We start from the raw sequence: 72089 nt of genomic DNA, 5'->3' as shown, positions 1-72089 counted from the left end.
AATCACTGATTTAAGACAGAGTTTAAAAGAAAGAAATGAAGTGGGCACTTTTTCATGTCAGGCTGGTAGGAGTTGGGTGTCATCCATGTAGGAGACAACAATCACTCCCCAAGACTCAACTAGTTTTGCTATTAGCTTGAACACAGATCATCTTTAACATATTCAGAGACCTCTAGCAAGGCGTCACTGGGCTGTATCCTGCCCAAAATCCTGATTGGGAGTCATGGAGCAGATGATTAGACTGGAGAAAGTGAGGCGTGCCTATTTGCATTTTTCTCAATTTGCTTAGGAAAAAGTGGATTTGGTCTTGGAGCAGCGTAAGTGGCCTCCATCCTTTGATGTTTAATTAGGCCATATGCATTTGTACGTATGGCCTCATGTACGTGTGTGATGTAACATTATTAATGTAATGTAGTGCACTTTACCAGATGAAGAAAGTGCATCTACTGTGTATTTTCAACATTTATTAGTTTACACATTAATGTTTTCCTTTACAGTAAAAAAGAGTTGCAGTTCTCACTTACATATACATTTGTGTGGTTTGAATAACATTGTTTTCCTTTTACGTTCATGTATTTCTTTAAATAATGCTCTCTCTATTTTATAAATGAAAATGTATCCATTTGAATAGTTCTCTATATCTATTCTGTAAATGTATATCTGTAGTCATGCATTTAAACGTGTATTGAAATGCTTGCTGTACTAAAGTTAACCAAAGGCCTTAAGCTTTTGGATGTCGCAATATTTAACTTTTAACGTGGATGCTTCTTTGGATGCAATGTTTTATCTCTCCTCTGCAGATGCAGCTGCATTATGTTATGGTTAAAGAAAGGCACATTGTGTGAAAAGAGTATCTCTTGGCAGGGATAAGAAGATTTAATGAAGGAAACGAGGACAACTGTCCGAGCCACATAGGGAGACGGGAGGAATCTAAGGACGTTCTAATGACTGAAAGAAAGAAATCTCGAGTATAGTTGCCAAGATAAGTTGTTCGAAGATGGGAAATACCCATAAATGTGCCACGGGATTCTCAAAAGTTCTTTTGGTGGAAATAATTGGGCATTACACTTTAGCTTTATTCAGATTAACCTTTAAACTCAAAGAGGTACAGAGATGTTTGTGACATTTCTGCTGTGTGGCTTTATGATACAAATAGTCCTGACTTTGAAAACTTCTACAGATGTTCTGCTATGCTGGCACCTTTCTTTACTTCCCTGACTTATTTGGGTTTCCCTGATTTATAGTTTAGAATAGGGTGTAATAGACTTATGAGACAACCTCATGTGTAGGCAGGAGGATCGAAACTTTCAATATACTCATCAGACAAACCCCCACATGCATCAAGCACTTTTTCATTCGCAAACGGTGCGATTCCTTAAAATCGGCCGTTTGCGAATGCAAAAGTGCTTTTTGGGATGCATGAAGCAATTTTAGAATTCGCAACATTGTTGCGAGTTCTAAAATTGCGGGTGCTTTTAAGAAGTCGCAGATGTGCGACTTCTTAAAAGCAATGCATCATCACTTTTGACAAGTGAAAATTCGCACTTAGGGTTCCAAATTTACCGAGTGGTTGAACCACTCGGTAAATTTGGAAAAAGTGTTTAAAATGCTTTAAATGTTTTTTTTTCAACATTCATGTTACGGACACACATGTCCTTAGGACATGTGTGTGTGCAACATGATGCGAAAAATACATTTCAGGGGTGCAGGGGGGGGTCCTTTGGACCCCCCCCCTGCACCCATGAAATTTTCTAAGTGCCACTCGCAATTTGCATTGACTCCTATGGGCCTTTTGGCCCATAGGAATCAATGGAAATTGCGAAAATTAACTTAAGAATTCGGTATTTCTTTGGGATTCGGTAAAAAATGCGATTTTTACCGAATCACAAAGAAATACCGAAAAAAATGATGCATAGCATTTTGCATTTCCTAAATAGCGATTCCTTAATTTTCGCTATTTCAGAAATGCAAAATCCTACATTGATGCATGTGGGGGTTTATTCCTTATTCTTTGTATAGCACTAACCGAATTCCTCATTTGCGTCTTTTCGTAGAAGATCAACTTTGTACATTGGTTTGGCTATCCTGTAGTGATCCTGTATTTTAATACTTTGTTTATGAGACTGATTTATATCAGTATGACTTTGAATGTGTAATAAATCTACACTTAATCCCACTAATTGACTCTGAACTTTACTGTGTCCCAAATAGGTTACACTGTAATTGTTAATTTGTAGTAGATCCTAACTCCTTTAATTCCTCAGGAACTTAGAGCTTTCCATTGCAGGGGGCCAAGAAGAAGGAGTCCACATTTTATGCATTCGCAGTCTAAAGTTGCTAAAAACCTCAGGGTCAGCTGAAGGCTTCTGAAGCTGGGGAGCAGTAAAGCTTGTTTCCAACTGGAAGGAACCAGTGCCTGCTCTAAGGGTTCATTTAGCAGTCTTTTCAGGATAGGATTAACCACATGGCTGACATGTTTGAGGATGCTTTGTGGAAAGGATCCTGGGGGAGCCAGCCTTGCACTTTGAATGTCCAGGTGCATATTCATCTAAGGCTAAGAGGACAAATACAGATAGCGATGTGTCGGAGTGGGGGTAGGACGATGCTCCTTGAGTAGTGGAACACTATGCCATAACTTGCTCATTGATGGTTTGGATTTATTTCAAGTAGAAGTCATAGAGGTCCTCACATAACTCCATAGAAGGAGAGAGGGTGATTTTAGTTGCTGAAGGAAAGAGAAAAGAGTTGATGAGCTTAAACAGCTCACTGATTTTCTTTGCTGCCTCTGGGATGTATGAAGCAATAAAAGTTTTTGGGGCCTTCCGAATAGCTGTGTGGTATTTTTTCAGTTCCGGCTGGTAAATTGCTTTTACATCCTTGTAATACTTGGATCTTTATTGGCTTTCTCATCTTTTGCATGCAGATTTCTCTGACTTTTGGGCATTAGAGAACCAAAGTGCAGACATTCTTTTGCTGCTTTGATGAGTGGAATTTCAGCAGGACAATGGCATCCGTGAACCTTTTGTTACACACCGATGCATCCTGCATCGGTGTGTAACCTATGGCACGTTACTGATTGAAGTGCCTCCATCAGTTGAAACTTTGAGACTTTATGTTAAGATCTAGATTAAGTTTTAGTCCATTCTTGGGTGCCGCAAAAAGCTGGGGAGACGATCTTAAAAGGGACCAGAGTATGGTCTGACCAAATAAGTTTCAGAACTGGATTTACTACTACTTTTGAAGGGTTTGCTAAAATGAGGTCAAGTGTATGACCTGTTTTGTGAGTAGGCTCCATGATGAGTTTTTCTAGGTTAAAACCTTACAATGAGGGCAAAACATTGCTGTGCAGGTTTGTTGTTAGGCTAGTCCACATGAAGGTTAAAGTCACCCAGTGTTAAGCACTAGAAAAAAACTTGTGACAGGTTGTCAGCAAACGCCACCAAACATGTTGACGGTCTAAGCGGATTTGGGTTGTTGGTTCCTCTAGTCTCCACATTGGTTTTTAAGACCAAGTGATATCTCTCTCAAATTAAAAGGTAGTGTTTATGTATCACATTGGTTTTTATATACTCATATCATGGGTCCTACAGTTAGAAGTGCCTCCTTTACTATAAAGATTTGAAGGATGTGTAATTCTGAGGCAGCACCAAAAACTAACGCCATGCAATAGCAGGCATTAGAATGGTGAAACGGGGTGAAATACTTGTATTTCTCCTTGTTTTTCTTTTTCTTTATGTGCTGCATTCTGTAGCACACATAGAAAGAGTATTTGTTTGCAGGATTATTATCGCTTCCTGCACATAAACAATCATTAAATAATCATGATTTGCTACTTGCAGCATCACACATAGAAGTGACACATTGCCAATCTTGATTTTTTTATGTGCCGGATGGGACACCTTCCTGCACATAAATATTCATTCCATGCAATGCAGCCCCCCTTGCACTATGTTGAAAGGGTGCCTGTGTTAGCACTAGGCAGCTAATTTTAGCTCCAGCACTAGGGGAAGTACAGGGGTGCGCCATATTCTTGTGCATATGGCGCATCCCTGCGTTTTAGATATGTCGGATTGAGTCGCTGCCAAACTTAGTGCAGCTCCACACTGACATTTCCTTGTAAATATGCCCCCAATGTTAAACAAATATCGACTTGAGTGTCTTGATTAACATCTTGTAGAAAGGGATTGTTCTTTATACCGTTAATAAACATTCAGGAGGGCATGGGATAATTGCCGGCCAGGGTAACAAACGTTTTGTGTCCCCTCGTAATAAATACCTCCATAAGTGGGTAGAAGTAGCAACAGTTTGTGAGACACGTTTAGATTGGCAGCTGCTGCAGTGTGGGATCGCTGTCCATAGAGCTTGGAAAGCAGACCCTTATAGTCAATTAGTACACTGTCTGAACGAGCAGTTTGGGCAGCACAACCGGGGCATTTCATTGCATGCAGCAACTAGACAATAGTGATAAAATAGTTTCACCTAGTACACTCATTCTCTTTACATTGACCTCCAGATCATAGGGAATTATGTCACATGCTTCTATATTTTGCCTGCACGAGCTAAGGATTGTCTACCCTACAAGCAAGCTGATATGTTGCTACCCTTTCCCTCCCCATCTGCTTCTTTTAGTGCTACTCTGCTTTCCCTACGTCCAAGGTTCCTTGAGAAGCTCATTGCTCTAGGAGCAGCTCCATCTCCAACTGTAAATATTGTTTAAAGAGTGAAACGTAATTTGTCAGTACTCGTGTGAATTACTTTAAGCTAATGTGCACCTTGCATAAAAACGCCTTGCAAAATATTGGTAGGAAACTGGTTCGTCTCGAAAATGCCCATCGACCGGACATGTTCTCTTTCACTCGTATTCACAATCATTTTTGTTTGAGGTGCGCTCGAACCTTAAAGAGTTAAGCAAAACTGAATAATGCTAAATTCAGAATTTTTTTTGGGGGGGGGGGGGGTAAAATTTGTTAATTTCACATGAAACAACATCTAGGAATTTGACAACTTTCACTGGCACAATTCCATTTCAACCAGACCTTCTATTGCACTTCTTAAGGGCTGGGCTTGCAGCATAAATGCAACACACGGAATGTCAAATCCATAAAAAGGTAAGTTTCAAAAGATAATTTAACTGGGAATGAAAGCTGTAGCTAAGCAGTGTGTATGACAGTTACAGCGATCTGTATGATAGTTTATCTTTTAGCCTGAAGCAGAAAATCGATTCAACCAGTGCAGGACATGGTTCTGTGATGTAAGTTATTATTAATAGTATGTCATATTTGCCTATTGCTATGTAATAACTTTCTCTCTCTGAAGAAAACATCATTATATTTAAGAAAATCTGGTAATGGAGCGAGTGTCAGTGGACTAGCAGTCAACTGATTTACTACCGACTGTAAACCCTTCACTCTAGATTTGATCTGTCCCTTAGAGTAAACCTACTCATTAAATATTGCAGATGAAATTATATTTTGTTATTCATTACACAAAAGCAATTTAGTATATGATGCTGCCTTTTTGCTGAGGGATCTTCTTTGATGCAATCAACGAGCAGACAGCAATGATTGATTAATCAATACACAGGCATAGCCTTATCACAGTGAACAAATTAGACAGCTCAAGACATACTGCTAAATAGACAAGGTTTCACTTCTTCGAATCAATCTCGTAATTGATAGTGGTGCCCTTTTGGTTGCACTGAACAACTGCCGAGAAATGAATGCCCTGCCTCCCAGCTGGCCAATCCCCCTCTCCTCCGAGCACACTGTCCCCTCGCTTTCTGAGGAAGAAGAGGCTGTGCAAAGCTCCAAAAATTGCAAACTGAAAATGTTCATTCTGCAATATCATAGCAAAGTATGCACAGCTAGGGAGAGTATTCGCCTTGTATTGACTATTTCCCAGTGCTACTAATGAGTAAAGCTTTGTGTACTCAGGATTAAGGCTCAACAAGATTGGATTCACAACATGAAAGCTTATTTGATTAGGTATCTCGAAAACAACACAGAACACTGCACATATTGAAACTTTTAGAAATGTGTGTTATGAAGACATCATTAATATATGCAATGTATATTAAGTATGTAATCTTCTGATTACTTACAGGCATTCTTTATTCTTGGCACAGTCCTTACATAATGATAAGAATCCTCACCCAGATACGGGCAATCCACTCACCTACTTAGAAAAAGAAAAAAAAATCCCAATTTTTAAAAAGTTTTATTTTAGTCCCTCTCTTCATGTTCCCGTAAGAACTTCCCACCCTCAACAGACATCCTGAGCAGTATCAAACAGAAGACGATCTGGGAAAGATGGAAACTGGTCCTTTAGGATGGGAAGCAGATCCAAGGACTCTCACCAGAAATTCAACGGCTCAGAGTTTATAAAATTGCTGGTACGTGGTCAAGACATTGCCACCTCACCCATCTCACTTGTCACAGTCCTTACATAAAGAGGCTGTATCAAGCAATGCACTGACCACAGCCTCCACTATTGAACCATAAAACAGAAATGAGACAAACGGAAGCGTTTCCCTTAACTACAGGTCTAGACACCATCTGTCGATAGCTGCAACACAAAAGAGAACGTAACAGCAGAGAAAAGAATACGTTCTTACAGTATATATAAATATATATATACACTAGCAGCCCGTCCCGACGTTGTTCGGGTATGAAATAGAATGTGTGTAATGTGACACGCTCATTCGCGTGTGCCCCCGCTTGAGGGCCATCGGCGACCGTCTAACAATTAGAATTGTGTGAGTCTTGAATAATTGTTTACCGCGGTAAACATCCATTATTGCGCAACTTTCTTTCCGCATACCATCACTCCGCATGCCTCGCACCAGCACCCGCCAAGCCCAACACCAGCAGCACCCACCTCAAGTGCATCCTGCTCAACACCCGCTCCATCCACAGACACGCCATCGAACTCTGGAACCTTCTAGACGCCACAGCCCCTGACGTTGCCTTCCTCACGGAGACCTGGATGAACGCCTCTTCAGCTCCCGACATCGCCATCGCTATCCCAGAGGGCTACAAGATCGTCCGGAGGGACCGCAACGCCAACCAGATGGGAGGAGGCATCGCCATCATCCACAGGAACACCATTCGTCTCACGACCAGCACCGACAACACCCTGACCAGCGCCGAACACCTGCATTTCCAGATCCACACCAACCCGAACACCACCCTCAGAGGCACCCTGATCTACCGACCTCCGGGACCACGCACACAATTCAGTGAGGACATCGCCGACTTCGTCAGCCCGCATGCCCTCCCCTCCGCTGACTACATCCTCCTGGGGGACCTCAACTTCCATCTGGAGAACAACAACGACCGCAACACCAGCACCCTGCTCGACAACCTCGCCAATCTTGGACTCAAGCAAATGGTGTCCACCCCCACCCACCTCGCCGGACACACACTCGACGCAGTCTTCTCTTCCAGCACAGACATCAACTTCAGCCACGCCACAGAGCTTCAATGGACGGACCACAGCTGCGTCCACTTCACCTTCAAGAGAACGACGACCCACCACCACCAGCAACAGGCCGCCCGCAGAAGCTGGAACAAGATCACAGCAGACCAGCTCGCCACCTCCCTGAGCCAGCACCCTCTTGCCAGCTCAGCGAACCCCAGCCAGGCCGCCGACAACCTCACGAAGTGGATCAGCATCTGCGCGGACGAGCTCGCCCCGCTGAGGACCCCGCCCAGCAGACCCGGCAGCAAGAAAGCCCCGTGGTTCACCGACGAACTCAAGAGCTCCAAGAAGAACTGCCGAGCCCTCGAGAAAGTCTGGAGAAGGGAACTTACACCGGACAACAGGACCTCCTTCAAGCTTGCCACCCGGAAGCACCACCAGCTGATCCGCGCCGCCAAGAAAACAGCATTTAATGACAGGTTGGACAACAACGCACACAACTGCAAGGAACTCTTCAACATCGTGAAAGAGCTCTCCAACCCCAGCGCAGGAAACAACGACATCACCCCAACGCAAGACCTCTGCAACTCCCTCGCTTCACACTTCCACAACAAGATCGCGGACATACACAACAGCTTCAACAACCAACCAACGCACACCATGACCGAACAACCACCCCCCACCACCACCCTCCACGCCTGGACCCCGATCAGCACCGAAGACACCATCCGCACGATGAACTCCATCCACTCCGGATCACCGACCGACCCCTGCCCTCACCACGTCTTCAACAAGGCCGACGCTGTCATCGCACCCCACCTGCGAGACATCATCAACACATCCTTCGACACCGCCACCTTCCCTGAGAGCTGGAAGCACGCCGAACTCAGCGCTCTACTCAAGAAACCAACAGCGGACCCCACCGAACTCAAGAACTACCGCCCCATCTTGCTCCTCCCGTTTCCTGCCAAAGTCATCGAGAAGACAGTCAACAAGCAGATGGCCGCCTTCCTCGAGACGAATGGATCCCTCGACCCCTCACAGTCCGGCTTCCGAGCCAATCACAGCACCGAGACCGCCTTCATCGCCGCCACCGATGACATCCGAGCCCTGATGGACAATGGAGAAACAGCGGCCCTCATCCTCCTAGACCTCTCCGCGGCATTCGACACTGTCTGCCACCGCACCCTAGTACAGCGCCTCAGCAACATCGGAATCCAGGACAAGGCGCTGGAATGGATCATCTCCTTCCTCGACGGAAGAACACAGAGAGTCCGCCTACCACCATACAAGTAAGAGGCCTCCGAAGTCATCTGCGGCGTCCCTCAAGGATCATCTCTGAGCCCCACCCTCTTCAACGTCTACATGAGCCCCCTCGCGGCCATCGCACGCAAACACAACCTCAGCATAATCTCCTACGCCGACGACACCCAGCTGATCCTCTCCCTGACCAACGACCCCGCCCCCGCCAGAGCCAACCTGCACGAAGGGATGAAAGAGGTAGCCGAGTGGATGACGACCAGCCGCCTGAAACTGAACTCTGACAAGACGGAGGTCCTCATCCTCGGCTCTTCACCCTCCGCCTGGGACGACTCCTGGTGGCCTCCCGCCCTGGGCACCGCACCCAAACCGACAGACCATGCACGCAACCTGGGCTTCATCCTGGACTCCTCCCTCTCCATGACCAGGCAAGTCAACAACGTCTCCTCGGCGTGCTTCAACATCCTACGCATGCTACGGAAGATCTTCTGGTGGATCCCCACCGAGACCAGGAAGACCGTCACCCAGGCCCTCGTCACCAGCCGACTGGACTACGGCAACGCCCTCTACGCCGGTACCACCGCCAAGCTCCAGAAGAGACTCCAGCGGATCCAGAACGCCTCAGCCAGACTCATCCTCGACATCCCACGAACCAGCCACATCTCCGGACATCTGAGAGACCTTCACTGGCTCCCCGTCAACAAAAGAATCACCTTCCGCCTCCTCACCCACGCACACAAAGCCCTACACGACCAAGGCCCGAGCTACCTCAACAGCCGGATCAACTTCTACGCTCCCAAACGCCACCTCCGATCAGCCAACCACGCCCTCGCCTCCGTCCCCCGCATCCGAAGAGCGACCACAGGAGGAAGGTTCTTCTCCTACCTGGCCGCCAAGACCTGGAACTCCCTCCCGACTGACCTGCGCCTGACCCAAGACCACCTCTCCTTCAGGAAGAAGCTGAAGACCTGGCTGTTCGAGCAGTAGCGGCACCCCCCCCCCCCCCCCCCCCCAGCGCCTTGAGACCCTACGGGTATGTAGCGCGCTCTACAAGTGTCATTGATTGATTGATTGATTGATTGATTACGAAAGTACCATGACTCCGCAATGCCATTATAACGCATGGCATTACATTTTATGTGCTTTTACCACGCATACATTTACAACGAAATTCGTTGTAAATGTATGAATGGTAAAAGCATGTTTTTTTAAAAATGTTTGGATAAGGTAAGTATGGGTATAGGGGTATATGTTTTGGGGTACTGAGGTATATGTTTTGGTGTGTTTGGGTATTATAAGGGTTCAGATATAATTTTGGGTTATGGGGTACAGGGGTATTTTTAGGGTTTAGGAATTGGTATGGGTTTTGGGGTACAGGGGTGTTTTTAGGGTTCGGGCTAGGTTTGGGTTTTGGGGTTGAGGTAATTGAAATTTTTATGGTCAAGTATGTCCCCTATCGTGTACCCCAACGGCTCCATGTACGTGCTTTAAGTACATGTAATTTCCCTCCATGACCAAATATGAAGACGCAAATACATTTGCGTCCAACGTTAACATGTCCTCTTTCAGATCCACCATGAATGGATCGATAATTCAGTTCCTAACCATACCATGCCAACGTCTTTACATGGTACACTTTTACGTTTTTCCCTGCTCTGCCGAGCTAGGCCCTGATTTCTGTCTCCGAGCCCTTTCTGCCTTCTGCCTCTGAAAGCTGCAGCATGGACACGTATCCCTGACCTCTGCCTTACTTCCTGCCAAGCGAAGCGGTGCCTGGCTCAACCTGGCCTGCCTGCCAAGACAGTATTTTGCCTTCAAGTTATCTGTTCAGCCTCCTCGAAAATACATTCCTGTCTAGTGATTTAGGTAAACATCTCCCCGGCTGCAGAGCAAAGAGCAAGCTTTCCTGTCTCCATGCAAGTAATTTACAGCTCCCGTTACCATAGTAGGCACATGGCCTCTGCACGTAGACACACAGACACATATGCACGCACTAGTATTCAGTATAGATTAGCCTCTGCCCGAGAGACCTTTTACTCCAGATAATACGTCCTCCAAACATAAGATACCAGATATGCTATAGGTCCAGGTCGTTCTGACATCCCAGACTTCTGTCTCTTCTACTAGTGTTAAAGTTCTCCTCAGTTACACATCCATGTCACGTCATGCCAGTTGAGCGCGCATCCGCACTTTCTGCTGATTCTGCAACTTTCTCTGTGCACCCACCCACATGTGACGATTCTTGTGACGTTTCTCTGACATGTACAGTGCACGCCTCCGTGTACGCCTATTACACACCTTCTTTCACGCCTCCTGTTACGCACATGTGTTCTTATCTTCTCTTTTTCACTTGTTACGCCTACTGTATTGGATTCAATGACTATATATAATGTGTAATGTTAATAAAACGTTGACTATCCCTTCCCGAACCCTAGTGGTGACGGAACATGATCTCCAACCTCGAGGTTTTTCTAATAAACCCCGTAAAACTCAGATACCACGGACTCTGCCTCTTATGTTTATGAGCTGTCTTGTAATGATAATTATACGGAAAAATAGATTCGGTAAAATATTTACCACATAATTTGGCGCCCGAACAGGGACCCCTCCCCCACCCCACGCGCCGGAGATGCGTCGCAGGCCTTGTCCCCTGCCACAGCCGTGACGGACATCCATGCGCATCTGCAGGTTTTCCTGTATCTCCCTCAGGCCTACGGAGGTGACGGAGACTGCGGTCGACATCCTGACGAGGCGGTGAGGAGTGCGGAGGATCCCGACCAGAGCCCAGCCGAGAGTAGCAGTGTCCGAGGTATCCAGAGGCCCACCTGTTCCGATGTGACGAGGCGCATGCGTAGTAGCAGTACCAGTAGAAGTCCAGTCCAGTCCGAGGCCTTCAAGTTCAGTTCAAGTATTGCTCCCGGTGAGTACCGTTGCTAGGGACGCATCTAGACGGGTGCATTAGTTTGTGTCCGGTCAAGACAGGTCTGGGTACACAGTCCTGGTCCGTACGTGTTCACTTAGGTGAGCGCGGTATGACGTGTCTCTTTATGGGACCGGTCTGTACTGTTTAGCAGTGCATCTAGTAATCCAGTAATCCAGTGATTCAAGCCTTCAAGTATTATATCACGTAATTCCAAGTATTGTGTTATATGTACTAGACAGTATCTATTTGAAATGTTTTAATGTGTTTCATGTCGTGGTATGAATGACTGTTTGTTTTTCATTACTGTGTTTATCGTGTTCGAGTCAAGGTCACAATGCCGTTATTTACAAAATTACGTCAGATAGGAACTAGGAAAGGGATACTCGAGGAAGCAGTTCCTGTCCCGCCGAGGGACACTCCAGGGTATTTCATGTACCAAAAGCACGGCCTAGACGCTGTGTTATATTTAGATTTATGGGTGGACTACACCAAGCATTTAGAAGAGAAGTTTAGATGGCCTGTCTCAGGGACATGGGATGCTGAATGCATCATGAGAGTAGAAGAAGCATTATGGAAAAAGAAAGCCAGACAATCTCAGAAAGATGCCATAGAATTGTGGCGTAAAGAATCGCATAGAAGAACAGAGAAAGCACTCAGAAAAGCAGATAGAAGTAGAGAAGAATCCGAAAAAGCCAAAGAAAAAGAGTTACTAGAAGAAGGAGAAAAGGTCAGATCAGAACAATTAGACCGCCAAAGAAATGCACTTATTACAGGCATGTATCCAGTTCTTGCCGAGGGCCTGCCCAGGGCGAACCCGGAAGTACCCTGTAACCTGCCCCCACCATTGGTTCCGACTAAAGTACGTCACCATAAGACCGCAGCAGATATTTTCCTTTCTTCCTATTTAGATGATGTAGCTCCCGCTTATACCAACGTACATCCTGCTAATAATAATCTGCCACAGCATATTCCTGCTGATCAAGCCCAAGCCACGACCCCTCCACGTCAGCAAATTCCCGCACCTGTTATCACTTCCCCTACTGTTCCCCCTATTAATCCTTTTTCGATGGATGCAGCCCAAGGTTCAATCCCGCTACAGTCAGGTTATGCCCATGCTTCCGCCTCACGAGGTGCCACAGGAGGTCCCTATCACACCCCGCCACAAATACAGCGACTGACAATGAGAGAATTAGCTACGCTGTGTACCCCGAAAGCGACCCCAGCAGAAAAGCTCAAAGAATATCTTACAGATTGTAGATATGATTCAGTACCTGGCAAGACAGGACCCATGATGCTAGCATCGTTATGTTTAAGACGTGCTGCAGACTTTTTGGTTACACTACCAGGAATGCCCGCACGATTAGATAGGATATATCATTTTATTCAGACAGGAGAAGGCCCTGAATGTGTTCGTGAAACCATGGCATATCAGAAAGTTGATACACAAGCTTTCATATTACGGTTCTTGATTAATTGTTTGATAAGGGAACGAGACCGACCAGGTTTTGATCAAGAAGAGATGAATGGATTGACTAAATGGAGTCAGAATATTGCAGATTGTAAGCATGACAAAGAGAAATGTATAGAGGCCATGTCTAGAAAAATCCGTAAAGAAATAATAGCCATACATACCCGACAGAATGCCGATAGGGCAGTAGAGTCAGACGATAAAGACTCCTCAGAGGAGGAAGAACCAGAGAATCCAGCAGCGACTCAAGAGACGATAGCGTATGTAGGTAGAGCGAAACTCCCTAAACAGTACCCTTTAGGTAATCCTTTTGACAAACCCATTCCTCCAGAAAACAAGAAACGTTACCTTTCCCCGATACCAGAGCAATGTTCTCTTGAACATATTTTCCAAGTTACTGATAAAATCCTGAAAGAAAGAATAGGTTATCATGAACTCACTACCTTACGTGATCAGGAACTAGCCCGGTCAGCAGTCCAATGGGCAGAGGATGACAGTATATATAAAGAAGATCTAGTAGTGCAGACGTTTTTAAGTCTTACTCCAGAAGAACAGCGATTAGCTGGTATATATATGACCCAACATCTCATCATTCAGTATGAAAACAATCAGTCTGATCCAGGTCCGCTGTATAATTTACTGCAAGACTTACTCCTGAGAAGATGGAGAGGCCTAGGTACTGATTTAATTGATATCATTCTAGAACAACGTCACAAATATGGTACGTTCCTGACTCCACGTCATGTTTCAGTCCCACTCCCAGCAAGACAACCATATCACCTAGACAGACAGAACCCCTTACGAGAAGTACATCCAATTCGGAAGCCAGATGATACACTTGAACGTGTGTTTGTATACACTCCCTTGACTAAAATGGAATTATTAGAAATGAAGAAAATTGTACCTTGTCACGATAAAGACCCTGCAGGATTCCATCGTGAATTAAAAGACATGTTACTAATGGGCGATTACACCTATTCAGACATTCTTAAAATGTTAAAAGTATTGTTGCCAGCAGGGATTTATGAAAAACTGAAAGAAAAGGATTGGGAGGTGGGAGATAAAAAGATTAATTGGACCGAATTAGAGGACGAAGACAAAGGACGTACCCCAGGTTTGGGTCTTGGGGACAAAACTAAAGCATTACCAGGATTATTAGTACAAGTTTTGCCTAGATTATTGACAGTTAAAAAGGAAGATTGGGATGCAATCTCAGCCTGCAAACAGAAACCAGACGAAGACACTAGTGATTTTTATTCTAGATTCGAGAAATGTTTTATTATTAACAGTGGCCTGAAAACAAGTAGCGAGTCATTTCCACATCTTTTTGTAACTAAATTAGTTGAGAATTCCTTACCCCAGGTTAAGAACAGAGGGCCTTATTTATGAAGCACTTGCGCCGACTATGCGTCACTTTTTCCCATGTTAAAAGTGACGCACTGGAGGCGCAAGTCCTTCATAAATAAGGCCCAGAGTATTGAAAGTCGAAAGTACATGGCAAGCAAATACGCCTTCCCAAATGTTACAGTACCACCAGAATAGAATCAGAGAGGAACACGATCATGAACAAAGACGCATGAAAGACACGAAAATGAAAGTATTAGTTGCCCAGTCTGTTCCAGCAGATGGTCAGAAGAGGGGTAACATGCAGAACACACAGACTAGTCGTCCTACAGGTCCTGTTAAAGGAAATTGCAATTATTGCAAACAGCCAGGTCATTTTTTTAGTGATTGTGCCGTTCTGAAACATAACATCGCTACAGGCAAAACGAAAGAAAGACCACGTCAGCCTAGACCAGAATATATTCAACAGAATATTCAACAGAATCCGCAACCTGCTCCACAACATGCACAGCAACAGACAGTAGCTGTTCCGCAATTTCAACCCATTGCCGCAACACAACACGTCACACAGCAGATGTACCAGTATGCACAGTCAGAGTATCCAGATTATCAACAGTATTCATGAAATAGCCTAGAGAGGGAAGTGGGTTTGCCTCTCATCGAGATTCCTGTAGATCAAGAGGGTCCTTATGTACATAGTCAGGTATTAGGGAAAGACAGAAAATTCTTGATTGACACAGGGGAAATTAGAACTACTATCAGTCATGACGAGGTTCCAGGGGCACCCCTCTCAGGCTCACAGAACGTTTCCCTTGGATTTTTAGGAAAACCTATTGTTAATGAAGTATCGAAACCAGTTCCCCTTGCAGTTGGTCCATTGTCCCGTACTACAGACTTATTGCTTACGAAGTCATGTCCAGAAAACCTGTTAGGTATTAAAACGCTGAAGGCTCTAGGAGCTGTAATATGTTGTTCTCCGGAAGGAGTGAGATTGTTTTTACGTGACTTCAAGGGTCACTATGTGTTGAGAGATTTTGATCCCCGATTAAAGAATGTACCACAACATTTATGGGCACAAGGTCCGACTGATGTAGGTTGCATGCATATTACACCGTATCGTGTTACACTCAAGCCAGGAGTTGTTCTGCCTAGAATCCGACAATACAAATTGCCACCTGAGGCTGTAGTAGCCTTATTGAAAATCATTGACGAGCTTATTGCTCAAGGAGTAGTTGTAGAAACTGACTCCAATATTTGTAATTCTCCAATCATACCGATTCTCAAACGTACTGATCCAAATTCACCTCCAGTATATCGTCTAGTGATTGATCTCAGAGAGCTTAACAAATGTATCATACCCCAGTTTCCAGTAGTCCCAGATATTTCGTCCCTATTGACAGCTATTGATTCTGAAGCGGTGTTCTTCACTGTAATAGATCTCAAGAATGCCTTCTTTAGTGTTCCCATTGATCCGGAAAGCCAGTACCTTTTTGGATTCAGTTTAAATGGCCGAAGCTTTAAATTTGCACGTGCACCTCAAGGGTTCACGGAAAGTCCGAGTATCTATAGCCAAGCATTGAAAAGACAACTTGACAGTATTCACATGCCTGCTAACACTGCCCTACTTCAGTACGTCGATGATCTATTGATCACCGCCCGAAGTGAACAAGAATGTGAACAAGCATCTCTGACCGTCCTATTTTTCCTGGCTGACAAGGGACACAAAGTGTCTCCTTCGAAGCTGCAATTCTGTGTTCAGCAAGTTGTGTACCTTGGTCACTTGCTGTCCAAGAGGGGGAGACAGCTTACACCTGATCGCATCCAGTTAATTGTACACATGCCACAGCCCAAGACACAAAAGGAGGTACGGGCCTTCATAGGCCTCACCTCTTACTGTAGACAATGGATCCCTCAGTATGCATATCTAGCCAAGCCCCTTATACAGTTGACAACCCAGGAGGCAGCGTTATCGACTGTCCTCCCTTGGACTCAGGAACATACACAAGCTTTTGACGACCTGAAGAAAGCCCTATGTCAAGCACCTGTTTTAGCAACACCTTGTTACAGCAAGCCTTTTACACTTTTTGTCACAGAACGCGAAGGGACTGCATTGTCAGTACTCACCCAAGATCAAGCTGGTTCACACAAACCATGTGCTTATTTTTCCAGTACATTAGATCCAGTAGCCCAGGCTCTGCCTGCGTGCTTGAAATCAGTAGCAGCAACAGCTCTAGCAATCAGACAAAGTGATTCCATAGTATTAGGACATCAATTGACAGTACAGGTTCCACATGCCGTGGAAGTTCTTTTAAACCGTACACAGACTCAGCACTTGACTATAGCACGATTGACAGGTTATGAATTGACATTGTTCCAGCCACACATAGAAATCAGACGTTGCAATACATTGAATCCTGCTACACTTTTACCGTTAAGTACAACAGACCCTTTGTCCCATGATTGTGTGGAAGTCATTAACACTATGACAAAGCCCAGACAAGACTTGACAGATATCGCATTACCAGATCCAGACCTGACACTTTATGTGGATGGTTCATGTATGAGAACAAGTACAGGAGAGTTAGTGGCCGCATATGCAGTGACCACTGAAACCGAAGTCATAGAAACACATCGTATTGACACCCTGTCTGCCCAGGCAGCAGAGCTCATCGCTCTGACCCAAGCTTGTATTCGAGCCAAGAACAAGAAAGTTAACATATACACAGATTCCCGTTATGCATTCGGAGTTGTACACGACTTCGGAGTCCTGTGGCAAGAGAGAGGTTTCTTAACTTCACATGGGGCCAAGATACAGCACGGTCCCCTCATTCAAGCTCTGTTAGAAGCAATACATTTGCCTACAGCCATAGCCATCATGAAGTGTAAGGCACATACGAAAGTCACAGATACCATTTCCCAGGGTAACGACCTGGCAGATCGAACAGCCAAGCATACAGCTCAGACTCATACTCATACGACTGATATGACAAAGACAGTAGTTCCAACACATTGCATGACAGTTAGGGATCCCGCCCTAGATGTAATTGGTATACAGACACATGCTACCCCAGACGAAATCAAGAAATGGACAGAACTAGGAGGGATCCAGACAGAACAGGGATGGATGACGAAGGGAAAAGCCATCTGGTTTCTCCCCGACTCTATGGTTCAAGTTATCATTAACACAGCACATAGTCCTGCACATTTAGGAGAAAAAGCTATGTTAGACAGCATTCAAAACCTTTGGTTCAATAAGCATTTACGAGCAGCAGCAAAACAGAAAGTGCGTACTTGCATGATCTGTTGTCAGTTCAACCCAGGTAAAGGCATTCCCGTCGAGCAAGGTGGATTTCATCCTCCTGATCACCCTTTTGAAGTTCTCCAGATGGATTATATCCAGATGGAACGTTGTCGAGGATTCAAGTATGTCCTCGTAGTTGTATGTGCACTTTCCCGATGGACAGAAGCATATCCAGTCCCAGATTACACTGCTCCGACCACTGCCAAGCAGCTGGTTCGTGAATTTTTCCCGAGGTATGGTTTGCCTCGTGTCGTGTATTCAGATAACGGACAGCCATTCTCGTCCGAGCTCATGAAGCAGGTTTCCCTTCTGTTAGGTTATCAGTGGAAGTTCCACTGTGTTCGGCATCCCGAAGCACCTGGATTAGTAGAAAGACACAATCAGACTCTGAAAACACATCTTGCCAAGATCTGTGCAGAAAAAGGGGTAGACTGGATAGTAGCCCTTCCAGTTGCTCTCTTCTATATGCGAATGGTAGCCCATTCTAGGACAGGGCTATCCCCGTATGAGGTGTTTTTTGGCCGGCCACCGAATATGTGGGGGACGCCTCTGCCCCGTAAGTTAACCGATGTTGACAGTAATATGCTGACAGATTACCTTGCTTCCTTGATGTCTGCACTACAATCATGTCGTTCACAGGTCGCAGCAGCCTTTCCAGACAACACCGAGGTGAAGCCACACAAGATCGTCCCTGGTGACTTTGTATATATACGTAATTTTGACCGGTCGAGTCCTCTGGAGCCCCGTTGGAAGGAGCCGAAGATCGTTCTGATGACAACAAGGACCGCCGTAAAGCTAGAAGGAAGAAAAAACTGGCTCCACTCGAGCCACGTAAAAAAGTGCTATGGACTTCCGCCAAAAACAGATTCCCAGGACTTTGAGACTGATACTAAACTCCCCCTGGTAGAGAAAACTCCGTCCCAGGAGTACAAATCAAAATTGAGGTCTAGTAAGTCAGACAGTTTAATTGTTTAAGTCCCCCCTGGGTGAAGCGGTTAGACGGGTTCCTGACATGTACACGCTAGACCCCCATAATGAGAGAGATAGACAGGAGATCAAGAAACAGAAATATTGCAAGAATCTGCGAAGCAGATGTATCGTTACTTTAATTGTCATGTTTATTCTGAGTCTTACGATTATATGCCTAAGCTATGTTTTACATGTATACCTTCCTATACAAGCACATTCTTCTTTCAATGACACTGCAGACCACACCTTTAGTGATCTGCCTCCGCACGAGCTTTCTTACCGACTTGCACTGCGTAATAATTCTTTCATCCGTATGTTACACCATTCCCATCAGACCAGCAATGCTACTAATTGCTGGGTATGTGGCCGACTCCCTCCCTACCAGAAAATGTCGGGAGCCTTGCCTCTTTTCCCTTATCCGTTTACACATAATGGTTCATGTGGTGCATGGTTTACATTAATGTCCTCGTTAGACAGTAAGTCCGATGTTTCCCAAGGTAATTGGATATGGGGGGACCTGAATAGCGTTATGCATAAGGCATGTTTCCCTGACAAGGAGGGTCTTCCCCAAATGACAGGTACCAATCTAGAAAACGAAGTATATGGATTAGGTAATTTTACACTTAACCTCATGATTTTGAATGTCCAGTCAGAAACTAGTTCGAACTCACCTTCAATTACAGTCTTGCCAGTGAAAGGTGATCTATGCGTTAGAAAGAGTGGTTCAGTACATCTAGGCCACAGCGATTGTAATACAGTTATTGAATTCAGTGATAAAGGCAAGTCTACATTCAAAGCTTCCCGACATTCCTATTTCATTTGTGGCCATACAGCTTACATACGTTTACCTCCAGACTGGGAGGGTACTTGTTATATTGCATTCCTATTGCCACCTATATTTCTAGCCCCACCTGATTACCATAGAAATTCCCATCTCATTCATGTTAGGCCCAAGAGAGATCTCCTAATTGTCGATTACACTGAAACAACATGGGAACAATACACAGATTTCAATAAAGGGTTCTTTCCTTATTTAGGCACTGTCTCAAATAGTAAATTGATACGTAGATTGACCAGAACCCTTGAAGCTGTAGTGAATGAAACTACTTTTGCCCTAGGTAATTTAACAGACGAACAGTCTGCTATGAGACTTGTCGTTCTTCAAAATCGTCTCGTCCTTGACGTCATCCTGGCAGATAGGGGCGGGGCTTGTAGAGTCATCGGATCCAGTTGTTGTGTTTTCATTCCAGATAACGCACCTTCAGTATATAGAGCCATAACTCGGCTCCACAAGATTGCAAGTCAGATACACCAGAATCCAGGCACCTGGACTTGGTCCGGTTGGCTCTGGAGCGTGATATCAGCCTGGGGATGGAAAGTCCTATACTTCCTTGGATTAGCCCTCCTCATAGTATTCAGTTGTTGCCTATGTCTACAATGTGGGCCAGCGATTTGTGGCTTGTGTGCCACATCATGTATTCCCCATCCAAGTCCCAGTCCACGTTCCATATCCCGAATGAAAAAAGATGAGCAAATGATGTTATATGAACAGATAGATGGACTCATGAAGATTGATATATCATGAAGGGTCCGTAGGGGACAAGGAGGGAATGAGGTAATTGAAATTTTTATGGTCAAGTATGTCCCCTATCGTGTACCCCAACGGCTCCATGTACGTGCTTTAAGTACATGTAATTTCCCTCCATGACCAAATATGAAGACGCAAATACATTTGCGTCCAACGTTAACATGTCCTCTTTCAGATCCACCATGAATGGATCGATAATTCAGTTCCTAACCATACCATGCCAACGTCTTTACATGGTACACTTTTACGTTTTTCCCTGCTCTGCCGAGCTAGGCCCTGATTTCTGTCTCCGAGCCCTTTCTGCCTTCTGCCTCTGAAAGCTGCAGCATGGACACGTATCCCTGACCTCTGCCTTACTTCCTGCCAAGCGAAGCGGTGCCTGGCTCAACCTGGCCTGCCTGCCAAGACAGTATTTTGCCTTCAAGTTATCTGTTCAGCCTCCTCGAAAATACATTCCTGTCTAGTGATTTAGATAAACATCTCCCCGGCTGCAGAGCAAAGAGCAAGCTTTCCTGTCTCCATGCAAGTAATTTACAGCTCCCGTTACCATAGTAGGCCCATGGCCTCTGCACGTAGACACACAGACACATATGCACGCACTAGTATTCAGTATAGATTAGCCTCTGCCCGAGAGACCTTTTACTCCAGATAATACGTCCTCCAAACATAAGATACCAGATATGCTATAGGTCCAGGTCGTTCTGACATCCCAGACTTCTGTCTCTTCTACTAGTGTTAAAGTTCTCCCCAGTTACACATCCATGTCACGTCATGCCAGTTGCGCGCGCATCCGCACTTTCTGCTGATTCTGCAACTTTCTCTGTGCACCCACCCACATGTGACGATTCTTGTGACGTTTCTCTGACATGTACAGTGCACGCCTCCGTGTACGCCTATTACACGCCTTCTTTCACGCCTCCTGTTACGCACATGTGTTCTTATCTTCTCTTTTTCACTTGTTACGCCTACTGTATTGGATTCAATGACTATATATAATGTGTAATGTTAATAAAACGTTGACTATCCCTTCCCGAACCCTAGTGGTGACGGAACATGATCTCCAACCTCGAGGTTTTTCTAATAAACCCCGTAAAATAGATACCACGGACTCTGCCTCTTATGTTTATGAGCTGTCTTGTAATGATAATTATACGGAAAAATAGATTCGGTAAAATATTTACCACAGGGTACAGGGGTATGTTTAGGGTTCAGGGCTAGGTTTGGGTTTTGGGGTATAGGGGTATTTTAAGGGTTCATGGCTATGTTTCGGTTTTGGGGTACAGGGGTATTTTTAGGGTTCAGGGGTTGGTTTGGGTTTTGGTGCAGGGGTATTTTAGGGATCAGGTATAGGGTTGGATTTTGGGGTACAGGTTTTTTAGGGGTCAAGGGTAGGTTTGGTTGTTGGGGTACAGGGGTGTTTTTAGGGTTCAGGGCTAGGTTTGGGTATTGGGTACAGGGGTATTTTTAGGGTTCAGGGCTAGGTTTGGGTTTTGGGGTACAGGGGTATTTTAGGGTTCAAGGGTGGGTTTGGGTTCTGGGGTACAGGGGTATTTTTAGGGGTCAGGGATAGGTTTGGGTTTTGGGGTACAGGGGTATTTTTAGGGTTCAGGGGTACAGGGGTATTTTAAGGGTTCAGGGCTAGGTTTGGGTTTGGGGGTACAGGGGTAATTTAGGGTTCAGTGGTGGGGTTGGGGTTTGGGGTACAGGGGTATTTTTAGGGTTCAGGGTCTGGTTTGGGTTTTGGTGTACAGGGGTATTTTAGGGTTCAGGGATAGGTTTGGGGTTTGGGGTACAGGTTTTTTTTTAGGGGTCAGAGGTAGGTTTGGTTTTTGGGGTACAGGGGTGTTTTTAGGGTTCAGGGCTAGGTTTGGGTATTGGGTACAGGGGTATTTTTAGGGTTCACGGCTAGGTTTGAATTTTGGGGTACAAGGGTATCTTAGGGTTCAGGGTGGGTTTGGGTTTTGGGGTACAGGGGTATATTTAGGGTTTAGGGCTAGGTTTGGGTTTTGGGGTACAGGGGTATTTTTAGGGTTCAGGGCTAGGTTTGGGTTTAGGGGTACAGGGGTATTTTTAGGGTTCAGGGGTAGGTTTGGGTTTTGGGGTACAGGGGTATTTTAAGGGTAAAGGGCTAGGTTTGGGTTTTGGGTACATGGGTAGTTTAGGGTTCAGGGATAGGTATGGGTTTTGGGATACAGGGGTATTTTTAAGGTTTAGGGATAGGTTTGGGTTTTGGGGTACAGGGTATATTTATAGGGTTAAGAGGGGTTAGTGTTTAAGGATGTTGGGGTATTTTAAGGAGTAAGGGTGGGTTATGATTATGGGGTGCAGGGGTATTTAAAGGGACCAGGGTGGGATTCGTTTTTAGGGTGTAAAAGGTAATAAAATAAAATAATGAATAAATAAAAATAATATAAATATTGCAATTTAAAAGAATAAATGTTTTAATTAAATTAAAAAAAATTGTATATATACAAAATATTTTCGTTATGCACATGGGTTATCAGTTTTGTTTATTGCAAGGGAGTTTTTTCCTTTCTATCACATTTTTGGAAAAATGTTTTAGTATAAATTCTCTTTAATTAGATTCACGGTGATGCACCACAGTATTAAGTGAATGGACATTTGAAAAATAGCATATATTATCTTGCTGTATTATACAAGAAACACTTTTTAAGAATGAATTTTGATTCTTTTTGCAGCAAATGTATTTTACAATTATTTTTCTGCATTCTGTATTTTACGTATCACACTATGATAATGATGAAGAAAGATGCAAAACAGTATTTTTTCTATGTCCATTTTTACACACTGGCACTTTAAAAGGAGGTGTATTCCACGACATAGTTGCTATGTGATCAAGGCAGGGATCTGCCGAAACGCGTCGTGGCTGACATGGTTGCACTCTTAAGCTAAATAAAAGAAGAAAGCACGAAAACTGGGTCTACCTCGTCTTTGCTGGTGTGTGGCTGCTGTTCTCATGTAGAGACGGAGGCGAGCTCTTGCAGAACATATATATATATATATATATACACACACATATATACAAACATATATTTAATGTTTTAATAATGTACTTTTATAATGTATATGACTTAACCACACATGCATTTGCGTTATAATGGCATGCGTGATAAAGTCATATGCATTGTAAAAGTTTTAGAAATGATGGCTTTGCGGAGTAATAGTCCCGCATTATAAAAATTGCAGAGTGATGGTATGCGGGATGTTGGTTTGCGGAATATCATCACATATTTGTTTCCCGCTGTTCTTATTTTTTTTATGACCCACACTGAAGCTCTTCGGCCTGAGTGCTTTTCATTTGCATCCAGGCCAAGCCACACACTGCGTACATCCCTTTCAGACACCCAGGCCAAGGCACACACTGAGTTTGTCCCTTTCGGACGCACCCAGGCCAAGGCACACACTGCATCCGGCACCCCCAGTATGTGTGAGACAACAGGCAGTCCCCCAAGGGAGTCGAGCGAATGGTTACTTACCACGCTTCCTGTTTAACGCCTTTGTCACGCCCCCAGCACACAGCCACAGCAGACGATCTGATTAATGTACAACTCAGATGGCATGAAGTGCTGAATGTAGCAGACGCCCCCAGCGTTTGACATGCCCCCAGCGTGCCCCTTGATGCGGTACAATTGCGTAATTGGAACTTCACATGGCATGAAGGGCGGACACACGCCCACAGTGTTTGTCACGCCCCCAGCGTGCCCCTTGATGCGGTGCAATTGCGTAATTGGTGCTTGTATGAACGACTCACATGGCATGAAGGGCGGAACATACCACACGCCCCCAGCGTCTGTCACGCCCCCAGCACACGCCCACAGCAGTTTGAGTCACGCCCCCAGCACACGCCCACAGCAGAACGCAGACAAGCCCACAAGGGACTACTTTGCTGGCACAGTTCTTTTACCTTTTAAATGTATATGGTGGCCGTCTGCATAGCCTATGTCCTTCTGCTGCAACTGCCCTTTCCAACGCTCTATTGGGTGTTGTGATTGGTGCTGTGGTTACTGAGATTACCCGCCTCAAAGGTTTGGGCTTTCTCTCTTTATAATATTAGTATGGATATACATATATATATATATATATATATATATACATATATATATATCTATCCAAAACACAGTATCCCACCTGGGGCCAGCCGAACTCGCGGCGGGTGCAACCGGGAAGCGGTGGTGGAAACCGCTTGTAACACAGCAAAAACAAGGAGTTAATGGTACTCCCAAGGTCCGGTGCACGCTCGGGTTGTGTGTCGGCTAGAAAGTATCCGCAGACGCGTTTCTGGCTCTTGCCGTCATCAGTGCGGAAAGCCGTCAGTAAAGCGGCGCAGTTATTTAAACGGAACTGCCATGTGGTTGGTGGATCCTTGGCCAATGAAAGGCCGATGGTGCTCCCATAGCGAAAAACTTTATTGGCAGCCGTAACAACTGTGCCTGCACATCCCCTCGCCTGCCGCTAATAGAACGAAGACGCTGTGAGTGTCACACAATGGTGGAGCACTCTAGCTTTGTATAAGCCACAACCTGCATGGGTCAACAGCGTCTGTAAGTGGCGTTTCAGCAGCCCAAAATAAATCCAAAGCACAGTATCCCACCTGGGGCCAGCCGAACTCGCGGCGGGTGCAACCGGGAAGCGGTGGTGGAAACCGCTTGTAACACAGCAAAAACAAGGAGTTCATGGTACTCCCAAGGTCCGGTGCGCGCTCGGGTTGTGTGTCGGCTAGAAAGTATCCGCAGACGCGTTTCTGGCTCTTGCCGTCATCAGTGTGGAAAGCCGCCAGTAAAGCGGCACAGTTATTTAAACGGAACTGCCATGTGGTTGGTGGATCCTTGGCCAATGAAAGGCCGATGGCGCTCCCATAGCGAAAAACTTTATTGGCAGCCGTAACAACTGTGCCTGCACATCCCCTCGCCTGCCGCTAATAGAACGAAGACGCTGTGAGTGTCACACAATGGTGGAGCACTCTAGCTTTGTATAAGCCGCAACCAGCATGGGTCAACACCGTCCCAAGCGGCGTTTCAGCAGCCCAAATTGAATCCAAAACACAGTATCCCACCTGGGGCCAGCCGAACTCACGGCGGGTGCAACCGGGAAGCGGTGGTGGAAACCGCTTGTAACACAGCAAAAACAAGGAGTTCATGGTACTCCCAAGGTCCGGTGCACGTTCGGGTTGTGTGTCGGCTAGAAAGTATCCGCAGACGCGTTTCTGGCTCTTGCCGTCATCAGTGCGGAAAGCTGTCGGTAAAGCGGCACAGTTATTTAAACGGAACTGCCATGTGGTTGGTGGATCCTTGGCCAATGAAAGGCCGATGGCGCTCCCATAGCGAAAAACTTTATTGGCAGCCGTAACAACTGTGCCTGCACATCCCCTCGCCTGCCGCTAATAGAACGAAGACGCTGTGAGTGTCACACAATGGTGGAGCACTCTAGCGTTGTATAAGCTACAACCTGCATGGGTCAATAGCGTCCGTAAGCGGCGTTTCAGCAGCCCAAATTGAATCCAAAACACAGTATCCCACCTGGGGCCAGCCGAACTCGCGGCGGGTGCAACCGGGAAGCGGTGGTGGAAACCGCTTGTAACACAGCAAAAACAAGGAGTTAATGGTACTCCCAAGGTCCGGTGCACGCTCGGGTTGTGTGTCGGCTAGAAAGTATCCGCAGACGCGTTTGTGGCTCTTGCCGTAATCAGTGCGGAAATCCGTCAGTAAAGCGGCGCAGTTATTTAAACGGAACTGCCATGTGGTTGGTGGATCCTTGGCCAATGAAAGGCCGATGGTGCTCCCATAGCGAAAAACTTTATTGGCAGCCGTAAGAACTGTGCCTGCACATCCTCTCGCCTGCCGCTAATAGAACGACCGCCACTGACAGGCCGTCCCCCCTCTGTGTCACTAGCACAGAACAAGTCTGAAACTGCAGCACCTGCAGAGAAACCTTGTCAAGGTATGACTGACATCAGAAGCAAAAACATTGCCTTTCCCCTCAGAAGCCTAGAAGCAGGAGCCAGGGCCATGGCAGGCAGAACTCTCCAGCTGATAGCACCAGAACCACCAACCACATTAATCCATCAATGGGAATGTGGATCCTCCAGATAAATCTACAGGCCCTAATGCAGCACAACAAGGTATTCAGCAAACTTTTCACATAATCATTTTAAATTCGTAAGAATATAGAAAACATTCCGAATGGCAGCGCATGATTGTGCAAAAACACTTGACTATATACAAAAAGAAGAAAATAGTGCAACAACCCCCACTGGCCTCCTGGGTTTAGAGATCATTTTGTATGTAATTCCAAAAATGTGATTACAGAAAAAAATATAACTATGACAGCAACGAACGGTATCTAGTTCATTACTTTGAGCCACACTTAGTGAGTCCCAGATCATTTATCCTGTCAATCACAGATATCACGTTTGTCAAGTAGAAGTAGAAGTGAACAAACCTCTCAAGACCCACAACGCAATAGATCAAAAAAGGAAATTGTGGACCAAAACCGAAAAACAACCCATAACCTAGCAAAGAATGAGTTCCAGTATACAAACAATGTAGAGGAATGAACTGCAATGAGCCCACACACCAAACAGAAGTGTGACACATACAGAATGTTGTTACTAAACAGGCCCAGATCAAAACCAAAGAGGGGGTGGTATTGGAATCACGCTCAATCAAACTCTAAAGTACATGCAGAAGAGAAAGTTAAAACAAAATATCTTTGAAACTATTCTCAAACTGCCTGCAAAACATTGATCCCAGCAAGCATTAGTTCCCTCGGGTAGGGTTAAGAAAACGAAACGTTTCTGTAACTGCTGGGACTGAGGTGCGGTGTTAAATTCAAAAATGCTGTCAGCAAAAAATCTCTGTCCTTTTATTTCACAGTACTCCAAAAAATCGAAAACAATTTTCTTTGAGGCCAAAGCACTCAAATTAGTTACTACAAACATTATTAGAGAACCTGAACAACAATTTCAACCCAGATAGCAACATAACCATAAGGCTCTAACATGAATGTTTAAATTACAAAAGGAGGCCATGAAGTGGAAAATGGAGCTCGAATCGCACCTTGAAGAAGCTGCGTTCCAACAACAGCAAAAGCAGAGTACACATTGGTCTGTCCTAAAGTACAAGCAAGAACACATAAACGTTTCATCCTTTCAGTGCCTTCGGGGGAAGCTTGAAGTAAAAGTCAAGCACTTCAAAGCTTCTAAGAGACCTCAAAGCAAGTGTTTGAAAAAAATCTGTAATATTGACCATATAAACCCGACATGAAAACATGTTTGTGAGCTGCAGTTCACCACACCGTTCTCGCTAGAGAAGCACACCAATTACCCAGCTGAACTGCTGATCTTCATCACAGCAGGAGGAACCTTGGAGCAAGGAACACAGCGGGCTAGAATCTTATTCATGGTAAAAATAGGCTTTTCAGAGAAAAATGGTGCTCACCTATGAGGCTGACTCCCCGTCGAGGTCTCACGAAATCCCGGTCTGGTGTTCCGGAAAAAAAGAACAAGCAGCCCCATCTAGTTTGCATGTATACTGAAATAACCCCTGAGTTTACTGGCAGTAAAATCACAGGGGAGAGCACCCGTGAGCAGGACCTCTGGTACTATACGATTTTGAAGCGGTGGCGGTTTTCGAATAGTTATGGATTTGCTACATTTGTTTTATAATCTTGCTGCATAATCTGCAGATTTTTAACAAAAAATGCTTGTAGTTCAAACGATCAAAAGTTACTAAAAAAGCGGCAACACCATGATGTCACTGCAAAGTCTGACTGGTCCCCTTACTGTTGCATAGGGCTGTATTTGGGTGTTAGAATTTTACTAATTGGTGAAACTTTTGCCCAAATTGTGTTAGCTGGTGTAAAAATGACAAAATACTGTTCTAATACTATGGCAAAATGTGCTGCATTACCCTGTATGAATGAATGAATGATTAGGTATCTGTATCGCGTATGGCTACCCGAAGGCATCCCAGCGCTTTGGACAATGTTCATTCACCAAATTCAGACAAACAGCAGGGTTTTCAACGACTTCCTGAAACTAAGATGGTTAGTTTCCATTCTCAGATCGAGTGGCAGATTGTTCCAGAGTCTTGAAGCCTGTAGGGAGAAACGTCGTCCACCCATCTGCACCTTTTTAGTTTTAGGGATTGAGAGAAGGTTCTTGTTGGAGGATCTTAATTCCCGGCTAGGGAGGTGGGGACAAAAAAATGATTGTATCAATAGGGGAGCTCTTTTATGGATTACTTTGTGGACAGTCACCAAGGTTTTAAATTCGATCCTCTGTTGCACTGGAAGCCAGTGCAACTGGCGGAGTGCAGGTTTGGCAGATGTTCTTCGTGGAATGTTCAGCAGCAAACGTGCAGCACAATTCTGAACAGTCTGCAGTATCCTGATTGTCCCTTGGGGGGAGCCCAGATAAAGTGCATTAGAATAGTCAAGGCGTGACAAAATCAACACCTGCACTAGTATCCGTCTGGCTTCAAAGGGGAGAAGAACGATAATTTTCCTCAAAAGCCTCATAAGTGCGTAGCATGTGGCAGCTACCTTCAGGGCCTGGACAGAAAAATTAAGAGCTGGGTCAATCCATACCCCAAGGCTCTTAATTTGGGTCTTAGGTTTGGGTGGTTGGCCCAGAGTGTACGGCCACCAACCATCCACTGTGGTAGGTGCTTTATGTCCCAGCATCATCACCTCAGTTTTCGACCCGTTTAGTTTAAGGAAGGATTCATCCATCCATTCCTGAACTTTATTAAGGCAGCTGGAGAGTCTTTCAAAAGGGGCATCATTGGTAGATAGTGAGATGATCAGTTGTGTGTCATCTGCGTATGTAACAAGTTGTATTCCCCAGGGAAGCACCACCTCAGCCAACGGCTTCATATAGATATTAAATAAGGTGGGGCTGAGGGATGAGCCCTGGGGTACACCGCAGTTAAGACACATTTGAGGGGAGGAGGCTTCATTTTCAAATACCACAAAGGTCCTATCAGCCAGAAAGGATTGCAGCCACTGTAGTGCGCGGCCCGAGACACCGACCTCCTCCACCCTATGAAGTAGAATGGAGTGGTTAACGGTGTCGAAGGCCGCGCTAAGATCTAATAGTAGTATGGCCGCATGATTCCCACTGTCAACGATCTTCCTTGCCTCCTCAACCACTGCAATGAGCGCTGTTTCGGTGCCTTGATTTCTCCTAAACCCTGTCTGCGTCGTGTGAAAGAGATTGTTATCCTCAAGAAAGGTAGCCAGCAAAGAATTGACATACTTCTCTGTGAGTTTACTAACAGTGGGCAGAAGGGAGATGGGGCGATAGTTTGCCCAATCTTCGGGATTAAGGTTGGTTTTTTTTAACAGGGCCTTAACTTTGGCCTGCTTCCAGGTTGGCGGCACCAAGCCTGAGGTCAACGAGGCATTGATCACTTCCTAAATGACTGGAGCCACAGTGTCTGACACCAGATTTAATTTGGTAGGGGGTGCAGGGTCATTCGGAGAGCCTGATTTTAAGTTTCTTAGGAGACTCTGAGTAGTGGGGAGGTCTATAGGAAGGAATTCATTAAGTTGGATTTGGGCCATATGACAAGCCAGGGGGGTCCAGTGGGAGAAGGCTGAAAAGAGGAATATATGGTAGCTACTTTGTTGAGGAAGAATTTGGCAAGTTCCTCACAACGTGCCTGGGCAAATCCTGGGTCTTCAATGGGGTGGGAGGGGTGACCAAAGATTTAAACATTTTAAAAATTTCTCTAGGTGAGTTGGCAGCCATGCTAATTTTGGTCTGAAAATAATTAGATTGGGTGATTTTAATCTCCTCCTTATACTTTTTTAGGGCAAGTTTATAGTTGACTTTGTCATTTTCGGAGTAGTGTTTTCTCCACTTCCTTTCTTGTTGCTTGCAGGCGAGCTACAATAGTTTCAAGTCCTGGGTATACCAGGCCTTCTTGTTCTTACCACTTCTGTGGGAAAGTTCCACCTTCGGAAGGGAAAGATCCAAGGATGCCTCCACCCATCGATTGAAGGAAATATCGGCTTCCACCGGCTCTGGTGGGATTTTGGGAAGGGTATTTTTAAGATTGGTGTCCCAAGTTTCGATGGGGAGTTTGGACCATCTCCGACATAACTGTTTCGTGAGTTTAGTATGTTCGGGTTGATTCTGAGAGGGCAGGGAGAACAATAATAGTGAATGGTCAGACCAGGGGAACTGAATCGCATCGTCATAGCTAAGGGACTCAACGTTGGTATAACAATGATCAAGGATGTGTCCTGCAGAATGTGTTGGGTCGGTAACTAGTTGTTTTAGATGGAGAACTTCCAGACCAGTAATCAGTTTTATAGAAGCCGGTGCATCTACTTCATCTGCATGGATATTAAAATCCCCCAGAATGGTAAAATTGGGAGAAGTACTAGCATAGTTAATAGCTGTGCAAGAAAGATCTTCACAGAATTGACCATAAGGGCCATGGGGGTCTATAGATCAGGATTCCCGAAAGAGTATTAGTGGGAGAGAAGGAGATAGAAAATTTGAGACTTTCAGTTCCAGAGATGGAAAGATTTTCTATTCGGCATCCAAGGGTATTCCTATAAATAATGGCAATCCCACCCCCCCCGATCATGAGGTCGGTCTTGTCTATGTATGGCATAATTGGGAGGTAGAGCCCGTACAAGATCTGGTTGGGAGCTGTCATTTGTCCATGTTTCCGTGAGGAAGAGTATATCTAGGTCTCGTTCCTCCACTAACATGGCGAGCTCAGTCGCGTGTTTGGGTAGGGAGCGGCAATTGAGTAATGCCAAACGGTATATGTCCACGCTGACTCCCGTGCAATGGTGATTTTCAAGGTGGAGATTATATCTGCCTCCGGAGCAGATATTAGGGGCAGAGGTGTGAGAACCCAGCAAGATACAGTTCCTGGAAACATGATTATTAAGGGACAGCAGCTCATTCCGGCTATAGGTGAGAACATGTCTAACCTGGATTGTGGAAGATAGCATCCTGGCCCCTGGGCCCGGTCTGGCCCAGACGGGCTTTCCTTAGGCGCTCCTTTGGCGCGATGTTGGCGCATCCGCAAAGCGCCTCCGCTGTGCGGAGGAAGTACGTCTGGTTACGTACTAGCGCCGAGTGCCTTGCGCCTCAGAAGCTAGACTGCACCCTGCTCCTCAACCTGGGAGATCCCTCCCTAAGATGGCCGTTGCGTTCCTATTCTAGCCTCCTAGATCGAGGCTGGACTGAGCCCTCAATCGGCGCAGTCACTAAAGTAAGGAAAGTATTATTTATTTTAAAAATGCCACCAAGGCTAAAGGAATAAAGTAACACAAGAAATAACGATTTTTAAAAAACGAACTGGTATGAGGTTCAGAGTGTGCTGAGGTGGTGTGTGTCTCCCGGCTTCCGCCTCAGGAGAATGAGCGTGTCTCGCGAGCTGAAACCAATTACTGGTTAAGTACTAGCGCCGAGTGCCTTGCGCCTCAGAAGCTAGACTGCACCCTGCTCATCAACCTGGGAGATTTGCCTTTTCTTGCTGCATAATTTAGTAATCCTGTGCCACATAATTTGGTCTTTTTCTGCTGCATAATTCTAGTGGCCCTGCCCATAAGGGACGGGGAGAGTGGTTTGTTGAATCATAACCTTTTTCCTAGAATCTGTATTGGCAGGGTCTATAAAACATGCTCCACGCTGGCTCATCAGAGCTCCTGAAGAAGATGCAAGTTCGAGCCAGCCTGCTATTACCAATCACCCAACTTCCTGTAGCAGGGAACAGGGATGCACCAACAGAAAAATAAAATGCTTCCCTAAACCATGAGAAAGCATTCACACAAGAAATATAAAACGTACTTCGATGCTGGAAAGAAGGAAGTTAACTTGACCTTCCTTCAATTAAGACAAGCAAAACAGAATGTCAAGTGAGTCTAAGGCTTATTAACCCCTTCGATGCTGATGACGAGCTCAGCTCGTCATCAGCCACGGTGGTCGTGCGCTGATGACGAGCTGAGCTCGTCATCTAATGCGGCTTTTAGAAAAAAGCCGCGCAGCGGAAAAATAACCGCCGCAGCGATGCGGTTAAGGAAGCAGAAAGAGGGCAGTTTCATTGTGAGCCTTTGTGGTTCTGGTGTGCAGATGGTACCTACACATGAAATAGGATGTAGTCTTTCAAGTTGTTGAGGAACACCCTGCTGCCTTTCCTTGTGAAATAAACTCCATCGTTTCTATATAATAATAATTCCAGATTTGTAAAGCACGAATATCACCCCTAACGGTATCCAGGCGCTGGAGGCCATCAGAGACACTGAGGGCCAGATGTAGGTAATCCCCGATTACCGATTCTTAAATACCGAATCATACCGATTCGGTATTTAAGAACTGGCAATCGGGATGTAGGTATATTTACCGAATCAATTACCGAATCGGTAAGATTCCGTATTTACCGATTCGGTAATTGCCATTGAATCCTATGGGCGTTGAGGCCCATAGGAATCAATGTCAATTACCGAATTGGTAAATACCGATTTGGTAAAATTACCGAATTTACAAGGGGGACAGGGTGTCACTTTGACACCCTGTTGCACCCCAGATTCTGGCTTTTGTGCAATGTGACACACATACATGCCCTTGGGGCATGTATGTGTGCCACATGGCACAGGTGTACATGCACAGATGTGCATGTGCACAGGAAGTCGTTATTTACCATGAGATAGTATTTTATGGTAAATAACGAATTCTTAAGGGCCTGTGGCACTATTTTAAGTTCCACCTACATCTGGGATTACCGATTCGGTAAATATACTGAGTCTGTATTTTACCAAATCTGTAAATTTACTGAATCTGTAAATTTACAGATTCAGTAAAATTCGGGCCCCCTACATCTCAAAAACCAATTACCGGTAAAGGCCGAAATCGGACGTTACCGACCGGTAATTGACGACCTACATCTGGCCCCTTGTGACCTATTGCCCAGAGCTACATGATGCTGAGCTGAGCTGATGATGGGGATTAAACCATGAAAACCGTGCTCCAGAGTCAGCCACTCTTGCTCCAGCACCACACCTCTCCCACTATATATACTGTCCATATCAAAGCATAAAATATTGTTTTATATAGAGCTCATTTTGTGGTCTCTGAGGAATGCAGAAACAGCTTTATTAATGTGTGTCCTGGATTTGTCTATCTGTGGACAGAATTTGTTTGACCACTTCCACTTCTGCCTTTGGCAAATATTGGAGAACACCAAGGCAGAGTGGGGAAAAAGTGCCATTAATTTACCAAAGGTATTCTTCATTAGTATTTCCAGCCCAACCCAAGGAATTATGCCTAGGCCATTGCCACCACAGTACACAATCATGAGGTCTGGATGTTGGCAATCCGCAATGCTTTCAAACAAAGGTAGCAATTGATACCACTTTTTTTCCTCTCTGGCCAAGCCAAGTAATGTCTACATTAGGTAAATTCATATTCCTGTCAATGCCACTCTTTCTAGCACTCTCTCACTCTTTCTAGCAATCTCTCTGGCTAAAAACAGACAACTATCGCCACAATCCACACTCTAACCATTTTGGAGGCAAACTGGAGTAGCACAAGGGAGAAGGCTGTAGCTGAATGAAACTGTTTTCAAAATGAAAGGCAGTTAAAATGAAGCATAGTACCTAAATTTAAAAAAAACATGTTTGAATGGATGCTGTTAATATGAGGTAGCTAAACCTAGGTGGTGATTTTGAGAAAAAAGTAATTACTTCTGTGATTGGCTTTGGAAAAATACAAAAAAAGTTATACTCTTTGAGATACGCTTATTATTCCAAAACGCCAACTACACCTGCCACAGTTCAATTTGAAGGTAGTATGATGCTCACAGAAAGTGTTGTGAACGTTTTACCGGCTGCTAGTAATGAGTGTTCTAAACATGGTTATTATGCAAATTGAGGTAAAAGAGTGTGGGGGTTGGGAAATAAAAACACTGTACTATGGGCCATATGTAGGAAGCCTAATTGCTCTCGCAAATGCTGAAATTCACAGAATTTCAGCATTTGCGATTGCAATTAGGGCAGTGTGCTATGTAGCACACAAAAACCCACATGCAAAATAAGGAATCGCAAAATTTGCGATTCCTTATTTTGCAATTGCATTTAAGGAATCGCAAATTGCAATTCCTTAAATGCAATATAGGAAGCACACAAGTTGTGCAAATGTTGGCTTAAGGAATCGCAAAATACCACCAACTTCAGGGTGGTGGTAATTTGCGATTTCTTTGAAAAATGCTCTTTTTGGCATTTTTCAAAGTACCATGTGTGTCACATACATGCCCTTAGGGCATGTATGTGGGCCACATGTGCACACATGTTAATTTCGGGGGTGCAAATGGGTGTCCTATTGACTCCCTTGCAACCCTGAAATTGCATTCTCAATTTGCGATTCTCTAATTGAGAATCGCAAATTGAGAATGTCTTCCCATTTATTCCTATGGGCCTTCTAGCCCATAGGAATGAATGAGAGGGTATTCCTTATTTGCGAATCTCAATTTGTGATTCGCAAATAAGGAATAAGTGGGATTCGCAAAAAAATTTGCTAATCCTACCTACACCGAGTTTTGCGATTCTCTAATTGCGATTCCTTAAAAATCACAATTTGAGATTTACAAAACCCAAATTACCTACATATGGCCCCTTAACACTTAAAACGCGAGTGGTGTAGACATACTGCTTATTGTCGACTGTGTGTGGAGGAGTGTGGCTCAATGGTTAGAGCGGCAGACCCTGATGCAGAGTGCTGGCCAGGGACCAGGGTTCGATTCCCGCCTCGGCGGGTCTCGGGCTCAATTTCTTCGGACCAGTTAATTCTCGCCTCGGTGCCTATTCTAATCACGGGCCCCACGCTGCAACTCTGGGCAATAGCTTGCTTAGCCTCCACACCGGCCCCAGCAGCGCTAAGGATGCCTGGCTTCACCCTGGGGGTGCCCAGGAGTGGACACTTCACAGGGAAAGCCAGGAGGGGTTCCACAGCGGTATGAGTATCAGCGCCAGGAAGCCGTATAGGCGACACCGCAAGGTGACGTCTGGTGACAGTGCGCTCTATAAGTACCTTGACATTTACATTTACATTTACATTTGCCTTCATAATCACTAGTATCTGTAGGTAATAAGTTAAAAGTGTATATAAGGTGAAAGAAAGTGAGTAGGATGTATACAACAATAAAATGAAAAATATAAGGGAGGGTAGATGATGATAAGGAAAAGTATAATGAGTAGTAAAGGAGGTAGGAAAATGACTAGGAGAAAATAGAGGTATATTATGTAGGTCCTGTTAAAAAATGTGTTTGGAAGAAGATGTGAGTGATTGATTGTAGTAGATATTTTACTAGTATATAATTTGTACACAGACCCTGAAACACTCCGTTACAGCCTTCCAAAATACGTAAAACCCCGAAACAGATGTAGCCAGACAGTAACTGACATACTGTGAAAGATACATAATTAAAGAATTTACGCACCCATTTACTCACCTATAGATGCACTTTCATAGTCATTCTCACTCCCGTACAGGCACTGTCAGATTCACTTAGACTCATATACAGACATTTATGTATCCAGCATTCACTCTGTTACAGAAAGATTTACACAGTTGTATACTGAGTTATACACTTAGGGCCTCATTTATGAGTTGCAGGAAGGGTGACCTTCTTGCACAAAAACAATCCCAAGAGGTTTTTTCCTCTAGCTATGTGTGCTGCAGAATGCAGCACACATTGAAAGAGGAGAAAACGAGGAGAAATAAAAATATTTTGCCTTGTTCTGCCAACTCGGGGGGGGGGCGTAGGATTTTGGCACTGCCCCAGGGTTATGTGATTTAGTAAATCTGGGGCAGCTTCAAAATCCATTAGTGTTGTGTAGGGAACCCCAATGCAATACCCATGGAATGCCTCCTTGATACAGAGTATGGCAAGTCTGCAACTTGAGCTACTTTGCCTTACTCTGTATCTATGAGGGTCAATAAAGGTGACACTCAGGCAGTGCCAGCCACTCATAAATAAGACCCATAGTCACCTACCCATACAGGCACTGACATACCAATTAACAAAACCACAGAGGAAATCACACATTCAGTCAGAGGATGACAGAGACACTTACACATTCAGCCACACATTTGCACAGCACTTATATATCTAGCACAAACACAGCCACTTGCAAAAACAGTTGCATACCCCAGACTCACCAACACAGCCAGTAGGAAATCCATAAAGACACTTACATACTCATTTAGAGACCCATATAGACATTTAGACAGCTAGTCACACACCAACATATTTTCTTACATAGCCAGTGACACACCCACAGATGCACTGATACACTCACTCTGATATGTACTCAATTACTGACACAACCATGCCACTCAACCATACTCTAAGGGACTCTACTGGTTACAAGTTCATTGGTACCAAGACCATCGTACTTGCAGTGCCGGTACAACCTTGGCGGTCCGACTGCTGTATTACGATTACTGCAGTTGGACCACAAACAGCCTTATTGAAGACCACCACCAGGATCCTGGATTCCATGGTGATGCATAAAGTGGCAAGGAATGGAGGAGGTGCTGATGCTGCCTCCACCATACATATTACGAGTTACTTTTCTGACAGCATTTTTATGATGGGTATCCTGCCATGGCAACACTGTCAGAAAGGCAAGGAGGGAGCCACAAACAGGGCTACCATAAGGGGCATTGTGGCAGGTGACACACGTTGTGCCCACCATGCCAGTATTTTCATCCGCACACTGTGTGCCATGCATGACATGGAACATGGTAACAGTGTGCGCACAACAGTGCAGGCACTGCAGTGCAGTGGCATTGGCTTCAGGCTCACTCTGTGAGCCGAAGCATGCTGCCACTGCAAAACCACCGTTGGCATACTGCCGGCCAGGTGGTCAACTCGGAATACGGTGGTCGGGAAACTGCAGCCTTGGAGGCATACTCCTGACTGCCACAATGGCGATCTAACGGTCGGACCACTAATGTCATAATTGGGCCCTAAGTCATAAACACATTTATACATCCAAAGTGATAGACTTACACTACCTGTTACACACAGTATATCCACTGCAGTTATACACCCAGTTGCAGTCTCAGAAAAGAGCTTATGAACTCAAAAGTGATGTAGCTAGTAGGCCTGGGCGGAGCTTGAGGAGTTCTGCCATGCGGAATTCCACAGAACAGCTGAAAAACTTTGCATTATTTTGGGGAAATCCATGGGTGGGTGGAGCTGCATGGTGTGCCTGATCAGGCTATGTTTTTGATGGTGAGTAGCGCTATGCATGTTCTCGTTCTGGAAACTGTGGGTGAAAGTCACCACCCAGTTCCAATGGGCACGTCCAATTGGTTTTCTGTTCTGTGCATTGTGCTGTGGCCTGTTTTTCAATCTACTCTTAATCTTTTCAATCCTTTCCCTATCTGACTCATACACCCCTCATTTTCCTTTATTGATCAGTGTGTGTTCTTGTGTTTGTGTATTTTACTTCTTTTGTCATTTTTTTGTGTCTTTTACTTTTTTTTGTTTTCCCTTTATTTCTTTAATTATTCCTTTTCCAATGTATTCTTTTTTTTGACCACCCAGCGCTGTAGTAGAGCAGGGTGAGAGGGGTGAGACAGGGAGCAGTTGAGCCAGTGCGGCTGCTAGCAACACACCCTGCGGTAGTTGGTGCCACCAAGGGGTGAAGCCCAATGCCATTTTTTCAAAGGCAGAGATTGCAGCACTTGTTTTTGATGTGCAGCTACACCTCCCCACCATGCTGTTACAGGCAGCAGTCCGGGAAGCAGGTGCACCCTGCAGGAGTATCAACTGTGTTGGGGGAGGGTGCGCTGCTGTGTGTGACACAGCACTTGAGTCCAGTGCATCCAACAGCAGTTGACGCACTACTGGGCTGACATTATAGATCGCGAGAAGACCTGCTAGACATTAAATATTGTGGGGCTCGGTGAGTAATTATTTGTTGTGTTTGTGTTCTACAATGCTAATATATTTTTATGTATATAGCATGCTGTCACGCTTAGAGGTAAGTTAAGTTTATGTTATGAATATTATGTGATCAAGTTGCTAGCCAGGTGCCCAGTGTTTAAGAGAGTGACAGAAGTGAGTTACAGTTCTCTGTGACTTTCTTTATGTTGCTCGTACAGTCCCAAGCAATCTCACAGTGATGTGTAGTATGTATCTGTACATTGAAAAAAAGGGAGTGCGAGTTGGCGCGTCAAGGAGTATTGAGAAATGAGATGAGAATGAAAGATCCTTCATTACAATGCATTAGTCCTAAATGTATCTTAGGCTTAGGAAATATAGAATAGGGCTTATGACGATTAGGATGGTCAACTTGATAGATACTGGTGATATAGGTGATCTGAGTACAATGTTACTGTGTTTGCCTGTCAAAATATTTTTGGGGAGATTAATTGTTCCACTAATCTATTTTTGCATCTTTATTTTATTTCTTAAATCAGCACCCTAGGGCAAGAAGAGAGATAGTTCTGAGGCAAATCAGAGAGCTGGGGATGCCACCACTAGCTCCATGGCCGCTGTTTCTGCTAAGTCCTGTTATTAATATTATTTGCCTAATGGTTGCCTCTGCCCATTATTAGAATATTTTTAATGTTGCCTTGTTTTTTTTATACTGTCTCCTTTTTTTAACTCCACTATTGAATGTTTCTTAAATTCTTGTTGTCCCTGTATTTTCCTTTTTTTTCTATATTTCATGTTTTTATAGCTGACTTCCTCCTGTCTGTCCTAGTCTGTAGTTTTCTTTTGATTTGTTAGTAAACTTTTCACCCCCACTATAAATCCTGTGGTACTGTAAGACTAAAAGAACAGATTTTTGGTACTCTACTGTCTACCGTGAATATTGCAGGCCCAAATAAATTAGCATTATTCACAACACATGTTTGTTGAAAAGGCTTTCTTTTTCTTGCTCATGCTCACACAGTTAAAACTAGAGAATGCCCAACATAATGGTTGGCACTGTTGTGCTAGAGCTTATTCATTTCTACTGTATACCAGTAGTTTCCATGACAGTGCAGCATGGCAGGAAAGTATGAGATCCTAATGCATTTGCCAACCACCACCATATGTCCTTCTTTTGCCATTATTCCACCCCTTTATTGCGCTTCAATGACTTAAAGTCAATATAGCTATGTCCCTCCATTACGAAAAGTTTTGGGGTTTTTAGTTGAATTGACAATCTGGCTTTTCTAACATTGTCAACCTACAAAGTGCCTGAAGTGATATTTTTATTAGAAGATACTGCTAATAAAACAGTAGTGATATATTGTGGTTGTGCTTTGTTGAACAAAAATAAGAGAAGCCTTACCTGGCATCTAAAACTATGAATGCTTTTTTAGCCACACAGACTACCAATGCGGGGGCCAGCGCCAGTTCTGGAAGTCCGGAAGCTGTTGAAGGGGAGACACAGCAGTGGCAGGGAAGGGAGATGGTAAGTCACAGTGCTTGCTTATTGACAATTAGTAATATAATCACTACAAGGGTATCATGATTTTTGAACCCCCACTTTTCAGCTACAGTGGTGGTTGAGTTCTTATGGCCTCTTCTCTCTGCAACTCACCAGACAAGAGCTACAAATTATGGGTTGATGGAAAAGGGGATGAAGGAAGGAAGGTGAAGAAAAGTATTGGTCAAATGGTATGTAAGTGAATGGATGCATGAGTGGGTAAAAGGATCCGTGGGCGGGTAAACGTAAATGGATGGGTGAAAGGATGGTTGGAAGGGTGGATACTAAATAGATGGCTATATGGATGGATGAATTGGAAATTTTGGTGAAAGACTGGATGAGAGAAAGTAAAGCTTAAATGGCTGAATAGGACAATGAGAGGATGAATGGATCATTGTTTTTATTAAGAAACAATGGATCTCTTCCAGAGAGAAGCATGCTCACCTACTTTGCTTGCTTGGTTTTCAAAACTATGATTCAACATGGGGGGCATTTCAATTTGTAGTCTACTCCCTTGACTCACTGAATTTGTTAAGCAAGTCAGATATGTCTCTCACTCATCATCAATTATCACCTTCCTTCCTGCCCATGGCATTTCACTACTCATGAGCTAAATGCAGCATTGTTCAAGTTGCCACTGTCGTGTTGGCTGTGCAATGTGCATCTGCTTCAGTTAATGCGTAATTGAAAACATTTTCAATGCATTGCAACCTTAAAACAAGGTGTGTTTCTATTTCCTCCAAGTGCCCACTCTGTAATCTCCTAGTAATCCACTCCTTTGTTCTTTCCTAAGTTCTGTCCCAGCCTACCACAAAAATTAAAAATCCATTCCTTTCCCTGTACTGGTTGATTTACAAGCTCCCAAGATGCTCACATGCCGCACCTTTTCTGCAGCAGCTGCACTGGCTCCCCGTCAAACAGCGAGCCAGGTTTATGGGCCTCTGCCTCGCTCACAAAGCTCTTCATAGACAGGCCCCAGAATACATCAAGTAGCGCCTTGGGAAAAACATGTCAGGATGCACCATCTGCTCGTCCGAGGCAAGCCTGTTGTCATGCCCGCAGTTCAACAAAACTACCAGGGGCAGATGAACTTTCTCTGTCCTGATCACCCACCTATGGGACAAGATATCAAAAAACCTGCGCAAGGAAACCGCTCTTCTTCCATTTAGGAAGAAGTTTAAGACCTTATTATTCACAGAGGCCTGGGAACAACATAAGCTCTGACCATGTGTATTGACAGATAGCTGATGGTTGGGATTCAGCGACTCTCTCTTAAGCGCTAAGAGACCTGATGGTGATTACGTGCTATACAAATCCCAATTAATATTACATACTGCACTGATTCTTTTTTCACACCATCTACTTACTGAAAACAGGATATCTGCATTTTATACGTGACATGTGTGACATAATATCATATTTATTACTCATCTTCCTCTTTTGAGTCGGGGTAGAACTGAAAGGCATTTGAAAAAGAGCAGGGCCATTGGAATTAAAGTAAGATAATTGTACATAACGGCTGCCCCAGCGGCAGACTTCAGAGAGTAGCAAAGTACCTAATGCACTGGCTAGCATGCCTTCATTACTTTATCACAACAACTTGTACTCCATAGTGCAGGTGTCTCAAACCAGTTGATTGCAAGCTACCAGTAGCCCCCAACACCTTCAGAGTATCTCACAGCATTAAGCTAATTTTTAAATAAGCACAAAGTCATATTTTCGTTTAAAGCTAAGGAAAGGCCAATTTTAATTTACATTATTATCATCAGACAGCAGATAGAAGGCCTGATAATGAGCAGTAGGCATTCAGATTTACGGGGCACAGAGGTGAACAACTGAAGCACTGAGGTATTTAACATTTAAACAAAATTCCTTGTGATCTCGATATTGGAACAATGAACAAAATGATGCTTCTGAATGCTTTTTAAGTGAAGAAAATTTAAATGAAAAGTTACCTTAATGAAGAGGGTAACTGTGTATTTAATTGTCTCCCATTTCAAAGTGTTGCACATACAAACAGCAGGCCTTTTGGTCCTAGTGGTCAGTAGACACTGTGCATATTACTAAAAAATACAGCCATTTTTTAATTAGAGTATTTTAAAGAGCAGAAAAATGTTCCATATTGTAAACATTCTGTAGTACATTTTTCTGCACTTAAAATGTTTCCTGTTTAAAAATAAAATGATTTTATGTTTGTGTTATACTTGTAACATTGCCACATATGGCGAAAGGTATGTCCTGTGCTGCAAGTACGTACAACCCAGGCACCCAGTCACCCATACAAATATATCCCATTCACACGCACAAGTTCAGCATCCCAAAGACCACACTCTCACTGACACACATGACAACCCTGTCATTGTACCCCTAGTTAAAGTAGTTTGTTAAACCATAATATCTGGCTTTTTGGACATTAGGCTTAAAGTCAATGAAGCTAGGAGTGGGGGTGTCTGGTAAAAATGCATGAGTTGTTTAGCCTTCAGGAGCTCACAATGATTTTGACTGATCAGAAGTAGATCCACTACAGAAAAGGTTGGAGACCCTTGCCATAGTGCTGCCTTACTCTAATTTATTTTTATTTTTTTCACACATAGTAGCTGTTAAGTTTTTACTAGAAAAGGCTTTAAAAGGAAAAAAACACGTTTTAAAAAAAAATATGGTGTTGTATTATTCTGCTTTAATTCTTTTCAGCTAGTAAATTCTTTTTTATGTAAGGCATATGTGGGTAAAAAAATGGCCCAGTGATGCTCCTAATCACATCAGGTTCCAATGGCACAAGGGGGCCAGCAATGTTCCGCTACTATTCCACTATTTATTTTAAACTAGGCCCATGCGGACAACTGTGCTCTGCTTCCAGAGCTTTCAGAATTCGGACACTCAGCGCTCAATGGTAGAGCGAGGAGTTCCTGAATTCCTCCTTCCGGTGCGCAGCGGAGTTTGTGTTTCTGTTTGTGCGCTCAAGATTTGGTTTGTAGCTCAAGCCACAAAACTCTTGGGCCGCTAGCAAGCATGCAAGAGATTTTGCGCCTGCTTTCACGACTTAAGGCGCCAACAGAGTGCCGCTCGCAATCACTCAAAAAAGCTGCTAAATCTACCGAAAAATAAGTTGTCAGGTGTATTTTTTTCTCCAATGGACTGTTCACTTTGTTTTTAAGTGCAAGGAGCCTTTTTTGCCAACTGGAAGCCATCTCCTGATCACTTTTCATTTGTATTTGGAGCTAGAATGATCACTCTCTTTGTCTACTGCATATATGGAATTTAATTCATGGATTTTATATTTGTGATTTTTCACAAGTTAAACTATTGCATAAGAGTATTGTTTGTTTGATAGAAGCATGTACTAGTATTTATTTGTACTTTTATTTGACTTTCAAATCTATTATGGTTTCAGTTGGAGACTAGTTATATTTTTAAATTTAATTTTTCGATGTGTATTTAGGTTACTATATACCCTAGTCTGCCAATGAGCCACCCAGTCAGAAGGCCCAGGCAGGTACTAGTGACGAGTGTATGATACAACTGTATCTGCGGTATATGTTGTTTTAATAATATAATTTAGGACTGGGATGGCATTGGATTAAAGAAACAATGTGGAGTTTATGTTTGTAGGAAGATGGTTCTCTATATAGAGTACTAAAAATAATTACACTGTGCGGAAATTCCAGAGAATCACTAAATGGTGCACAGAGCTACAAGCAGATAATTCTAATGCTCTTTTTATGGTAGTGTGAGTGAACAGTTAGGCTTATCAGACGATAGTGCAAAGAATTTATTGGACCCCAATGAGACAATAATTGAGGCACACACTCAAGAATACATCCAAGACCAATTTATAAAAATAATATCGATTTTGATAACATTTTCCAAACTAAGAACACAGTTCTAAGGTAAGAAGTTCAGAAAATATATCACTCTTTATGTGCAATTATGCACCATATGAAACAGAGGGGAAAAAGCTAAAAGAAAAATGCAGGCACTTCTTTCACGGAAATCACCTTCGCATTTTAGGTTGATTACTGGACCAGATCCAAAGTTCCATCAGTAGAAGTTTGGGAGCGTCCCGGATTGGGAGGGAGTAGAGTGCTGAGGGTCTTGGACTGTTGCGCAAAGACGAAGGGGGCCACTTGAAAAATACACTTTACAGGGGGACTTACAGCAAGACCGACAGGGCTCTTTCAAGGTAGGAGGTCGCAAGAGCTTGGGGACCATGGGAGCCCAGCTAGTTAGTTTGTGCCGGCACAATGAGGCCAGGTGCAGAGCAAACAGGTCAGACGGGTGTTGTCCTTCTTGAGGTCCTCGCAGTAAGGAACAGGCAAATTTGACAGATGATCTCTGGCCAGCTAGGCCACTGAGGAAGTGGGCCTTGGAAGTCTTGAAAGCCCTCGATTGGTGCTTGCTTCAGGCGCTTTTGTAGTCTGGTGTAGACTCTTCTTCTTGGTGTTTGCTGTTGTTGGTCTGATACCGTGGGTGTTGGTACACCATGGCTCCAGTAAATCCTGGTGTCCAAACTTAGGGGAGAGACAGATCTGACCCTCCAGAGCAGGTGTACCTTTTCTTGCTTCCGTGCTGCATTGAGGTAATCGGGGAGCAGCAAGACAACAAACCAGACTTCACAGGATCGTGAGCGGTATGCAGTGGTTCACAACACCTGTCCCGCCCTGGGGTGGTGTAGGCTAAGTAAGGCCTCACCTCCTAATCTAAATAATTTTCCTACCATTCCTCCCTCCAAAAGTGTTGCAAGAAAGGGGGCTTGGTCTTCCCCATTATCTGTAGGTTCTGGGGTTGGATTTCAAAGGTGGCATTGCTTTTGAGGTTTTCCACCCAGGAATGCCATCCTGTTCTGGAGGAGGAGTGAAGCACATCTGCCCAGAGCAGGCTTTATCTCTATCCTCTGGGAGGGCTGGCTCTCACTCCATCAATCAATCAATCGGATTTGTGAAGCGCACTACTCACCTGTGAGGGTCTCAAGGCGCTGCGGGGAGAGGGGGTCGAGCAGCTCTGTCTCTACCAAAGAGCCAGGTCTTGAGGCTATTCCTGAATGCTTGCAATGTCTGGGTTTGTCTGATGCTGAGGGGGAGTTAATTACAGGTCTTGGCTGCGATGTAGGAGAAGGCTCTTCCTCCTGTTCTGGCTCTGCAGATGTGAGAGATTTCAGCCAGGGCAAGGTCGGCGGAGCGGAGGTTTCTCTTGGGTGCATGAAGGAGATTCTTTTGTTGAGGTATTGGGGTCCGGTGTTGTGGAATGCTTTTCAGGCATGAATGAGCAGCTTGAAAGTAGCTCTCTTTTTGACAGGGAGCCAGTGGCGGTCAAGAACATGTTTGGTAGTGGTAGGCTGGTGATAACAAGTCAGGAAGTCAGTTGCTTTGTAGGTTTACAGGGGACCCTCTAAAAGGGTCTCCTGTGTGAATTTATTTTTAAAACCCTCACTGGCATCAGCAAGGATTTGTTAAGACAAGATGTTTAGAACCAAACATCGTATAAATCAGTGAAGCCATCATGGAGCTAGGAAACTCGTGTTGACAAGTATTCAGTCGATGCAATCTTCATGGCAATACCGGTGCACTTACCACATCCTAGAATTGACAAGACAATGTAGGGGCATACCTGCTCATGCTGAATTGCCTTCACCTAGGATATAGTGCACCCTGCCTTAGGGCTAAAGGCCTGCAGTAGGGGTGACCTACCTATATCCTATGCAGTGTATGGGTGGCATGGCACACAGGGTTGTGTGCCATGTAGACTCTTTGGATTTCTTTGCACCAATACACGCAGCCTGCAATGGCAGAGAGCATAGTCTTGGTGAGGGGTCAGTGTGGTGGCACAACCAATGCTGCAGCCCCAGAGGGTCCTTTTCAGTACCCATGCCCTAGGTAGCAGGGGCACCAATTACTAGGGACGTACAGGAGTAGCTGTAGTTGCCAATCATGGTACAGTGTTTCAGAAAGAGATCTGGCACTGGGAGCCTAGTTAGCAGGGACCCAGTACACTTACAGTTTGAAATCACATCATGCAAAAAGTGGGGGGTAACCATGCAAAAAGAGGGACTTTCCTGCAATTTTGTCTTTTACGTTTTTTGTGTATAAAAAGTGTATATGTGGGGTAATCATTGATACCTTGGAAGAATGTGTGTTGTAAAATATGTATAGCTCAGTCAAAGGTCAATTTTGGCATTGCTAAATTAATAGTAGTGTTTTCTTGCCATGCCTCCTTTATCTGACCAGTGAGTGTGCTAGCCATAGGCCACCATTTGTCTCTGTTCTATATGCCATACGGCCAGGGGCCATTTTGTGTAGTGTTTGCCCATAGGCTTGCTTGCTCACTGTTGTTGGTTGACCATGTGGTTGGCAGCCATTTGTTCATCCATCTAGTGCACCTTTGTCATAGGCTTGTTTGTGTTCTTATTTCTTCCCCATGCCTCCTTGCTTGCGGTTGTTGTTTGACCATGCGGTTGGCAGCCATTTTGTGCATCTACCAGTGTACCTTTGAGATAGGCTTACATGTGCCCTTTGTTCCCCATGCTTCCTTGCTCACTGTTATTGTCTGACCATGTGACTGGCAGCCATTTTGTGCATTCACCCAGTGAGCCTTTGCCATAGCTTGCATATACTCTTTGTTTCCCATGCCTCCTTGCTTGCTGTTGTTGTTTGACGTCGTGGCTGACAGACATTTTGTGCATCCTCCCAGTGTCTTTGCCATAGGCTTGCATTTGTTCTTTGATCCCCATGCCGCCTTGCTCACTAGTGTTGTTTGATCACATGGCTGGCAGTCATTTTGTGAATCCACCCAGTGTGCCTTTGCCATATGCTTGCATAGATGAATATGCGATGTCATTTAAATAATATGCTTGTATATGTGTATTAAGAGAATATGATTTTGATGAAGGGTGCTCATATATTACATCACTTTTGTTGCATTTTTTATTTTGCACTTTCTTGCCTCACAAACAATAGGTTTCTTCTCATCCTTCTATACAAATATCAGCAATTATTGATCATTTTGATTATTTACATTTTTTGGTTTTGATTACTTTTTTAAAGTTTATTTTCTTTATCTTTTTCATTTATTTTTTAATTTTATTTTTTTGTCTTTGTTGGTTATGTTTTATTTAAATTTGTCTTTAAATAATTTTTGATGTAGTCATTTTTAATGTTTTCATCCATCCATCCATCCATCCATCCATCCATCCATCCACCATAGGTGCACAGCAGGGCAACAGCATTCATTTTTTTAGGTATAATTCCATTTCACCTTGGATACCCTGGCTACAGTGCCCTGCAGACACATAAGCATCATTCATTATTTTAATGATTATTCCATTTCCCCCTGAACCACATTGCCTGGCATAAGTAAACACTAGCCTTCCTTTTTTAAAGATTATTATTTCATTTATCTATATTCTTCCTTGATGCCACAGGTATCTCCATTAGAATAGAAGACACATAAAGCAAAGAGCTATATCCAGTAGCAGCCTGTTACAGGAGTTCCGTGGGTTGGAAAGGCAGGGCGGGGGAGAGGCAGGGTGGGGGCTAGTAAACACAGGATTATGGATGATCGGAGGTAAGTAAACAATTAATTAAATAAAACTAATTTTGTAGCGCTCACTGCATCACATTTTGCCCTAACCCTAACCCTCTTCCTGTGGGCTATCTGATTTCTTTGGAGGTGTGTCTTAATTTACAACAAATAGATCACACACATTTTGGGGCGGCTGTGGTTAAATGAGACATCAACTCACTGTAGGATCTTCTATTACCCGAGCAATCGCCCACACCAACCCCACTTACACCCCTCCATAAGAAAGAACCTCATTCCTCAATGTCAACATCACCGTTCAGGTCTTTGGCATGCATACATAAAACACTTAACCTTGTTGACTACAGAGTACAGACTTTGAGTACATTTTTCCTGACTTGAGGATTTCATAAGTTTGGTTTTGGAATCCCATGCTCCTCATTGCTCGGAATAATTTACTATTGCTTGTTTTTGTTATGACAATATGTGGTATTGTTTGATGTGTATTGGTGGTAGCAGTCGTTCCTCAGTCTGTCTAAAGCTATCATATAAATCTATATAAAGAACCAAGTAAATCTTGGCTTTTCTTTCAATTTATTTGCCTGTGATCCTTTTGATTATTTCTGCTGTTGGATATCACCTCGGTGGGAGTAGGGCCTTGGTGTGATGCCTTCCCTTTTAATGCACTACCACTATCATAAAGAAGGCACCTTGGGAAACCCTCCAGTAAGGTGTTGGAAGATTCATAGAGGGAGCAACTACCATCCATCACTTCAACTATTCAGGTAGGAGAACTATGGGGTGAAGTGAACTACTTTACATAAAAACCTTGTACTGCAGAAGATATACCTTAATTGGTGTCCATTTTTTTGTCGGCAATACTGTCATGTGCTTATCTAGGTTCCTGATCGATACTGTGACCTTATGCCCCTATTCGGCTATAAATCCAGTTATTCCCTATATTGGCATAACCGTTCAAGTGCGATTTTCTGTAAAGTCATCTCTGGCCTCACACGAGCAGAGCCACAGAGCCACATTCCAGCATGACTCTCTGCTACTTCCTTTGCGACCAATTAGTGCAATGACAGAGCAGCAGTCACTATCTGATATTCCTAGATAACACTCCGAGTTCTTCAACAAGATAAAAACTTAGCAAACCTGGAAATCCCCGCTTGCTATGTTTTGATTAGTAATGGAACTCTAATGAGCAACTGATAGCTGCCACTTCCTAGTGACATCTTTAATTGACGTCTTATGTCCAGCAAACTTGCGTCAAACCCGGCACCTGTCAGGTATAAATATTACCAACGTTGCCTTAAGCAATGAGCGAACATGTTGCTGATGCCAGCTGCCTGCATGACCCCGTGTTGGTAAAAACTAGCACTCTGTCGCTGCAGCCTGCTATCCTGTGGTGGTGAAGCTACTGATTACCATTATCGCCGCTACAGCGCGAACTATGGTGCAGTACGCTTGAGGAGCCGTGCAGCCGTCCTCTGCGAAGACATCCAGCCCAGCTGCCCGCGGACGCTGTCACCCCTCCTTCCTCCAGACGCGCTGAGAGAAGCCGCTGCCTTTCTCGTGCAGAGAAATCCAGTCCCGGCGCTTCCAGTTTACCCTCGCAGGTGACTGGGATATCGAGAGAGACCCCTGAAGGAGATACCAATCCTCCATCATTCTATTCAGAGGTATGGTGTTGACTAAACCCTTAGACGAGAATTCTTGAAACAAACCTTGGCAAAACCAACTTAACTTAAGCTACTTACTTACTCCCCTTCTCACGTGTTAGGCTTAGGTCAGGCACACTGGGGTAGGCTTAGTTAGAAGCACCAGCTGAGTATGTTAGCCTAATGTATATATGACTGTATATATGTTTTATTACTTTTAAACCATTGTATGGCTAAGAAACCATATCAATGCTTTTACAGTTCTATTTCGCTATTCTTATCTTACTGTACGTACTTTTCATAATAACAGTTATTGCAATTGTGGCAATACATTTCTCTTGTATGAGAAGAAAGACTGTTCAATAAATGTTAACCTTTATTGATACACGCCCGTCTCTCTATTCTCTACATACTGTGAAAGTAAACTGCACTAGACTGACTGAGTGAAATCTATGTCTATTGTTTCACACGACCCTAGAGATCGACTCTTGATCTGAGGAGCAAAGTTGTCATGTTGCACGGTTGTTGGAAAACTGAATCCCTTCTTGTCTGTGCCAGGGAAGCTGATCACTTCCTATGCAGAGAAGAAAGTTTCCAGTGACCTCTGAGCTAGTTGGTAACACAACCCAATTAAGTTTAGCATAGTCAGTGGAGGCCTGGAATATAAGCAGTTCCACGTCGATACTACTGTTTATGTTATTCCAATGCGCAGGGCCTAGTGGGAAACTAGGAACTACACTACATGGCGCCCAACGTTTGGTAAGGCGATAAACTAACGTAAGACTTGTAGAGTAACTCAGTCGTGCATATTTCACACCCCTTTCTCCCGTAAATACTCCAATAGACGTCTGGAGTGGGTGAAAGGTTAAAATCCGCCCGACCTTAGTAGGAAGAGATTCCTATGTAAAGCTCTGGTTTATTCAACGTTGAAGGATACAGTGTTCCAAAATATTGTGCATCTAATCTTTGTCTCCTTGGAGACCTACTCTGCAAAGCCTGCATTTCTAAAAAATGACAGACAGTGAAGAAGAAAGGGAAGCAGTTAGGCTGGCTTCCATACTAATAGAGGAGGACTCGAGTCTCCTACAGGCAGACCCGGATGCTATTATCATCCCGGTCCAGTTAAGAAGATCTATAACTTTAAAACTTATAGAAAACGGACTGCCACCTCAAGGTGGTACAGTAATTTTCGTGATAGAGGCTCACGAGTATCGGCAGACAGAGGTATTCTATTCATGGATAAACTTTCCAGCGGTAAACGCTATAACACAAGAGTTTCACTATTACAAAATAGAGGAACCTCCGGAAGAGTACGCTCCTTTCGAGGAGGTTGAAATTCCACTTAAATTTCAAGAGCACCTGCTCTGGTTTAATGGCGCCCTAAAACACAATGATCACATAACCAGGCTCGGTCCACTAGGTAGACCAGGAGCCACGTGGCCGGTTCTAGCCAGCTACACACCACATCCTGACATTGCAAAAATGTCTAGAGAAGAGCTGTTAGTACAGCTAAACACATTAATAAAAATACATAGGCAATTAGTCCAATATGTAATACGGACTGCAACAGTCCAGCCAGCTGTTAATTCACACCAGCTGACCCCTCATCAGGGGAACACAAATAAAATTACACCACAGAACATACAGTCATGTCTTGGTAAAACACCCGTAAAACGGGAACAAATTCCTTTCTGGTTAGCCCAGAAAATCACTCAAATAGAGGCAGTATTTCCTGATACTACCCCTATTGAGAAACACAGAATCTTGACCATCTGCCTTCCTATGGGAATCGCACCACACGTGGAGGACTGCGACACTTGGGGTACAGTCTTTGCTTCCATTTACACAAAAACACACGGTGTTCCGTCTATGGCGGTAATACCAGACGTGCTAAAACAGATTCAAAATGAATTCGGTCCAGAACCTGCTTTAAATCTAGGTATGAAATTACTGAAAGACTTCAAGCAGGTCACGGCTATATTATTAGCCAATGTAAAGGGAGAAGCAGCATCTGTGGCGATTCGCCAGAAGTTGAGGGAAACAGATATAAAAGATCCTGTTGAGCTTGCAAAAATCATAGAAAAGTGCTATGAAGAATTAGGTAGAGACAGCTTGGGTGGAAAACCAGTTAAGCCCCAACTGCTCGAAAATCCTGAAAAATTATTTATTAAAAATAATTTAAACACTCCTAAAAAGAGCTGGGATGGAAATAAACAATCCACTCCCAAGGAAAAAGTTTTCCAGTCCAGAGGAAGGTCTCCTCGACGGAGGGAAAGAACTCCGACTCGAGAACGCCAGTCTCCCCAACGGGAGCCCTCTGAGAAAAGATATAACCTTAGAAATAGGGATAATATAAAAAAACCTGATAGATATCAAAGTATTGATACACGTCCCTCTCGATCTTTTCCACAGAATTCGGAAAGAAGAGGACGGTCAGACCCAGGAGAGCACACCAAGTCCAAAGACAAGGAACCTGCTCAAAATAAGAAATCTCAATTTCAGAAAAAGAAGGTAGCCAGTATTAGAGTAATCAACCATGCCGAGAATACTGAGGACACAGTTGAAAAACGGGGAGTGGGCATTGACAATGTTGGACAGTGCAGCAGAAATCAGTATAGCGCGCAAGATTTTGATGAGTCATCTGGAGACAGTGGACACGAATGAATACATTCAGGTTGAAACTGCCGACGCCAGACTTAGCGAGCCCCATAAAATATACGAAATAACACTGCGTATGGAGGGTGATAAGACTAGGAAAATTAAGGGTCTATTTTGGGATAAGCTCTCAAAAGGCTATGATATTCTGTTAGCTGAAAAAGATTGGCCCCCGGAGTTTGTCAGGGAGTGCCCTCGTGGCGAAGAAGTGATTATGCCTGCCTTCTCGAATCACATTCCGATTCACAAAAAATACACATTTGCAAGGAAATGGGCTGTAGCCCAGGCACCTGCATTGTATAAAAATCATGTAGGATGGGATGAGGATTCTCCGCCTCACAAAATCCAACTAAAAAGTGAACCAACTGCCCAACGGCAGTATCCCATAAAGCAAGAAGCTAAAAAACAGGTCAGGGAGATCTTAGATCAACTTGAGTACCAGGGGGTGATTGAAACATGCACCTCTCAAATGAACAATCCTTTGTTTCCTGTCTCCAAGCCAGACAATTCATATCGTCTAGTTTTGGACTACAGACACCTTAATACATGTTGCAAAACTTTTGCAGTTAAAAACTCGCATAGTGCAGCCCTAATGAATAATATAGTTAGGAAAAAATATAAAACGACATTAGACATTTCTAATGGTTTCTTTTGTCAAAACATTGCACCAGAAAGCAGGTATTTGACCGCTTTCTCCGCATTTGGGTCACAGAAAAAATTCTGTCGACTCCCACAGGGGTTCAAGAACAGCCCAGGACTATTCTCAGCTAGGGTAACAGAGTTACTACAAATCTATGATGATGAAGCATTATCTTACGTAGATGATATTTATCTCACAGACGACGACTTGGATACTCACTTGAAAAGAGTGAACACCATTATACTTGGGTTCGCAGCAGAGGGTTACAAATTCAACTTTAAAAAGTCTCGAATTGCCCATCTGACAGTACTGTTTTTAGGGTACGAATTATCAAGTGAAGGGAAAAGCCTAGCGGACAACTTCTTAGAGAAGTGCGCTGTACTCCAAGCTCCAAAAACGCTGAAGAATTTACAATCCATACTAGGTTTTCTGAATTTCGGAAGAACTTACATACTAAATTACGCAGAGAGGGTTAAACCTCTCTACGAACTAATTAAACCTGATTTAAAACAAATCAATTGGACTCAAAAACACACAGAAATTTTGAGATCACTGCAAACAGACATGTTAGCAAAAACAAAATTAGATACACGTGACAACACGATCGATCTTGTAATCCGAGTCATCCCAGGAAGATGCGGATTCACGTACCTGACCTCTAATGAGGGAGAAAAGGTACCAATTTCAATTAAATCTCACTTGTACACACAAGCAGAAAAAAACATTCAGTCGCACAGAAAGAACTGTGAACGCAGTGCAAATCGCATTAGCAAATGAACGAGAACTAGCACACGGCAAACGGATTAATATCCTTACAGCGGAATCCGCCTTCGAGGCGCTATTCAGCTCAGTAAACCTGCCTACAGTGTCACTGGATCCAAAATGGATACAGTGCATAGATTCTCTAGGAGCGGAAGACGTGAAATACTATTTCGCCCCGCAATACGAAGAACTGAATGATTTAGAATATGAAGAAGAATATCCTCTGCCAATCGAAATCCTGCCTCTCCCACAATACGCATGTATAATCTATACAGATAGCTTTGTACAGCATTTCAACGTAGAGAGAAAATCCTACGATGCAGCATGTGCGATTATTAAAGGTCGTTGGCTGTGCGGTAAATTCAGACCGAAAGTAACAAAAACTGAATCAGTAAAGTACTGTTCGGTTCAAAGAACTGAAATCAGGTCTTTAAAGATGGCGCTAGAAAATGCAGAACGCGAATTCCCCACACTTATAGTGTGCGATTCTCATTTTTGCGTCAATTCTTACAACAACAAACTGCAGAGTTGGATCGAAAACGACTACAAAGATGACACAGGTGCCACAATAAAGCATAAATTGCTCTGGAACGAGGTAGCTCTTTTACACAAAGAACTACAAAAGACTCACGTGATTCACGCACAGAGTCTTCAACGTGATGGCGTTCACGTTGCAGGGAATTCATTGGCTAATACAGCCACCGCGGAAGCAACTAAACCGGCTTCCGTAGCCACAGAAAAGCGTACAGATAAGTACATAGACGGGGAAACCATGCTGGCAGTAAAAACGACCGTAAAAGGCGACTGTGCAGCACTACCCGTAAACTATCCACTCAATTATGCATACATAATCGATGCAAACTCCGTTCCTTTTGCTCGAATCCCTGGAGTGGGGGATAGAGTAATTCCAAACAGGAGCAGGAGGGGCTTCCTCCTACTGGAAGCACACATGGGGTTGGGTCTGAAACACCAAACAATCAAAGCCTCTCTGAAAGAATTGCAATCAGAGTACTGGTGGCCAGGAATGAGTATAGATATTCAATGTTTTGCTCAAAATTGTGAAGACTGCAACAGAGATCGCAGTAATGAACAGGCCAGTGTAGTTTCAGGATCCCTACTAGACAGCATAAGGCGGTCTATCTGCGCAATCAAAGAAGAGAAGCGCGTCCCAGTGTACAACGTTTAAGACGAAAAACACTTAAAAAATGAGGCCTCCAGCGCTCGGCTGACGCTAGAACGGTTATAAAAGATTTGCGAGTCTTTATCGGCACATACGCAATTACCACGTTCCATTCTGACCAGGGTCCTGCTTTCAGCTCTCGAGCCTATAAGGAGGCCATGGCCAGCATGGGAATTGGGTTGTGGTATTCTTGTCCGTCGCACAAGTGTGATAGAAAGAAAAAACCGGGACATAAAGCAATCTATAACAGCGAAGGTATTAGGTTCAGGCGCTGGGTGGGTCAAACATTTAATAAGTGTCCAGACTAGTCTTAACAACATGCCAAGAAATTCTCTAAAAGGTTTCAGCCCATACGAACTATTGTTCGGAATAAGAATGAACGTTCAGGACCTCGATAGTCAGATGTCAGTGGTACAAGAAGAAACAAAGCAGTTTGAAGTAAAAGACCGTTTGGCTGTTTTACAGGAACTGAATGAAACAAGAAAATCATTAAGCAACATAAAGTTAAAGCAACAGCCAAATACCACTGACGAGGCACCACCCGCAACAGCCCCAGCAAGGCCTGTCTGGATTCCAAAGATTGGGGATCTAGTCAGAGAAAAGATCGCGGTTAAGAAGGAATTTGGGCCTTCTTACAGAAAAGCAGTACCTGTCTTAGCAGTCACCGGAACAAGATCAGTTGTACTACCGCCCCTTGCTGGTAAAAAGGAGAACAGAGTCGTGTCCATCGACCTGGTAAAACCACAAGCATGTGGCCTATAATCAACAGTAGGCCCAGTGGACTCCCAAGAAACAACAGAATACCCAAACTTGCAACAATCCAAGAGGTTCAAACTGAAAGACTAATCACATTCGATCAGCCTGCAGTGCACAATGAAGGACTATGCAATAATGCCATGGAACTCGTGCCTCTTGAAACACAGATTGAAACAGTTCGTCAAGAAACAACACCAGTCTACAATGATGTGGCATCAGAAAGTGCTACCGAAAGACAGATTGAAAAAACAATCCCATCAATTGACAGAACTGCCTCTGGTTATTTCATCAACTTCGACAACTTCTCTGAAGATCAAAATGAGCCCGAAGTGATGCCAGAAACAAAAAAGTATTCTAAAGAAAATACAACAGGACTCCTTCAACAAATCAAAGAACTATATCTGGATTCACCGTTGATTGAGCATTGGATCATCTCAGGGGTATTCATACTCCTACTATGCCTAATTTTAGTTTTAATCTTAGGGAAGTTCATTACAATTGAATGGACACAGCAAGTCAGAACATCAACCTAGTCCTGAAACCACACAGATCATCCCACGTGAAGAAAAGAGAACTGTCAACAGTAAATGTCACAGCAATTCCAATACCTGGTGGGGTAGTATGGGAGAAAACTGACTATGAGATCTATGGTCCGGTCGAAATCCTGAAGTATCCTCATCAACTAAAGGTTTCCTTAAGTGACTTTGTTACACCTAGTACATTCTCTGATGATTGGGACTTTAACAGTATTAATGACATGATGTCTGATTTAGTAATGTCAGCTAGATTCACAGATCATGATTATTTACAAGGTTCATCTAGTTATGAGCAGTTATTCTGTTACACCCACTATGGGGATCATTACTTGCATAAATCTGCACAGCCTAGAAATGTTTTTATGTATAATCAATGGGAACATTGTTCTACACCACCTAAAAGCAGTTCTAAAGCATTTTTTGAGAAATTCAAATATTTTTCAGGGTTTAACACCAGTGATGCAGAAACGTTTTATTATAAACTGTTAGATAAAACAGGCATGAAAACAATGCTGACAAATTCTAAATTGATATATTCAGAAGCATTTTATGACAAAATGATGACATTTGGTTTTGATTATTGGAAAAATAATATTGAAACGAAATCAATTTGGGGTACAAAAGATTGGCAGGTGCAAGGCATAGAAGCACTGTTTAGAACCTGCATGATACCAGAACAAATGTTATTTTTAAATGACACTGTACACCAAACATCTTGTCTTGGCCTAGCTAAGAACAAAGAAATGAAAACACCGTCTATACCAAAGCCAATAGCTGAGAATACAACTGCAGATAATGAGTTAGACGTGTCACACATTTTACATTTCAACAGAACACATCCTGATTGGAAAAAGTGGTTAATCTGGCCTACAGACACAAATAGCTGTCAAGATAGATTCCTGAACAAAACACAGGGTTTAAAAATGACCAGATTAGACCCTAGATATTCCCAGAGACAACATCCAGGAATTATAACCACATACAGTGTAGGTAAACTCTGCCTAGAATGGCTAACTTCATCCACACTGGCTGAAATTAAGCAACACTTGTCTTTGCTAAAAGATGGTGCTGATTTGCGCGATTTCATTCTTGGACCACGCAAACAGCGTCAAAAGCGTTTCATAGCGACCAGCATCTATGCTGCTTACAACGAGGCTTGGAAAGTAAAGCAAATTGAAACAGCTGAAAAGATACGAGAAATTGATCGTATTAATTTGGAAAAATCACTTTCTGTGGTAGACAATGGGTTAATGACTCTGTCTTCAAGAATATATTCTTTGGACAATATTGTATCCTCTGCCTTTGATGTGATAGACAGAGATTTGCTAATGTTACAACATGGCCAGTCTCAATTACGCTCTATTATAGAACTAGGCTGGACGCTGCAAAATCTTCGTTCAGGCTATGTGCCTTGGCGTCTGATAAACACAACGTCATTATTTTCCATTTTTAACCTTACTGATAAACAGATCAGTTTGGCACAGAAAGGAGCAGACTATACAATTTTGAGCATCGAGAAACTCGAGAGATTATCATTGACAATGTCAGAGAGCCCTGTCATTGAATGGATAATACACGGAATTATCACAATTCCGATAACAACTTTCCGCTTTAAAAAATGCCTTGAATACATACCTGCTGGCCAGTATGAACAATTGGGTAAGGGATATGTTAAATCCGAATGGAAATTACCATACACTCATTCTTGCTATAGTGACAGCGACAAAAATGTATTTCTTAGTGGTGACAACTGTAAACACTCACTAAGCGGTATACTTTTGTGTCAGGGTATTAATTTACACGGAGCATGTGATGGCAATTCAAACAACCTTTCATGCCACCAGCTAGTCACACCTGCAACTCAGATAGAGCCCTTCTTTATGCAACTCGCAAACGGGAGTTACATTCTAAGAACGGATCACAGGTGCTGTGGCCTCGCGCCCGGACTAAGTTATCTAGTAGAAGTAACGTCCATGGTCAAATGTTGTATGCAAGCATTGTTCCCGAGCGGGCCTCCAGACACAGTGACTCCCCTCTGGCCTCGTCTGAATCTCTATTCTATACGAATTGATACATTAAGCAAAATGAAATCTGTGCTTTTACAGACAACAGTGCCTATAACGTCATCTAAAGAGACGTATGATCTTCTAGTCGCAAGGACGGCTACTGAGGTCCATGACCTTTTATCAACAAATTGCCCCGTGCATTTCGTACAAATGCTCGACCAACTCCTTAACATGTCTAGTGCTACAAGCATCCCAGGCATATTTAAGACAGTCTTTACGGGACTGCTAACACCCTTCCAGGCAATTTTGGGAATCTTTCCTACTTTTGTGCACTCCATCTTTGGTGGTATTCCACTATTTTTTGGACTCATCGCAGGGATTCTATTTTTGACCCTCCTGCTACGTTATGGCAAGCCTCGGCTCAGACATAGCTCCCATGGGAATGGAAGAAACAATCCTAGCAATGCGCTACAGGGACAGGATAACTAACGTCCTCGGATTGGCCAGGCTGAGAGATCTAAACATGACCTGGTTCCTTTCATTCAGACCGATATGGCAAAATTGTATTTTACCTGTGCTACGGTGTATGCTTTGCGGCGAGGAATGCGTGTTGGACATCTGTCTTTCACTTCCATCAGCAGTACCAATGGACGTCGATACTTTGCTAAGTCCAATAACGGCTCACGCATTGTGTTGTCCCCAGCGGCTACCAATCCTGATGACGGCATTCGTGGAGACTCCTGTACTACAGCCAAGTGGTAACAGTGGAGCGAGTGACAAAAGCAACATCATCCAGGTACAACGTTCTGTGAGCATTGCTGATCCTGCATTCGATGACAGCAATCATTCTCACACCTGCCAAGTTTCAGCGCTATCTAATTTGGTTGAACTATCACCTGATTTTGTAGACCAATTCTTTGCGAGCCTGTCTGATACGATGTTCTCACCCACAGAGAAACAATAACTTTTGAGAAGCTTTCCGACACACAGCGTTCCCATGAACTCTGAATTCGGCCTTCAGTTTTGATCAACATAAAACTGCCAGGAGCTTTGGTAAACTGATTTTTTCTTTGAATTGGACAATTTTTTTAAAATATTGACCCTCTCTTTTTGGCACGAACAATTCTTTGCTTAACGTAAAAACTATTCTTAGAGAACAGAAGCTTCACACTTCTATTTCTAAACACATCTAGAGACATAATAACATAACACCAGCCTCTAGCACACATATTATTACAATGCATTTTTATGTGATGATTTATCTCGCATTTCTTCTGTCAGAGATACTTCATGTGTAATTCTTTTGCATAATCGTTCATTGACTTCATATGCAATACCTTTTGAATGATTACTATGCTTTAAAAAACGTACAGTACCAAAATTCCATGTATTACAAGTACGCCTATTTCGAATGCATTTATGTATTTTTGGGGTGGGCTATGTTACACAATGTTACACATACATCTAAATTGCTTAGTTTTAGTAATTTTGATGGACATGAATTCGTGGAGTGGGTGTCATGTGCTTATCTAGGTTCCTGATCGATACTGTGACCTTATGCCCCTATTCGGCTATAAATCCAGTTATTCCCTATATTGGCATAACCGTTCAAGTGCGATTTTCTGTAAAGTCATCTCTGGCCTCACACGAGCAGAGCCACAGAGCCACATTCCAGCATGACTCTCTGCTACTTCCTTTGCGACCAATTAGTGCAATGACAGAGCAGCAGTCACTATCTGATATTCCTAGATAACACTCCGAGTTCTTCAACAAGATAAAAACTTAGCAAACCTGGAAATCCCCGCTTGCTATGTTTTGATTAGTAATGGAACTCTAATGAGCAACTGATAGCTGCCACTTCCTAGTGACATCTTTAATTGACGTCTTATGTCCAGCAAACTTGCGTCAAACCCGGCACCTGTCAGGTATAAATATTACCAACGTTGCCTTAAGCAATGAGCGAACATGTTGCTGATGCCAGCTGCCTGCATGACCCCGTGTTGGTAAAAACTAGCACTCTGTCGCTGCAGCCTGCTATCCTGTGGTGGTGAAGCTACTGATTACCATTATCGCCGCTACAGCGCGAACTATGGTGCAGTACGCTTGAGGAGCCGTGCAGCCGTCCTCTGCGAAGACATCCAGCCCAGCTGCCCGCGGACGCTGTCACCCCTCCTTCCTCCAGACGCGCTGAGAGAAGCCGCTGCCTTTCTCGTGCAGAGAAATCCAGTCCCGGCGCTTCCAGTTTACCCTCGCAGGTGACTGGGATATCGAGAGAGACCCCTGAAGGAGATACCAATCCTCCATCATTCTATTCAGAGGTATGGTGTTGACTAAACCCTTAGACGAGAATTCTTGAAACAAACCTTGGCAAAACCAACTTAACTTAAGCTACTTACTTACTCCCCTTCTCACGTGTTAGGCTTAGGTCAGGCACACTGGGGTAGGCTTAGTTAGAAGCACCAGCTGAGTATGTTAGCCTAATGTATATATGACTGTATATATGTTTTATTACTTTTAAACCATTGTATGGCTAAGAAACCATATCAATGCTTTTACAGTTCTATTTCGCTATTCTTATCTTACTGTACGTACTTTTCATAATAACAGTTATTGCAATTGTGGCAATACATTTCTCTTGTATGAGAAGAAAGACTGTTCAATAAATGTTAACCTTTATTGATACACGCCCGTCTCTCTATTCTCTACATACTGTGAAAGTAAACTGCACTAGACTGACTGAGTGAAATCTATGTCTATTGTTTCACACGACCCTAGAGATCGACTCTTGATCTGAGGAGCAAAGTTGTCATGTTGCACGGTTGTTGGAAAACTGAATCCCTTCTTGTCTGTGCCAGGGAAGCTGATCACTTCCTATGCAGAGAAGAAAGTTTCCAGTGACCTCTGAGCTAGTTGGTAACACAACCCAATTAAGTTTAGCATAGTCAGTGGAGGCCTGGAATATAAGCAGTTCCACGTCGATACTACTGTTTATGTTATTCCAATGCGCAGGGCCTAGTGGGAAACTAGGAACTACACTACAATACAGGGAATGGCAGCATATCCACCTAACTGGCCCAAGTGCAGCTCACACATCATATGGCAATGATGGAGCCAGTCTGAAAGGGGGAGGCACGGGGACGGGCATGGGCAGCTCCAAGCTGCTGGTTACACTGGTGTGGCCTAGAGGTGCAGGCAGTTGCCTGGTGGAACTAAACACAGGAGCAGGGGAATGTGCCAGTTCCTCGTCATCTGCCAACCACTGATATTGTGCCTTGGTTAGCCTCCAGTCTCTGCTGCTATGCCACGATTACTTGCAAGGTCGTAGGGGGTGGTAGTGGACCAACAGGCATAGCTATATCAAGAAATTTAAACGACAAAATGTAAAGAATGCTCTGTGCATACACTTGCTTTTTAAATTTATGTTGTGGCACAGTATAAGTGCATATTGATGCCTCACATAATAGCATAGACTTCCTAAAAGGAGGCAGCATAAGATTAAAAGAAAGAGTGCTTTTTTTCTTTAAAAGATTTCGGAGAAAATTAAACCACACAGACACTTTGTGTAGAAAAAAGAAGAATAACTCTGTTTAATGAATATGGCATCATCAACTATGGAGTACAAGTATTCTATTCTTGTTGTGCTAAATGACTGCAAGAGGGCTAGCTAGCGCATCAGGTACAGATTTGATACTCTCTGCGGTCTGTAGTTGGGGCGGACAAAAATATTTACAACAAGGGGTGGTGAGGGACAGAGTCTCTGAATTAAGCAGAAAGCTCTCACCCAGTCAAGAGATCAGGGCTAGATCCAACACCGTTTTTTAGCTCACTGCACCATCCCAGTTTCAGAACCTGGCTGTATGCAAATTAGTCTGTTCCTGTCCCAGTGCAGGATGGGAACAGGGCAAACCAAACTACAAAAGCCAATTCTTACACTGGGAAGGAAACAAGCTCCCGGGGACCGGTTTCTGGCATTACAGCCATCTTCGGCCCGGTTTGCTTGAATCCTGATGGTGCAATGAGCAAGGGTCTCACATCTGAGAATACCCTTCCACGCTTAGGGTGGACAAAAATATTTACAACAAGGGGTGGTGAGGGACAGAGTCTCTGAATTAAGCAGAAAGCTCTCACCCAGTCAAGAGATCAGGGCTAGATCCAACACCGTTTTTTAGCTCACTGCACCATCCCAGTTTCAGAACCTGGCTGTATGCAAATTAGTCTGTTCCTGTCCCAGTGCATGATGGGAACAGGGCAAACCAAACTACAAAAGCCAATTCTTACACTGGGAAGGAAACAAGCTCCCGGGGACCGGTTTCTGGCATTACAGCCGTCTTCGGCCCGGTTTGCTTGAATCCTGATGGTGCAATGAGCAAGGGTCTCACATCTGAGAATACCCTTCCACGCTTAGGGTGGACAAAAATATTTACAACAAGGGGTGGTGAGGGACAGAGTCTCTGAATTAAGCAGAAAGCTCTCACCCAGTCAAGAGATCAGGGCTAGATCCAACACCGTTTTTTAGCTCACTGCACCATCCCAGTTTCAGAACCTGGCTGTATGCAAATTAGTCTGTTCCTGTCCCAGTGCATGATGGGAACAGGGCAAACCAAACTACAAAAGCCAATTCTTACACTGGGAAGGAAACAAGCTCCCGGGGACCGGTTTCTGGCATTACAGCCGTCTTCGGCCCGGTTTGCTTGAATCCTGATGGTGCAATGAGCAAGGGTCTCACATCTGAGAATACCCTTCCACGCTTAGGGTGGACAAAAATATTTACAACAAGGGGTGGTGAGGGACAGAGTCTCTGAATTAAGCAGAAAGCTCTCACCCAGTCAAGAGATCAGGGCTAGATCCAACACCGTTTTTTAGCTCACTGCACCATCCCAGTTTCAGAACCTGGCTGTATGCAAATTAGTCTGTTCCTGTCCCAGTGCATGATGGGAACAGGGCAAACCAAACTACAAAAGCCAATTCTTACACTGGGAAGGAAACAAGCTCCCGGGGACCGGTTTCTGGCATTACAGCCGTCTTCGGCCCGGTTTGCTTGAATCCTGATGGTGCAATGAGCAAGGGTCTCACATCTGAGAATACCCTTCCACGCTTAGGGTGGACAAAAATATTTACAACAAGGGGTGGTGAGGGACAGAGTCTCTGAATTAAGCAGAAAGCTCTCACCCAGTCAAGAGATCAGGGCTAGATCCAACACCGTTTTTTAGCTCACTGCACCATCCCAGTTTCAGAACCTGGCTGTATGCAAATTAGTCTGTTCCTGTCCCAGTGCATGATGGGAACAGGGCAAACCAAACTACAAAAGCCAATTCTTACACTGGGAAGGAAACAAGCTCCCGGGGACCGGTTTCTGGCATTACAGCCGTCTTCGGCCCGGTTTGCTTGAATCCTGATGGTGCAATGAGCAAGGGTCTCACATCTGAGAATACCCTTCCACGCTTAGGGTGGACAAAAATATTTACAACAAGGGGTGGTGAGGGACAGAGTCTCTGAATTAAGCAGAAAGCTCTCACCCAGTCAAGAGATCAGGGCTAGATCCAACACCGTTTTTTAGCTCACTGCACCATCCCAGTTTCAGAACCTGGCTGTATGCAAATTAGTCTGTTCCTGTCCCAGTGCATGATGGGAACAGGGCAAACCAAACTACAAAAGCCAATTCTTACACTGGGAAGGAAACAAGCTCCCGGGGACCGGTTTCTGGCATTACAGCCGTCTTCGGCCCGGTTTGCTTGAATCCTGATGGTGCAATGAGCAAGGGTCTCACATCTGAGAATACCCTTCCACGCTTAGGGTGGACAAAAATATTTACAACAAGGGGTGGTGAGGGACAGAGTCTCTGAATTAAGCAGAAAGCTCTCACCCAGTCAAGAGATCAGGGCTAGATTCAACACCGTTTTTTAGCTCACTGCACCATCCCAGTTTCAGAACCTGGCTGTATGCAAATTAGTCTGTTCCTGTCCCAGTGCATGATGGGAACAGGGCAAACCAAACTACAAAAGCCAATTCTTACACTGGGAAGGAAACAAGCTCCCGGGGACCGGTTTCTGGCATTACAGCCGTCTTCGGCCCGGTTTGCTTGAATCCTGATGGTGCAATGAGCAAGGGTCTCACATCTGAGAATACCCTTCCACGCTTAGGGTGGACAAAAATATTTACAACAAGGGGTGGTGAGGGACAGAGTCTCTGAATTAAGCAGAAAGCTCTCACCCAGTCAAGAGATCAGGGCTAGATCCAACACCGTTTTTTAGCTCACTGCACCATCCCAGTTTCAGAACCTGGCTGTATGCAAATTAGTCTGTTCCTGTCCCAGTGCATGATGGGAACAGGGCAAACCAAACTACAAAAGCCAATTCTTACACTGGGAAGGAAACAAGCTCCCGGGGACCGGTTTCTGGCATTACAGCCGTCTTCGGCCCGGTTTGCTTGAATCCTGATGGTGCAATGAGCAAGGGTCTCACATCTGAGAATACCCTTCCACGCTTAGGGTGGACAAAAATATTTACAACAAGGGGTGGTGAGGGACAGAGTCTCTGAATTAAGCAGAAAGCTCTCACCCAGTCAAGAGATCAGGGCTAGATCCAACACCGTTTTTTAGCTCACTGCACCATCCCAGTTTCAGAACCTGGCTGTATGCAAATTAGTCTGTTCCTGTCCCAGTGCATGATGGGAACAGGGCAAACCAAACTACAAAAGCCAATTCTTACACTGGGAAGGAAACAAGCTCCCGGGGACCGGTTTCTGGCATTACAGCCGTCTTCGGCCCGGTTTGCTTGAATCCTGATGGTGCAATGAGCAAGGGTCTCACATCTGAGAATACCCTTCCACGCTTAGGGTGGACAAAAATATTTACAACAAGGGGTGGTGAGGGACAGAGTCTCTGAATTAAGCAGAAAGCTCTCACCCAGTCAAGAGATCAGGGCTAGATCCAACACCGTTTTTTAGCTCACTGCACCATCCCAGTTTCAGAACCTGGCTGTATGCAAATTAGTCTGTTCCTGTCCCAGTGCATGATGGGAACAGGGCAAACCAAACTACAAAAGCCAATTCTTACACTGGGAAGGAAACAAGCTCCCGGGGACCGGTTTCTGGCATTACAGCCGTCTTCGGCCCGGTTTGCTTGAATCCTGATGGTGCAATGAGCAAGGGTCTCACATCTGAGAATACCCTTCCACGCTTAGGGTGGACAAAAATATTTACAACAAGGGGTGGTGAGGGACAGAGTCTCTGAATTAAGCAGAAAGCTCTCACCCAGTCAAGAGATCAGGGCTAGATCCAACACCGTTTTTTAGCTCACTGCACCATCCCAGTTTCAGAACCTGGCTGTATGCAAATTAGTCTGTTCCTGTCCCAGTGCATGATGGGAACAGGGCAAACCAAACTACAAAAGCCAATTCTTACACTGGGAAGGAAACAAGCTCCCGGGGACCGGTTTCTGGCATTACAGCCGTCTTCGGCCCGGTTTGCTTGAATCCTGATGGTGCAATGAGGAAGGGTCTCACATCTGAGAATACCCTTCCACGCTTAGGGTGGACAAAAATATTTACAACAAGGGGTGGTGAGGGACAGAGTCTCTGAATTAAGCAGAAAGCTCTCACCCAGTCAAGAGATCAGGGCTAGATTCAACACCGTTTTTTAGCTCACTGCACCATCCCAGTTTCAGAACCTGGCTGTATGCAAATTAGTCTGTTCCTGTCCCAGTGCATGATGGGAACAGGGCAAACCAAACTACAAAAGCCAATTCTTACACTGGGAAGGAAACAAGCTCCCAGGGACCGGTTTCTGGCATTACAGCCGTCTTCGGCCCGGTTTGCTTGAATCCTGATGGTGCAATGAGCAAGGGTCTCACATCTGAGAATACCCTTCCACGCTTAGGGTGGACAAAAATATTTACAACAAGGGGTGGTGAGGGACAGAGTCTCTGAATTAAGCAGAAAGCTCTCACCCAGTCAAGAGATCAGGGCTAGATCCAACACCGTTTTTTAGCTCACTGCACCATCCCAGTTTCAGAACCTGGCTGTATGCAAATTAGTCTGTTCCTGTCCCAGTGCATGATGGGAACAGGGCAAACCAAACTACAAAAGCCAATTCTTACACTGGGAAGGAAACAAGCTCCCGGGGACCGGTTTCTGGCATTACAGCCGTCTTCGGCCCGGTTTGCTTGAATCCTGATGGTGCAATGAGCAAGGGTCTCACATCTGAGAATACCCTTCCACGCTTAGGGTGGACAAAAATATTTACAACAAGGGGTGGTGAGGGACAGAGTCTCTGAATTAAGCAGAAAGCTCTCACCCAGTCAAGAGATCAGGGCTAGATCCAACACCGTTTTTTAGCTCACTGCACCATCCCAGTTTCAGAACCTGGCTGTATGCAAATTAGTCTGTTCCTGTCCCAGTGCATGATGGGAACAGGGCAAACCAAACTACAAAAGCCAATTCTTACACTGGGAAGGAAACAAGCTCCCGGGGACCGGTTTCTGGCATTACAGCCGTCTTCGGCCCGGTTTGCTTGAATCCTGATGGTGCAATGAGCAAGGGTCTCACATCTGAGAATACCCTTCCACGCTTAGGGTGGACAAAAATATTTACAACAAGGGGTGGTGAGGGACAGAGTCTCTGAATTAAGCAGAAAGCTCTCACCCAGTCAAGAGATCAGGGCTAGATCCAACACCGTTTTTTAGCTCACTGCACCATCCCAGTTTCAGAACCTGGCTGTATGCAAATTAGTCTGTTCCTGTCCCAGTGCATGATGGGAACAGGGCAAACCAAACTACAAAAGCCAATTCTTACACTGGGAAGGAAACAAGCTCCCGGGGACCGGTTTCTGGCATTACAGCCGTCTTCGGCCCGGTTTGCTTGAATCCTGATGGTGCAATGAGCAAGGGTCTCACATCTGAGAATACCCTTCCACGCTTAGGGTGGACAAAAATATTTACAACAAGGGGTGGTGAGGGACAGAGTCTCTGAATTAAGCAGAAAGCTCTCACCCAGTCAAGAGATCAGGGCTAGATCCAACACCGTTTTTTAGCTCACTGCACCATCCCAGTTTCAGAACCTGGCTGTATGCAAATTAGTCTGTTCCTGTCCCAGTGCATGATGGGAACAGGGCAAACCAAACTACAAAAGCCAATTCTTACACTGGGAAGGAAACAAGCTCCCGGGGACCGGTTTCTGGCATTACAGCCGTCTTCGGCCCGGTTTGCTTGAATCCTGATGGTGCAATGAGCAAGGGTCTCACATCTGAGAATACCCTTCCACGCTTAGGGTGGACAAAAATATTTACAACAAGGGGTGGTGAGGGACAGAGTCTCTGAATTAAGCAGAAAGCTCTCACCCAGTCAAGAGATCAGGGCTAGATCCAACACCGTTTTTTAGCTCACTGCACCATCCCAGTTTCAGAACCTGGCTGTATGCAAATTAGTCTGTTCCTGTCCCAGTGCATGATGGGAACAGGGCAAACCAAACTACAAAACCCAATTCTTACACTGGGAAGGAAACAAGCTCCCGGGGACCGGTTTCTGGCATTACAGCCGTCTTCGGCCCGGTTTGCTTGAATCCTGATGGTGCAATGAGCAAGGGTCTCACATCTGAGAATACCCTTCCACGCTTAGGGTGGACAAAAATATTTACAACAAGGGGTGGTGAGGGACAGAGTCTCTGAATTAAGCAGAAAGCTCTCACCCAGTCAAGAGATCAGGGCTAGATCCAACACCGTTTTTTAGCTCACTGCACCATCCCAGTTTCAGAACCTGGCTGTATGCAAATTAGTCTGTTCCTGTCCCAGTGCATGATGGGAACAGGGCAAACCAAACTACAAAAGCCAATTCTTACACTGGGAAGGAAACAAGCTCCCGGGGACCGGTTTCTGGCATTACAGCCGTCTTCGGCCCGGTTTGCTTGAATCCTGATGGTGCAATGAGCAAGGGTCTCACATCTGAGAATACCCTTCCACGCTTAGGGTGGACAAAAATATTTACAACAAGGGGTGGTGAGGGACAGAGTCTCTGAATTAAGCAGAAAGCTCTCACCCAGTCAAGAGATCAGGGCTAGATCCAACACCGTTTTTTAGCTCACTGCACCATCCCAGTTTCAGAACCTGGCTGTATGCAAATTAGTCTGTTCCTGTCCCAGTGCATGATGGGAACAGGGCAAACCAAACTACAAAAGCCAATTCTTACACTGGGAAGGAAACAAGCTCCCGGGGACCGGTTTCTGGCATTACAGCCGTCTTCGGCCCGGTTTGCTTGAATCCTGATGGTGCAATGAGCAAGGGTCTCACATCTGAGAATACCCTTCCACGCTTAGGGTGGACAAAAATATTTACAACAAGGGGTGGTGAGGGACAGAGTCTCTGAATTAAGCAGAAAGCTCTCACCCAGTCAAGAGATCAGGGCTAGATCCAACACCGTTTTTTAGCTCACTGCACCATCCCAGTTTCAGAACCTGGCTGTATGCAAATTAGTCTGTTCCTGTCCCAGTGCATGATGGGAACAGGGCAAACCAAACTACAAAAGCCAGAAACCGGTCCCCGGTAGCTTGTCTCCTTTCTGGTGAAGAATTGGCTTGGTAGTTTAGTCTGCCCTGTTCCCATGATGCACTGGGCCAGGGACAGACTGATTTGCATATAGCCAGGTTCTGAGCTGGGATGGGGCAGTGAGATAAATAACGGTGATGGATCAAGCCCTGATCTTTGGACTGGGTAAGAGTGGTCTGTTTAACTCAGACACTCTGTTCATCACCACCCCCCTTTTTGTAAATCGTTTTTGGCCACTATAGGTGTGGCAGGGTATACTCAGACATGAGTCCCTTTCTCACTGCTCCATCAGGATTCAAGCAAGCCGGGCCGAAGAAGGCTGAAATGCCAGAAACCGGTCCCCGGTAGCTTGTCTCCTTTCTGGTGAAGAATTGGCTTGGTAGTTTAGTCTGCCCTGTTCCCATGATGCACTGGGCCAGGGACAGACTGATTTGCATATAGCCAGGTTCTGAGCTGGGATGGGGCAGTGAGATAAATAACGGTGATGGATCAAGCCCTGATCTTTGGACTGGGTAAGAGTGGTCTGTTTAACTCAGACACTCTGTTCATCACCACCCCCCTTTTTGTAAATCGTTTTTGGCCACTATAGGTGTGGCAGGGTATACTCAGACATGAGTCCCTTTCTCACTGCTCCATCAGGATTCAAGCAAGCCGGGCCGAAGAAGGCTGAAATGCCAGAAACCGGTCCCCGGTAGCTTGTCTCCTTTCTGGTGAAGAATTGGCTTGGTAGTTTAGTCTGCCCTGTTCCCATGATGCACTGGGCCAGGGACAGACTGATTTGCATATAGCCAGGTTCTGAGCTGGGATGGGGCAGTGAGATAAATAACGGTGATGGATCAAGCCCTGATCTTTGGACTGGGTAAGAGTGGTCTGTTTAACTCAGACACTCTGTTCATCACCACCCCCCTTTTTGTAAATCGTTTTTGGCCACTATAGGTGTGGCAGGGTATACTCAGACATGAGTCCCTTTCTCACTGCTCCATCAGGATTCAAGCAAGCCGGGCCGAAGAAGGCTGAAATGCCAGAAACCGGTCCCCGGTAGCTTGTCTCCTTTCTGGTGAAGAATTGGCTTGGTAGTTTAGTCTGCCCTGTTCCCATGATGCACTGGGCCAGGGACAGACTGATTTGCATATAGCCAGGTTCTGAGCTGGGATGGGGCAGTGAGATAAATAACGGTGATGGATCAAGCCCTGATCTTTGGACTGGGTAAGAGTGGTCTGTTTAACTCAGACACTCTGTTCATCACCACCCCCCTTTTTGTAAATCGTTTTTGGCCACTATAGGTGTGGCAGGGTATACTCAGACATGAGTCCCTTTCTCACTGCTCCATCAGGATTCAAGCAAGCCGGGCCGAAGAAGGCTGAAATGCCAGAAACCGGTCCCCGGTAGCTTGTCTCCTTTCTGGTGAAGAATTGGCTTGGTAGTTTAGTCTGCCCTGTTCCCATGATGCACTGGGCCAGGGACAGACTGATTTGCATATAGCCAGGTTCTGAGCTGGGATGGGGCAGTGAGATAAATAACGGTGATGGATCAAGCCCTGATCTTTGGACTGGGTAAGAGTGGTCTGTTTAACTCAGACACTCTGTTCATCACCACCCCCCTTTTTGTAAATCGTTTTTGGCCACTATAGGTGTGGCAGGGTATACTCAGACATGAGTCCCTTTCTCACTGCTCCATCAGGATTCAAGCAAGCCGGGCCGAAGAAGGCTGAAATGCCAGAAACCGGTCCCCGGTAGCTTGTCTCCTTTCTGGTGAAGAATTGGCTTGGTAGTTTAGTCTGCCCTGTTCCCATGATGCACTGGGCCAGGGACAGACTGATTTGCATATAGCCAGGTTCTGAGCTGGGATGGGGCAGTGAGATAAATAACGGTGATGGATCAAGCCCTGATCTTTGGACTGGGTAAGAGTGGTCTGTTTAACTCAGACACTCTGTTCATCACCACCCCCCTTTTTGTAAATCGTTTTTGGCCACTATAGGTGTGGCAGGGTATACTCAGACATGAGTCCCTTTCTCACTGCTCCATCAGGATTCAAGCAAGCCGGGCCGAAGAAGGCTGAAATACCAGAAACCGGTCCCCGGTAGCTTGTCTCCTTTCTGGTGAAGAATTGGCTTGGTAGTTTAGTCTGCCCTGTTCCCATGATGCACTGGGCCAGGGACAGACTGATTTGCATATAGCCAGGTTCTGAGCTGGGATGGGGCAGTGAGATAAATAACGGTGATGGATCAAGCCCTGATCTTTGGACTGGGTAAGAGTGGTCTGTTTAACTCAGACACTCTGTTCATCACCACCCCCCTTTTTGTAAATCGTTTTTGGCCACTATAGGTGTGGCAGGGTATACTCAGACATGAGTCCCTTTCTCACTGCTCCATCAGGATTCAAGCAAGCCGGGCCGAAGAAGGCTGAAATGCCAGAAACCGGTCCCCGGTAGCTTGTCTCCTTTCTGGTGAAGAATTGGCTTGGTAGTTTAGTCTGCCCTGTTCCCATGATGCACTGGGCCAGGGACAGACTGATTTGCATATAGCCAGGTTCTGAGCTGGGATGGGGCAGTGAGATAAATAACGGTGATGGATCAAGCCCTGATCTTTGGACTGGGTAAGAGTGGTCTGTTTAACTCAGACACTCTGTTCATCACCACCCCCCTTTTTGTAAATCGTTTTTGGCCACTATAGGTGTGGCAGGGTATACTCAGACATGAGTCCCTTTCTCAGTGCTCCATCAGGATTCAAGCAAGCCGGGCCGAAGAAGGCTGAAATGCCAGAAACCGGTCCCCGGTAGCTTGTCTCCTTTCTGGTGAAGAATTGGCTTGGTAGTTTAGTCTGCCCTGTTCCCATGATGCACTGGGCCAGGGACAGACTGATTTGCATATAGCCAGGTTCTGAGCTGGGATGGGGCAGTGAGATAAATAACGGTGATGGATCAAGCCCTGATCTTTGGACTGGGTAAGAGTGGTCTGTTTAACTCAGACACTCTGTTCATCACCACCCCCCTTTTTGTAAATCGTTTTTGGCCACTATAGGTGTGGCAGGGTATACTCAGACATGAGTCCCTTTCTCACTGCTCCATCAGGATTCAAGCAAGCCGGGCCGAAGAAGGCTGAAATGCCAGAAAACGGTCCCCGGTAGCTTGTCTCCTTTCTGGTGAAGAATTGGCTTGGTAGTTTAGTCTGCCCTGTTCCCATGATGCACTGGGCCAGGGACAGACTGATTTGCATATAGCCAGGTTCTGAGCTGGGATGGGGCAGTGAGATAAATAACGGTGATGGATCAAGCCCTGATCTTTGGACTGGGTAAGAGTGGTCTGTTTAACTCAGACACTCTGCTCATCACCACCCCCCTTTTTGTAAATCGTTTTTGGCCACTATAGGTGTGGCAGGGTATACTCAGACATGAGTCCCTTTCTCACTGCTCCATCAGGATTCAAGCAAGCCGGGCCGAAGAAGGCTGAAATGCCAGAAACCGGTCCCCGGTAGCTTGTCTCCTTTCTGGTGAAGAATTGGCTTGGTAGTTTAGTCTGCCCTGTTCCCATGATGCACTAGGCCAGGGACAGACTGATTTGCATATAGCCAGGTTCTGAGCTGGGATGGGGCAGTGAGATAAATAACGGTGATGGATCAAGCCCTGATCTTTGGACTGGGTAAGAGTGGTCTGTTTAACTCAGACACTCTGTTCATCACCACCCCCCCTTTTTGTAAATCGTTTTTGGCCACTATAGGTGTGGCAGGGTATACTCAGACATGAGTCCCTTTCTCACTGCTCCATCAGGATTCAAGCAAGCCGGGCCGAAGAAGGCTGAAATGCCAGAAACCGGTCCCCGGTAGCTTGTCTCCTTTCTGGTGAAGAATTGGCTTGGTAGTTTAGTCTGCCCTGTTCCCATGATGCACTGGGCCAGGGACAGACTGATTTGCATATAGCCAGGTTCTGAGCTGGGATGGGGCAGTGAGATAAATAACGGTGATGGATCAAGCCCTGATCTTTGGACTGGGTAAGAGTGGTCTGTTTAACTCAGACACTCTGTTCATCACCACCCCCCTTTTTGTAGTTGGGGCAGCTGCAATAGACAAATAATTATCTTTGATTCCAATGGCCCTGCTTTTCT

Source organism: Lissotriton vulgaris, chromosome 11, assembly GCF_964263255.1.
Source record: "Lissotriton vulgaris chromosome 11, aLisVul1.2, whole genome shotgun sequence".
In the NCBI taxonomy this organism is placed as follows: domain Eukaryota; kingdom Metazoa; phylum Chordata; class Amphibia; order Caudata; family Salamandridae; genus Lissotriton; species Lissotriton vulgaris.
The sequence above is the reverse complement of the archived record's forward strand: the minus strand, read 5'-3'. Positions refer to the sequence as shown.